Source organism: Zingiber officinale, chromosome 5B (genome assembly GCF_018446385.1).
Source record: "Zingiber officinale cultivar Zhangliang chromosome 5B, Zo_v1.1, whole genome shotgun sequence".
NCBI classification, from domain to species: domain Eukaryota; kingdom Viridiplantae; phylum Streptophyta; class Magnoliopsida; order Zingiberales; family Zingiberaceae; genus Zingiber; species Zingiber officinale.
This window is the reverse complement of record NC_055995.1, coordinates 80,915,900-80,987,988: the sequence shown is the minus strand read 5'-3', so window position 1 is coordinate 80,987,988 and position 72,089 is coordinate 80,915,900. Positions and strand designations below refer to the sequence as shown.

At 38.1% G+C, this 72,089-nt stretch overlaps 1 protein-coding gene and 1 non-coding gene across 2 annotated transcripts; both read right to left on the bottom strand.

Annotated features, from left to right (window-relative positions):
• Positions 1–32,441: 32,441 nt before the first annotated feature.
• Positions 32,442–33,532, bottom strand: LOC121987545 (auxin-responsive protein SAUR36-like). Its single transcript, XM_042541302.1, has one exon. The coding sequence runs from the start codon at positions 33,336–33,338 to the stop codon at positions 32,760–32,762; it is 579 nt and encodes a 192-aa protein (XP_042397236.1). The 5' UTR covers positions 33,339–33,532; the 3' UTR covers positions 32,442–32,759.
• Positions 33,533–45,147: 11,615 nt separating this feature from the next.
• On the bottom strand, positions 45,148–45,253 carry LOC121988210. Its single transcript, XR_006113946.1, has one exon. It is a non-coding gene; the product is annotated as a small nucleolar RNA R71 (small nucleolar RNA).
• Positions 45,254–72,089: the final 26,836 nt, after the last annotated feature.

Below are 72,089 nucleotides of genomic sequence, written 5' to 3'. Positions count from 1 at the left end.
AAGGTGTCATCTCAAGATTTTTCAATAACTAGTAATTTTCTCCGCATCATCTTTTTATTTTGTTTTCTTTCATTTCTAGGAAATTAAATCAAGGTTGTCAGTTATCCATCACCGCCACTTTTATACGGGATTTCTTTCGCAATGCCTCGTCCCTCTGATGCACCAAACCCGTCGACTCTTTCCAATGTCGTCCTTCTCACTAGCTACGTCTTTCGCTCATCTTCCTATGCTCCTAAGTTCCTACATACTTAGACACAATGCATCAAAAGACAACAAGATCTAACTTGACTTGGTTGATCATATCAAAACTATCATGGGGTACTGGTAGCTATCAAATTCGATGTCACAAATAAACTCCCAAATTAATGTTATGATCGAAAACCCACAACTACACAAGGAAATGTTTTAGTATAAGGCCCGAGTTGAAATTTTCAAGGATTATGCTAGAAACATGCTTGTCTTGGATTAAGAACACTCTTTTTGGATTTTCTAGATATAAAAATGGGGGTTTGGTATTAAAATGCAAAAGAGAACAGAATTGAACTTGCTAGCAATATTTAATTTTTCAGCAATGAATTTTAAAACAAGCTAGGAATGAAACACTTAAACCACATTTGCATTAAATGGAATTCAACCAAATTTCACTTGTGAAAACCACATATTCTAACTTATTCCTAGACAAACTTAAGAACTAATCTTTGGTTATTTGAAACTAATCTGAACTGAATGCACTTAACTACTTTAATTGACCAAATGGGAACCAAGTTGCAGAATTCAATGTAATTAACTGCAGAACCAAAACATGCAAGAGCTTAACATCACATCTAACTCATCACACTACAAATTCTCTATTCTATACTCCAACTAAATTATCAATGGATAGAAGGTTAAAACAGAAATGCTGATATCAAACAAAGAAAACAAAATTTGCAGCAATTCTGCTGCACGAACAGAACTAGACAGCACACAAAAATAAAACTAAGCATATCAGATTCATGTAGAAAATGAAACTATAACTAAATCCAAACTATAAAATAACAAATTCAAGAACAAAATTTCAAGAACAGGATAATCTAAGCTAAGAAACAAAGTTCAGGAAAGCTAATCATCTCTACACCCAAATCTCGGACCAAACTTGTCTTCTCCTTGCCGTCACACAAGGGAACAACAGAGAACACTCCAACTGTTATCGATATGATTCCCTTAAGCTTCAAGATGAACTCAGATTCACTGAACGAACCACAGAAATCTTCAACAAGCCTGGAACTCAGGCGTTCTGCTCTGTCGCGTTCTGGGGTTCCTGATTTTGGAGACGCGACGCTGGAAATAAGCTGCGAGAGATGAAGTGATGTCGGAAATGACTCAGAATCACCGGAGGACCACCGCCGATGATTCTGTAGAGGAGGGGAAGCTCGAATCGGAAGAACACCTCCAACCCGAGAGAAAACGTGCGACTCCCAGGAACAGTAATCCACGCCCGAAATCTTCTTTCTAGCGAAGCACTATGGTCGGAATCTGATCACTGGTGGTTGAGGAACTTCACGCCGACGAAGACAAGCTGGATGGAAGATCTGAACGAAGAGAGGGAGCTGTGTTCGCGCAGTCAAGAAACTGGCACGATGAACAGTAGCACGAGCTCACTGTTCACCGTGCCAAAAATTCCCTTTTATACCTAGGGTTTGGTCCAGCTGGGGTTTGACTCGAATCCAAGCTCAATTGGGGGCAGTTAGGGTTTTGGGCTCCATTTGGTTGAGTAAACCATGCCTCCACTTGAATCATGAACCCATTAGTACCCTACAAGACTAAATTCACATAATGAGAAATAAATCATGCATAAGATGGAAAAACATCATAAAGCTCATAAAACCTTGTTTGGGGAAACATGATCAAAATTGGAATTAAACATGTGCAAATATATAAAGAATACCAAATATTAACCCAAAATTAATGTGTCAATTCATAGTTTATCAAATCCCCCACACTTATTCTTGCACGCCTCGTGCAAGTGAACCCACTAAAATAACAACTAAGATGGTACCTCCTTCTCCTAACTAGTCTTGATCATGTCCAAAAGTAAGTAAAAGGAAGTTATATGTAAGTATCAAGTTTCATAGACTCACACATTCATGACCTCTATTTTCACCTTGGTTCAATACTTAGTAAATTTCATCCATCATGAATAAAATGAAAATGATAATATTTCTAATTCTCCCAAGGTAATTTGAGGTGGCTCTCTACTAATCTCAAATCTTGCAAAGGTGGAGGGCACTCAAGCTACTCATAGCAAAACCACTACCATAAGCTTGCTTTTCATCTAATTCAACCTTCATCACAATATCAAGATGCATAATTATGAAAATTCACAACCATTGGAAAGAAGAGCAAATTAAAATGTAAAGGGAAGAATTAATTCTGATAGAGTAAATAAAAAGATAAATTTCAACTCAAGGTGGAAGACATGGAATTAGAATACTATGTGATGTTCAATTTCAGCCAAGCATGAAGTTCTGCATTTCTTCATCCCATTGCTTCTTATTACTGATTTGGTGTTGCAAGCACTCTAATTTGACTCTTCCTTTTACTCCACTTCATTTATAGTGCAGATTATACAACCTTCCATTTTTTTTTTCATTTCTCTTCACATCTTCCTCTTGTTTCCTTTGGCACTAAAATCCTGTTTCTGCAAATCTCTAATTGCAGGTTCTTCAAAATCTTCAATCGAATCTGTAGTTCTTTGATTTGATTCATCACATGATCCGAGTTTCATCCATTCCTTAAAAACACATTGAAATATGATAATTAATAGTTTCTGTGCTATAGAAACATGAATCTGCCTTTCAATTTCTGATTTTGTTTCAAGTCATTCTAGCCCAGTTTCCCTAGCTAGTAGACCTTTGAAGATAGTTCATTTCCTGATGTACAATGATGGTTTAAGTTCCATTCATTTCAGATTTGCATAACCAGAAAGTTGACATTAACCAGCAGATTTCTCCTTGGCACAAGACTGTTCTGTTTCCCCAAAGCAGGATGCTCTGATTTCAGTTTGTCTGCACATCTCTCTGCACTTGACTGCAGTCATACTTAACCTCATCTTTTTCAGTAGCATGAAATTTCAGCTTCACTTTGAGCTTTAACCTGCTACAAACAGCCCCAAACTCAGACTACAATTTAGTTAAGTTTGCGTTCAACCTCTGATTTCAGTTTGTCTTAGTGCTGAACTTTGTATCAATCTAACATGTTTAGCCACAAGAAATTTTCAATACACCTTCATATTGTCGCTACATACCCTTACAATGCATATCCAAAGACCTTCCATTTTCCAGCAGCCCTGGCTCATCACAATTCTCATTCCAAATTGGCACAAAACTGTCATTTCCCTGCAAATCTGCACAATATGTATTCCTGCACTATCATTACTGTCATTCCAGCACCCTTGTAACAACCCACCCTTCTTACTACTATTCTCTAAGGGCGACCGTTACCTAACTACTACTCTACTTACTAGTGTCACTAACGCTAGTATTAGTAATACTTAGATTTATCACAATTCAGAGGAATTCCTATCTAAAATTTCGACAAAATCTCCCCTGTACCGGTGACCAAATCCATAGTACATAAGATATATACGCAGCCACAGGCAGCTGGAACTCATTTTTCACAACCACGCAGTTATAAAAATAACAGTAAAACAACCAACTATTTCACTCCACAAATAATTAAAGTGACTAAATGCATATGCGGAAATAAACTTAACTACAATCTCACAAACTTCAAAATAGTGTTAAAGAAAAGAACTAAAGCATAAACTCTAATCAAATAGGTCATGCAGGTTTGGTAGCACTCTCTGGATCTCTCCATAGTCTAGTCACCACACACCTTCATCACCACCACCACCCTGTCGCCTCCCTTTCATATCTTAGCTTTTCCTTTATCTGCAGTAGGAGGAAAGAAAACAAAACTATAAGCGAAAACGCTTAGTAAGTACTAATCTATCTCACAAAAACTCGAAGTGCATAAAAGTAATGCAATAATACTGAAACTGAAATGCTAAAGCAAAACTGCATGTACTCATGGTATACAGAAATAAAACTGAATACTAAACATGCTCACTAACAGACAAGATAATAAGGAAATTAACACTGTAAGCTTAGAATTAAAGAAACTAAACTTTTATTGATTCTAAGCATAAAACTTACTTCATTTTCTTATATCCTTATACTAGAAACTAATCTTTTAATTTCTATTTTACTTTCTTCTTCTTGTTCTTTTCTTTCTCTTTTTTTTTTTTTTACTTTTCTTTTCTTTTCTTTGGGCCCAGGCTTAGTACCATCTTTGTTTTGCGCGCTCTCTAATAGTGACTGAGGTAACGAGCCTCTAGTCCTATGAGGTAAAGATCTTGGTCTTACCAGGGCCAAGACCTTGGAATTGGTCACCTGGATTTATTTAACGACAACCTTGGAAGTCGAATACTAGCCTCTTACTTTAGTTTACTTGTTATCTCTTTTTAACTAGACCTTGGTCTTTTTCTTTACTCATTCTTCTCATAATCCTTTATTAGAGTTTATTAGAATCCTTTAGATATATCTAACAAGTATACGATTACAATTAACCAAGCATGCTATATAAAAATAACACAAGGGAAACAAATCTAAACTCTCTAAGCATGTTATAAAATAAAGCAAAAGAAAGCAAATCTGAACTTTCTAAACATACTGTAAATAAAGGAAAAGAAGGCACATCTGAACTTACTAATCATGCTATAAAATAGAGCAAAAGAGAGCTAACTTGGACTTTCTAAGCATGCTGTTTTTTTTTTTGAAAATGTTAATTAAATAATCTGAAAATAAAGTTCCCATCCAAGCTAATCATGTCTATTCCAAAAAGGCAAGGTGTACTACTTCAAAAGTCAACTTAAAAGACTATCCGAACTCTGGAAAAATCCATTTTGTTGCATCTTTGTAACATCTAAAATGTGCTATTGCTATGATTCTGTAAGAGTAGTTTTCCAACTTTCCAAAATTCATCTCATGCCTTAATTCTCTACATAGAACTGTAAAGCTAGCCAAATTAATATCAGACGCACTTCCATTAATTAGCTTGGAATCTATAGATGTAACAAGCAACAAACAACAAAGAAGTTTCCAACTACGTGCAGCATTAAAGATCTAGAGAATTATTGTGGTTCAAGTTTGTAATAAGACTTTATGCATGCTTAAAAACAAAGTTCTGTAGTGGTCAACACAGGTGCAATTAGGTAGCATAAAATCTACTCTAAGATCTCAACCAAATCCAAAGTTTCAAATAGAGCACAAATCATAACAGCCATCTCTGTCTCACATTTAAACAAGCAGGTTTCACGCAGAATGCTGAACACCATTCACTACAGAAAACTCGAATCCAATCTCATCCACAGCCCTAAGTTTCAACCGAAACTTCAGGAACAAGAAGAAAATTACAAGAATTAGACTTCGAAGCTATCCTACTACAGGTGAGTAGTACTTACTTAGGGTTTCTTGCACTTACAACCGGAAAGAAGGAAAGGAAGCTTCTAGGGTTCGGGTAGCTACTTTTCCCGGCGATCCCTTCGTGCTCCCAAGTTCTCCTCTGTCGAGACAACCACCCGCGGATGAAAACTAGACGGGAGGAAGCTTCGCCGGCGCCGGAAATTGAAACCCAGCCTTTTCTTCGTCGTCGCCCGCGCAGGAGTAAATCGCCGCACCGTGCGTGGGAGGAGAGGAGATTCGGGAGAAGATGTTGGGTTTTTGGAAAAATCCAAAACCTAATTCCCTTATATATATAAGGGTTTTATTCCAAACTATACTATATCCTTAATTCTTTCTATATAGAGTTAACAAAAATCTCCTAGCTTAGTTGGTCAAGCCGGTTTTGGCTTGGGTCCGTCCGACTCGAGGTCGTGGGTTCGAACCTTGTCTTCAACGATTTTTGTCAAAATCTCTTTCTTTTTGTAAACATACTAAACGACCTCCAAAAATTACGTAAAAATACTCTAAAAATCTCTAGAATATTTTAAAAGTATTTTCAAATATTTTTATGGACATTTGGAACTCGAAATAGGAAAAATCGGGTCGTTACAACCCTTCCTTTTGATTTTCACTTGTTCTTCATTGAATTGAATTTCACTTCCCAACTTGAGAGCTATCATTGTCTTCTTTTACTCCTCTCAGTCACCAAAATTCAGCCTTTCAAGTACTATCAAATGACTTGCCATTTCTAGATTTCAATGATTGAATTGTATTTTTGTAGAAGCTATTTATGCTAACGTCCCATTTGTTACTTCGAATTTCAACACTTCATCTGAGCTTCTCTTCTCCTTGAAACCATTGTTGAATTTTTTTTTTTTTTACTACTCCAACAGCTCTCAACTTCATCTTCACAGAATGTCACAATCTTCTTCACTGTTCTCTGAATTTTCAACTTAATACTTAGTATCCTCACCTGATGTTGCTGCTTCACTTCATGCTGCAACAACTCACTAATCTTTACAATCATTTAAGTCAAAAGATAGCTTGATTTCCATCTTATTTCAGCTAATAACATCACTTAGAAGTTGCTGAAAATTCAGAATTTCAGCAAGTTACTACTACCAGAATTCTTCCAGCCGGTTGAGAGTGCTATCAAGATTTAAACAACAATTGCTGCTGGAATCTTAAGAGTTCCTAAGGTTTTCAAAGTATGATAATTCAGAGTTGCACAGTTTGTTGTTTATTTTTTTTTCTGAATTCTGTTCCTGGCATTTTCCTCACTGTATTAGTTCAATTGCTGCCCCTTTCCTTCAATTTCCTCACTGAATTGTTCCGGCATTCTTTTTGTTCAGAATAAATTCTGAAGCCATCATTCCTTGTGTTTGCATATGCAATAAAAATATTGTATACCATTTGTTTCAACATCTTCTCAAATTCTAACTAAACTTCCTTCACTTAGAATCTTGCATTCTGATTTTGATACTAAAACTGATACACAAGATTTCAGCTCTGCACCTGAATTCCTACAGATTTCCACAGCTACTCAGTTTCCAGAATTCCAAGCTAATCACAATATATCTTCTCACACTCAAATGTATCAATTACCGAAACAATATAACACAACCAACTCCCACTGTGCTTCCTCTTTCCAGCTTAATACATTTCTGATTCCAGCTCAAAAGAACTCCAATTTCAAACTAAACACCTCCCCCACACTTACTCATTTGTCCGTCCCGGCCAAATAAAATCATCACATATTATCCAAATTAACCACATCCAAAGAAATAGAACATGAGAAAAGAATAAAGATATGATGATTCATGACAAGAGAAATAGCAAAAATATGTGAGGGCAATGTGATAATGGAATAAGTTTCATAAAAATGACTCAACAATGATCTAAAGGTATAAATCAGATTTGAAGCAAGTTCTAGAGTGAAATAAGCTACAAGTGCATCACTTAAAATAGGCTCAAACCTCACTAGGTAAATAAAAGTTATCATACCATTCCATCAATAAAGAATCCATCACTAGTATCAACCTCTTGCAATCCTAGAGTTCAATCATGCCATAAAGTCTTTAAACATGATAATCAAATTTAACATTCCTTTTCAAATCCCTAAAAATGATACAAAGAAATGTCAAAAGAAGGAAGTACCATTTATTCCTAAAACAAAGACTATCAAACTCAAAGAAATGGTAACTACCATGAACATAAAACCTAAATTCCAAAACTATAACTATGCAAAAATAAAAACTACTAATGAGACTCAAAATTTATTTATGCAAGAAAATAAAATTCTAAATGAAACCGAAACTTTTCCTAAACAAATAAGAAAATTACTAGCACCAAAAATTTATTCATTTGCAAAGAAACAAAAGATAAAGTGAAACTCTCCTCTAACTCGGGTAGATAGCATCAACATGTTCCATTTCCTCCACCACCAAGCCCTTAACTCCTTCATGAAACTTTTTAAGCCTTTGTCCATTAACTTTAAAAATCTGGCCAATAGACATATCCTGGATCTCAACCACTCCATAAAAGAAAATATTAGTAACACAATAAGGTCCTTCCCATCTAGATCTCAACTTACCTTTAATCAATTTGAGACGAGATCGATATAAAAGTACTTTGTCACCAATTTGGAAGTCTTTCACCTCAATTTGTTTGTCGTGAAATCTCTTGGTCTTTTCTTTATAAATCCGTGAGTTCTCATAAGCTTCCAATCTAATCTCTTCAAGTTCTTGAAGTTGCAATTTCCTTTCTTCTCCAACCGTTTCACTATCAAGATTGCATGCTTTAACCGCCCAATACGCCCTATGCTCAATCTCCACGGGTAAATGGCAAGCTTTTCCATACACAATCCTATATGGAGACATTCCTATAAGGGTCTTGAAAGCAGTCCTATAAGCCCATAGTGCATCTTCAAGTCTCTTACTCCAATCCTTTCTATCCGGTCTCACAGTCTTTTCAAGAATTGATTTCACCTCCCTGTTAGACACTTCTACTTGCCCATTTGTTTGAGGATGATATGATGTAGAAACTTTATGTGTAACCCCATACTTATGTAGCAAAGCCTTCATGTATCTGTTACAAAAATGAGACCCTTGATCACTTATGATCGCCTTGGGTACTCCAAACCTACAAAATATGTGAGACCTGACAAAGCTAACAACAACAGAAGAGTCATCAATCCGAGTGGGAATACCCTCCACCCATTTGGAAACATAATCAACTGCTAATAAAATGTAAGCAAAATCGAAAGAGCCAGGAAATGGACCCATAAAGTCAATACCCCAAACATCAAAAATCTCACAAAATAATATGAATTGTTGAGGCATTTCATTTCTAAGTCCTATGTTCCCAGTTCGTTGACACCTATCACATGATCGATAAAAAAGCATAAGCATCACGAAAAAGGGTAGGCCAATACAAACCACATTCTAAAACTTTCCTAGCAGTTCTTTGTGGTCCAAAATGTCCTCCACACTCAAAAGAATGACAAAAAGTAAGTACAGACTGAAACTCAGAGTCAGGTATGCATCTCCTAATGATCTGATCATTACAAAACTTCCACAAATAAGGATCATCCCAAACATAGAATTTTGAATCACTTTTTAATTTATCTCTTTGAGCTTTCAAAAATTGTTTGGGATAAACATGTGCAACTAAGAAATTCACTAGATCCGCATACCATGGAGACTCACCCTGCAGCTGTAGAAGCTGTTCATCCCTGAAATCATCATCAATAGCCGAATGGTCCAAGTCTCCTTCAATCCTGCTCAAGTGATCGGCAACCAAGTTCTCCTTCCCGCTCCTATCACGTATCTCTACGTCGAATTCTTGAAGCAGAAGCATCCATCTGATTAATCTAGGCTTTGCATCAGGCTTCTTGAGGAGATACTTCAAAGCTGTATGATCTGAAAAAATAATCACATGAGAACAAAGAAGATATGATCTGAATTTATCTAAAGCAAAAACAATAGAAAGAAGCTCTTTTTCTGTTGTTGAGTAGTTTGCTTGAGCTGAGTCCAAAGTCTTGGAAGCGTAGCAAATAGCATGTGGTGCTCCATCCACTCTCTGCGCTAGTACCGCTCCCACTGCATAATCTGAAGCGTCACACATCAACTCGAAAGGTAAGGACCAGTCCGGGGGTCTGATAATAGGTGCTGAAGTAAGAGCCTCCTTCAATCTGTCAAAAGCCTCTTTGCACCTCTGATCGAAATCAAACAAAACATCCTTTTGAAGCAGCTGAGACAATGGTAGAGCAATCTTACTGAAGTCTCTAATAAATCTCCTATAGAAACCTGCATGTCCAAGAAAAGCTCGAACCTCCCGCACGCATGCGGGGTAAGATAAAGAAGATATAGTGCTAACTTTAGCAGGATCTACTTCAATGCCCTTCCTAGAGACTATATGACCTAAAACAATACCATACTCTACCATAAAGTGACACTTTTCAAAATTTAACACCAAATCCGTGTCGATACATCTACTCAAAACTCGAGACAAGTTTTCCAAACATGCATCAAAAGAAGAGCCATAAACAGAAAAATCATCCATGAATACTTCCATGCAATGCTCTAATAAATCACCAAAAATACTCACCATGCATCGCTGAAAAGTACCTGGAGCGTTGCACAATCCAAATGGCATCCTACGATATGCGAATGTACCAAAAGGGGAGGTGAAGGTAGTCTTCTCCTGGTCCTCTGGGTCGATGCAAATATGAAAATAACCAGTATAACCGTCAAGAAAACAATAATGGGATTTACCTGCCAGCCGCTCTAACATCTAATCAATAAAAGGAAGTGGATAATGATCCTTTCAGCTTGCTTGATTCAACTTCCTATAGTCCACACATACTCTCCAGGAATTCTTCACTCCCGTGGGCACCAGTTCATTCTCTTCATTAGCTACCACTGTCACCCCTGACTTCTTCGGAACCACATGGATGAGACTGACCCATTTACTATCAGAAATTGGATAAATAATGCCAGCCTGTAAGAGTCTAGTCACCTCCTTCTTTACCACATCCAAAATCAAAGGGTTCAGTCGTCTCTGTGGCTGTCTCACTGGCCTCACATCCTCCTCTAAGTGAATCTTATGCATACAAATGGAAGGAATGATCCCAGGAATGTCTGCCAGAGTCCATCCAATTGCCTTCCTATGCTGTCTCAGAATCTGTAGCAATCATTCCTCCTGATCCGGTTCCAAATTCTGAGCTATGATGACAGGTAGTTGCTGATTCTCTCCCAAATAGACATACTTCAAATGCTGAGGCAATGACTTTAATTCCTCCTGTGTCTGGTCAATAGTAGGTGATTCTAGGGGTAGTGCTGCTGAGCAATCCCCTACACATACCTCTTCCTCTCTGAGCGATCCTAGGGGTAATGCTTCTCCTAAGCAATCCCCTACGCATTCACTTAAGTTAACATCAGATTCCACATCTAAAATATCTTCCAACAATGCAACGAATTCATTCTCCATACCAAAATCAGAAACCTCTAAGTCTGAATCAATATCTGACAAGAACTCCATGCCATCCAATTCCTCCGAGATATCCATGCTAAGTATAGAATGATCCTCTCTAGGATGCTTCATAGCCTCAAAAATGCTGAAACGAACCACTGTGTCTCCTATCTCCATAGAAAGAGTTCCTGCATGTACATCTATCTTGGTTCTAGCAGTCTTCAAGAATGGGCGTCCAAGAATAAACAGAGCCCTGTTTGCAAGCACATCACCCTCCATATCTAAGATGTAAAAATCTGCAGGAAAAATTAACTCCCTCACTTTTACCAATACATCCTCAATCACTCCTGCTAGGTGTGCTTGACTACGGTTGGCCAACTGAATCACTACACCTGTAGGCTGCAAAGGTCCAATTCTTAATGACTGAAAAACTGATTTAGGCATCACATTAATAGAAGCTCCAAGATCTAACATCGCATCCTCAAAGATACAATATAATCTCCTATCACACAAGGCACGGTGAAAACTCCTGGATCTTCACACTTCTGAGGTACTGGCTGAAGTAATGCTGAAACATTCTTTCCCATACTTATCAATTCATTCCCCTTTAATTTCTTTTTGTGCACACAAAGATCCTTGAGGAATTTGGCATATTTTGGAATTTGCTTGATCATGGTAAGCAAAGGCACATTCACTTCAACCTTACTGAATAATTTCACCAATTCTTGATATTCCCTAGCCTTTTCTTCCTCCATTTCTTTTCTTGGTTGTACACTTCTTTGAGGGAAAGGTAACGGAATGGAAGACTCAGCTCCTTGCTGGGTAATATTGTTGTCCAGATTTTGTGCAGAATTTTCTAGATTCTGTGCTGAATTTGGAGCTGAATTTGAAGTTGATGCTGGAGTAAATTCCAAGCCGAAATCTGCTCCATCTAATTGATCAGATTATGAAGTTGCAGGTTGATTAAAATGTTGCTGATCAGCTCCAATACTCCCATGCTGTGCAGAATCTGGCTGCTATGAATTCGCTGGAAAATTCTGGAAATTCTGTGAACTCGAAGCTGCAAATGGCCTGGAAATATTCTGCTGTGCTCCTGCTAAAAAATTCGGATTTGGGTCTGAAATTATTTTACCACTGCGAAGAGTTAATGCACTCACATTTCCTTTAGGATTTGGAGTCGGTTGTGAAGGCAATTGTCCAGATCCTTGATTTTGCATCTGATTAATATTACTAGCCAGTTGCCCAATCTGCCTTTCAATATTTTACAGTGTTATATCAGTCCTTTGCTGATGTTGCTACTGTTGCATCATTTGCTATTGCTGTTGAAGCACTTGCTGCATCAAATCCTCAATTTTTGAGCTACTAAAGTTCTACTGAGGTTGCATTGATCTTGGGTTTGTAGAAGAAGGTAGTGCAAGTTGAGATTAGTGCTGATTTGCACTACTTGGCTGCTGGAAATTCTGCAAAGGTTGTTGAACATGCTGGAAATGTGTGTGCTGATTCTGTGAATTCTGAAACTGTGGCTGACTTGCAATATTTGAATGCTGGAAATTCTGAAATGGTTGAAATTACTAATTTTGGCTGAAATTTTGCTGAAATTGAGGCTGTTGTTGTTGCTGAAATTGCTGTGAATGACTTGCTAGATGATTCTGGTAATAATGTTGATTCTGTTGATGCTGATAATATGGCTAATGAATATGCCCTTGTGGTTGTTGCTGATAAAATGCATTCCCATACCTCAAATTAGGGTGATCCCTCCATCCCGGATTGTAAGTTGAAGAGTTGGGATCATATTTGTGTTGCTGAAATTGAGGTCTTGAAATGACTGCAACGGATTCATCTTGATGTAGATTAGGACAATGATCCGAAGAGTGATCTTGGCTTGCACAAATTCCACACAACTTCATCATTGGTAAAGGAAAATTTGAAACATGACTCGAATTTTGCAACACCATTTGCTTTACTAGAGAAGTCAATTCTTGCAAATTGTTCCTAATTTCTTGTTGTTCAGTTGAAACCAAATGAGTTTCATTAACAACTCTAGTACCAAGAGCTCTACTCCCAAATTGCTGTGAGTTTTCCACCATATTTGAAATTAGCTCTCTTGCTTGATTTGGAGTCTTATTCACCAAAGCTCCTCCAGCTGCTGCATTTATCATGCTCCTATCCATGGGAAGTAAACCCTCATAAAAATATTGAACAAGGAGCTGGTCACTAATTTTATGTTGTGGACAACTCGAACACAGCTTCTTGAATCTCTTCCAATAATCATACAGAGTCTCTCCCACTACTTGTTGAATACCACAAATGCTCTTCCTGATAGTTGCAGTCCTAGAAGCTGAGAAAAATTTCTCCAAAAAGGCTTTCTTCATATCAATCCAACTTGTAATGTATCCAGCTGGAAGGCAATATAACCAATCTTTAGCTGCTCCCGTTAAAGAGAATGGAAAAGCCCTCAACTTAATGTCTTCTTCTGAAATGTGGCTTCATGGTTGAACAAACCACATGGAATTCGTGTAGATGGCGGTTGGGATCCTCTCCTGATAAGCCTTGAAATTTGGGAAGCAGATGAATAAGTCCTGATCTGAGTTCAAAATCTCCTGCCAAATCTGGATAAGTGATGCATGAGTACTTATAAGCCACATCTGGTGCTGCAAGCTCTTTCATAGTTCGATCCCCTTCTGTTATCTGATTATCCATCTCTGAAATTCTGCTCTCACAAGTTGCTGCTGACCTAGCTTGTCTCCTTAAAGCCCAAAAGGTTCTCTCAATCTCCGGGTCAAGTTCAAGCAATGTTACAAAGGAAGACCTAGTCATGCAAGCAATTCAACAATCAAAATTCAGTAGATATTCAATGAAATCAGAAAAAATCAGCAAACTAAAGCTGAGAAAATTATTCACAATCCAAAACAAACAAACAAATCTAGCAAAGTTTAAAGTTCCCCAGCAACGACGTCAAAATTTGGTAGCTATCAAATTCGATGTCACAAATAAACTCCCAAATTAATGTTATGATCGAAAACCCACAACTACACAAGGAAATGTTTTAGTATAAGGCCCGAGTCGAATTTTTCAAGGATTATGCTAGAAACATGCTTGTCTTGGATTAAGAACACTCTTTTTGGGTTTCCTAGATATAAAAATGGGGGTTTGGTATTAAAATGCAAAAGAGAACAGAATTGAACTTGCTGGCAATAGTTAATTTTTCAGCAATGAATTTTAAAACAAGCTAGGAATGAAACACTTAAACCACATTTGCATTAAATGGAATGCAACCAAATTTCACTTGTGAAAACCACAGATTCTAACTTATTCCTAGACAAATTTAAGAACTAATCTTTGGTTATTTGAAACTAATCTGAACTGAATGCACTTAACTACTTTAATTGACCAAATGGGAACCAAGTTGCAGAATTCAATGTAATTAACTGTAGAACCAAAACATGCAAGAGCTTAACATCACATCTAACTCATCACACTACAAATTCTCTATTCTATACTCCAACTAAATTATCAATGGATAGAAGGTTAAAACAGAAATGCTGATATCAAACAAAGAAAACAAAATTTGCAGCAATTCTGCTGCACGAACAGAACTAGACAGCACACAAAAACAAAACTAAGCATATCAGATTCATGTAGAAAATGAAACTACAACTAAATCCAAACTATAAAATAACAAATTCAAGAACAAAATTTCAAGAACAGGATAATCTAAGCTAAGAAACAAAGTTCAGGAAAGCTAATCATCTCTACACCCAAATCTCGGACCAAACTTGTCTTCTCCTTGCCGTCACACAAGGGAACAACAGAGAACACTCCAACTGTTATCGATATGGTTCCCTCAAGCTTCAAGATGAACTCAGATTCACTGAACGAACCACAGAAATCTTCAACAAGCCTGGAACTCAGGCGTTCTGCTCTGTCGCGTTCTGGGGTTCCTGATTTTGGAGACGCGACGCTGGAAATAAGCTGCGAGAGATGAAGTGATGTCGGAAATGACTCAGAATCACCGGAGGGCCACCGCCGATGATTCTGTAGAGGAGGGGAAGCTCGAATCGGAAGAATACCTTCAACCCGAGAGAAAACGCGCGACTCCCAGGAACAGTAATCCACGCCCGAAATCTTCTTTCTGGCGAAGCACTATGGTCGGAATCTGATCACTGGTGGCTGAGGAACTTCACGCCGACGAAGACAAGCTGGATGGAAGATCTGAACGAAGAGAGGGAGCTGCGTTCGCGCCGTCAAGAAACTGGCACGATGAACAATAGCGCGAGCTCACTGTTCACCGTGCCAAAAATTCCCTTTTATACCTAGGGTTTGGTCCAGCTGGGGTTTGACTCGAATCCAAGCTCAATTGGGGTCAGTTAGGGTTTTGGGCTCCATTTGGTTGAGTGAACCATACCTCCACTTGAATCATGAACCCATTAGTACCCTACAAGACCAAATTCACATAATGAGAAATAAATCATGCATAAGATGGAAAAACATCATAAAGCTCATAAAAACCTTGTTTGGGGAAACATGATCAAAATTGGAATTAAACATGTGCAAATATATAAAGAATACCAAATATTAACCCAAAATTAATGTGCCAATTCATAGCTTATCAGGTACTTACAGACAAAATCATTTAAAATTCAAAAAGTGTATCCATACGGAGTAATTGATATTTGGAACAAAGAATCCGGACTTTGCAAGGTAAACGGGCAGCGTCTTAAGAAGTATTTCCTTGGATCACCAATTAATGAATGTGAAAAGCTATACTTTTCTGAACCACGACCACCTAAGTGAACTAAACAAGGGGTCGAGCTAAAGATCTAAAACAAGCACTGCTTGAGAAGCAACAACCCAAATGTTCTATTTCGTTTAGATTGTAATCTTCTTTCTTTAATTAGTTGTTTTATTGATCTTTTAATTTTGTTTTCAGGTTTTACACATCCTCCACAAGATGTCCATGATCCTCTCATTAGTGTAGAGATGCTGGTGAAGTTGAAGAGGAGAAAAGCTATAGAAGAACTCATCCCTCGCATATGTCAAGGAGTCGGTCGTGTGACCTCACATGACTGTGTGAGGCTAGCCGAGAGAAAGAGGACTAAAGTCGTATGAATCCATGCGATCGTGTGGGGTTGGCCGAGAGCAAATAAGGGATGGTTGTGTCAAATGACATGGCCATGTCAATCTAGCAGAGAGAAAGGAGGGTGTGGCCGTGTTAAATGGCACAGCCATGTGACTCAACTAGAGAGGGAGTAGGGTGTGGCTGTGTCATTCGACATGACCGTGTGATTTCAACCGAGGCAAAGAAGACCAAAACCATGTCATTTGACATGACCGTGTAAAAAAAAACTGTGAACATGGCCGTGTAGCACCACACAACCTAGTCCATATAAACCCTAGCTAGAACATGGGTGTGTGGAAACCACAGGACCATGCCCGCTGACTCCTCCTTCTTCCACACCCCTTTCCAATTCCCTCTCTTTCCAAAAGCCCTCAACTTGCTTCCTTCAACTCCCACCATCCACTTCCTTCCCTCTTCCTAGAGTTTTCACCCCACTTTAGACTCGACTTCTCCATCATCTACAATATCAAATCTCATTAAAGAAAGCACTCCAACAAAAAAAAGGAAAGGAGAAGATAGATTCTTTAAGAGAACAAAATGCACATTTCAAGGGTATGTCTAATAACTTCTGTATTATGTTTTCTAGTTATAAACAAATGCATTGCTATAATTCATTATCTAAATATTCCATTTTGAGCACTACATTCATGGATCATGTAACCTTAGATGTTTTAGGTTTTCAAGATGATATGGATTTGTTGGATCGATAAGCGCTAGAGGGGGGTGAATAGCGCTCGTGGCTTTCACTTTTTGAATTCGTAAATCGTACGAAAAACTAACATAGTAATAAGCATCAGAAAATTAGAACAAGCACACAGACACGAAGGAATTTACTTCGTTCGGAGCCTGTGACGACTCCTACTCGAAGGAATTTACTTTCCGTGGGCAACAACTATATTCACGATAAGTATTACAAATTAAGTACAATTATAAACTGAATTAAACTTTATACCGACAACAATAAAGTCAAAAATGAAGCTCCGGGTCGTCGGGATGTCGTTGCAGCACTTCGGTATTGTTTCGTTGGCAGCACGTTGAAGAAGAGAAGCTTTGAATTCATTGTTCTTAGCTGCTGGTCGAGACCCTCTTATAAAGGGTGTTCAAGGCGCCTTGAAAGCCATCCAAGGTGCCTTCATGCTAGCTGAGTCACACGCTGAGATAAGGGTTGAACTGGTCGAACCTTATCAGGTTCAAGAAGCCTTCTTTGCTCTCCAAGGCGCCTTCATCCACCAGTCCAAGGTGCCTTGAGCTTTCTTCAAGGCGCCTCCAAGCCTTCTTCGCAGCCAGCTCATCTTTTGCGCCTGAGGCACCTCCAAGCTCCATGGAGGCGCCTCAGACACTGTTTATCCGAGGCTTAACCTTGTTCTTTCGTACTTGCAAGACATGTTAGATCCAAAACACAAACATATCTTGCAAAACAAAAGTTAGCACATATAATATCATGAATATGAAGTTTGACAGTCATCGGACTGTCCGGGTCTGACTTCGGATTTCCAACCGAAAACCCTAGGTCGACCCGACGCCTACTGTTCCCTCTACGGGGAACGCGTCCTCACCTACTCCCCTCAAGAGAGATTACCTGATGCCAGTCCGATTCTCCAGACCGACTGGACTTTCTGCCTAGGGTTACCACCCCCTAGGACCTAGGGTTACCACCCCCTAGGGTTTTTCTCCACCTAGGGTTACCACCCCCTATGACCTAAGGTTGCCGCCCCTTAGGGTTTTCCGCCACCTAGGGTTACCACCCCCTAGGACCTAAGGTTGCCCCCCCTTAGGATTTTTCCTTCACCTAGGGTTACCACCCCCTATGACCTAAGGTGGTTACCCCCCTTAGGTTTTCACCTTGCCTAACCGCAGTTAGGACTTTTGCCTAAGCATCACTTAGGACTTTCCTGTAAGCTCCATGAACCTTGTTAGATAACACCACAGCTTAACTTTGAACCCTTTTCCATAATCAAAACTCAGGTTCGATTATCTGGTGCTCACTGCACCAACATGATTGACTCCTTGAGAGGATAGGATGGAACAACTTGATGAGCATGAAATACGCAACTTACCCTAGAATTGTCTTAAAAATCTTAACCTCCATCAATGTTGATAATGTTCAAGGAGGTGGGATAATTAAATTTTGTGTGCTTAATGATGATTATGAGTGGACACTTGATGATTTTAATGCATGCTTTGATTTGCACAGAGATGAAACAAATATAATACTATAATACTCCCTGAATTCAAAAATTCAAATATATGACAATCAATCACTGAGCAATCTCATTATAACCTACACTCATCTAAGGCTACTAGTATCATTAACTCGGTCTTTCAATATCTTCAATTGATTATGAGGAATACTATATTTGAATGTGGAGATAATGAAGGAATAATGAGACTTTCTGATTTATATTGTTTATGGACAATGGTAGAAAATGTTTCAATCAATTCTAGATATAACTTTCTAAAACACCTAGTGAAATTAGGGAAGGTGTCTTCTACTAGTCCCGTTGTTCTAGGAGGGATGCTTACTCGCATGACACTAGTGTTAGGATGTGACCTCGATAATTTAGAGATGATCAAAAATGTCCCAGGAATAGATTTAAATTCATATTTGGTAATATGTATGATACAATGTGATAGATACGATTATAATCTTTTACTTAAAAATAACTTTCCTTTATGGTTGCCTAATCAGAGATTGACTACAATTTAAATTAAAGATAATTGGTGCTTGTCTTTGGCCAACCAACATTTTAGTATCCCCCTCACTTTAGGCCACATGGGCGTCCCTTTAGTCAGTTGAGACCTTGCTAGATTTAACTTCCATGAGTTTCACTCTATTTTAGATAGCCTTCATAACAATCATGAACTACACAAAAAGTTGTTGACAAATGACATTTATATGTCGGATGAACAATTTAAATATTTGCAAGATTATTTTAGGAGTGAGAAAAAATTGTGCAAAAAAAAAAAAAGACTGAATTCATGGAAGCTCATAGAAATCAAATGATATTAAATGAGGATTTTAGGGGATTCATGATATTTCTTCAAAATGATATCAATGAACTATTTTCATATCATAAATTTGTGAGAGATAAGGTGAAATGATTTATTAAATTATTGCCTGAAATTTTAGATTTCCCTGATCTTCCACCTCCATCACCATATTGATTTCATCGGGATGATGAAAAGTCTAAGTTTAGAGGGGGGGGGGGGGGGGGGGGGGTGTTATACATAGTCTTATTTCCTTTCTTTGCATTTTCAACATTTTTGCTTGTTTTATATTTAGTTTTAATTTTTCTTGTTGTTTTGTGGCATATTGAGAACATCAATCCTCATATTACTGCTGACTTATCCAATAACAAAGTGGTTAGCACATTCATTTCTTCATTCATGTTGTTGTGGAGATAGTGCTAGTATGTTTAGTGGATCTCTTTTCTCTATCTTTAGTAGTATGAAGTGAGCTAAGTATTGTAAGGAAATAAATTTAAATTTTGGTCTAACCTTAAGATTCTTACCTTCACTTCACTTAAGCTTAAATAGTAGATAACTTTGGAATAGTCATAATTCATCTTAATTATTTAGTACTTAGGTTCCTATGGTGATTTCTTGGACTACAGTTTGATTACTAGATGACCTCGAATCATGGTAACTCACTTGAAAAAATTAAAATCCCTACATTTGTATTATATTTACATATGTATCAATGCTTCACCTTATTAAGCACTGAAAAAAAATATATAAATAAAGAGATAAAAACAATTATCGTAAGTGGAAACTAATAATTTACCCCTTTGAGACTGAGTTAGGTTACTGGGAAAATAAATGTTATGTTTCTCTTGATTCCGAGTAGTCCTTTGAGACCTTGTACATGTTAGAATGTATACTAAAAGCCTAGCTTTTGGTATAAACATTTATCTAGAAATAAGAATCACATTGGTCAAATGTCTACATTTATGATAAATGTAGTTGTTCAATTAATTTATATTGTAGATAACATGGTGTGTGGTGTCACACACAGAAGATCATGTTATCAGTACCTTATAAATTATAAACAATAGCTCACGACCAAGATGGAAAGGAACAAACCATTGGAAGGTCGTAGTGTAATTAGGTATAAGTTTATCTTAACTATATAATTATACTAGTACACTTAGAGTGTATTGAGTAGGACCATTAGAGGTCGTTTCTTTTATACTGACTTTATAAAGGAACAAAGACGTCAGTTATTATGGAAATGTGTGCTCTTAATCCCAATATAATAACAAGCACATATATTTGATATTTATTTCTTTAATTTATCAATGGGTGAGATTTAGTTCGATAAATCAATAAGCCCGATAAGTTGGAAAATGATATCACTTATAGTGTGTGTTGTTGATTATAGAAGGAAACTGTGTCCTAGTGATCTAGGTTGAGAATGTCCCCAAGAGGAGCTCATAAGGATTGTCATGTTAAACCCTGCAGGTGGACTTAGTCCGACATGACGATGAAGTTGAGTGGTACTACTCTTGGAGCTAGATATTAATTAAGTGAGTTGTCAGTAACTTACTTAATTAATGGACATTTGTTATCTTAAACACAGGGAGACTAACACACTCATAATAAGAAGGAGCCCAAAATGTAATTTGGGATTGGTGCGGTAGTTAAATAATAGTTCTCTAGTGGAATGAATTATTATTGATAAAATTAAGTTGTGTGTTTGGGGCGAACACAGGATGCTTAATTTTATCGGGAGACCAAAACCAATTCCTCCTCTCGGTCCCTATCGTAGCCTCTTAATTATAGAGTACTATATCCACCTATACCCACCTTCTTACCCATCCCATAGGGGTCGGCCAAGCTAGCTTGGAGACCAAGCTAGGGCCGGCCAAAGTTTGGTTCATGGGTGCTTCAAGGTGGCCGGCCCTAGCTTGGGTTCAAGCTTGGTGTGGCCGGCCCAAATTAAAATAAAAGGATTTTTATTTTTTAAAATTTTTCTTATGTGGATAGCATGATTTAAAAGAGAGTTGAAAAATTTAAATCTTTCCTTTTATAAGATTCTACAAAAGATTAAGAGAAGAGCTAAATCTCTTTCCTTATTTGTAGATTAAAAGGTTGATTTTAATTTTGGTAAAAACTTTCCTTTTAATTATGTTCATGATTTAAAAGAAAGTTTAAAAATTAAAAATTCTCTTTTATTAGTTTCTACAAAAGATTAAGAAAATATTTAATATCTTTCCTTATTTGTAGATTGAAAGGAGATTTTAATTTTTAGAGATAACTTTCCTTTTTGGAAATTATCCACATGTTTAAAAGAAAGATTTTAATTTATAAAATTTCTTTTTATTAACCAATCATGAAGGGATTAAAATTATTGGAGAAATTTTTATAAATTTCTAGAAACAAATTAGGAAGTTTTAATTTTTGTTTTAATTAAAACTCTCCTTGTTTTGGGGAAAGATATGGCTGGCCAAATAAATTAGAGAAGAGAAAATTATTTTTAATTAAATAAATTTTCCTTTTCATGGCAAAAGAATTAAGGAAGTTTTTATTTAAATTTTCTTATTTGCCAAGACCAAGGATTATAAAAGAGGGGGTAGAGGAGGCTTCATGGTGAACGACTCTATTTTTTTTCTTCCTCTCTTTTCTTCCTTGGTGTGGCCGACCCCTAGAGGTTCCCCTTCTCCTTCTCTCTTCTCCTTCTTGTGGCCGAGACTTCATCATCTCTTGGAGGCATAGAAGTGGTCGGATCTAGCTTGGAGAAAAGGAGAGAAAGGAGTCTTGTTTCATGCATCCCTTGGAGCTTGGTTGGTGGAAAAAGATCTTCATCTTTTGGAAGCATTGTGCTTGGCCGAAACTTGAAGAAAGGAGAAGAAGGTGCTTTGGAGGTTTCTCATCTCGGAAGATCATTGCCCACACAACGTCCGATGTTAGAAGAGTAATACGGTAGAAGATCAAGAGGTCTTTCTTAAAGGTATAACTAGTATTTTTCCTTTCCGCATCATACTAGTTATTTTTGGAAATAATACCAAATACAAGAGGCATGCGATTCTAGTATTTCGAATTTGTTTTCGATGTTGTGTTCTTTTGTTTTTTTTGTTTTCTTTTCCTTGTGATTTGATTGTTCTTTTCGGTTGACCTAAAGTTATTTAAGGAAATTAAATATTAACTTTCCTTAAAAGGCTTTGTCTAGTCGGTGGTGGTTGTTCCCATATCCAAGAAGGCCATGTGCCTCGTCACGTCAGTACTGGAAGCCAATTTTGGAAATTAATATTTAATGAAATTAATAACCTAGGTGATTTGGATCGAACGTGTTAAGTTCCGCAGGAGATCCGAGTCTAAACCTAAAAGAACAAATAGATTAAACTTTGGATCAAACGTGTTAAGTTCCGCAGGCGATCCAAGTTTAATTTAAAAGAACACATGGTAGCTAGGAAAAGGTTCAGACCTTTGTACAAAATTTTTATACAGTGGAACCATTAGGTTTTCCGAGTAGCAACCAATAGTACAATCTAAGAATATGAATCAAGTGTGTGGCAGGTAAGTATCTATCACCGAGAGAATAAGGAACTCAATTGGATGACGACTTGATAAGGATAGAGATTGAAACTTGAAAAGCTTCAGTCACTTATTGCATTATGCACAAAAATTTATGTTTAGGGCATACTTAGGTTATTCTACAATCATACTCACAAATGAAACTAGTTGTAGTTGGTAGAGTTAAGCAAGTGTACTAGAGATTATGATATATTATAGGAGTACATGAATTTAGATTGCGGTCTTTTGCTTGAGGACAAGCAAAGGTTCAAATTTGAGGGTATAATGTGCGTAGATTATCTACACTTTTATGCATGCTTTAATGCACATTCACGTACTTTATTTGTGTTTGATCTATGTACTTTTATACCTCTTATCATATTTTCAGTATAATTACTCTTCTTTAGCAAAGATATGCTCTTTGTGTATTTTCTTATTGACAGGATGCGCTTTTGGAGTGAAAACGACGTTCGTAGATGACTTGGAGAACAAATGAAGAAAAAGGGTTCGGTTGTGTGAAATCCACATGGTTGTGCCACATGCCCGGAGGAGGAGAAGGCCATGGCTGTGTGAACGCACACGGTCGTGCCACAAAGCAGAGTAAGCAACCACATGGCCATGTGGAATCCACACGGTCGTGTCAATTTCCATAGCTGAATCAGCACATGGTCGTGTGTAATCCACATGGCTGTGCCATTGGACCAGAGCCAATGTAGGCTTCGGCCGTGTGGATTCCACACAGTCATGGCACGACTGTACCCGGCCAATGCCCAACTCTATTTAAGGGAAGTTCTTCCCCTTCTCCAAGGGAGAAATGTTCTCCCCTTTAGGAGATCCAACTTGGGCAAGATATGAACTTCTTCATCACATCCTTGGATGACCTGAAACCAAATTTAGCATCTCCATCACTCCAGAAGCTTAGGATTCGAAGACTACTCTTCATATAAGATAAGCCTTCTTCCCTTCTCTTATTGAGTTTCGGTGTTTTTGGCTTAGATCTTGATGTCTTTGGATTCTCTCTTCCTAGTTATGGAGTAGATCTCTTGTTCTAAGATTAAAGGAATAATTGTGATGTGAATTGATGTAAAACTCATGGATTTGTCAATTTCTTGTTTATATGACATTGCTATGTCTTATATCTATTTGATCTTATATGTGTATAGTATGTTTGAGCTTAATTTTCATGTTTGATTGAATATTTGTATAGAATTGCTAATCTTGTAGGGGGAATGCCCTAAATCGTATGACCAAGGGGCCCTAGTGACAATAGTATCTCGTTTCCGAATATCTAGGGCATTACCTTGAAAGGAAAAGCAATTCTTCATAAGGAAAGAGGGAATTGGACATAATTATTATTTCTATCTCTATATTATTGTGTGTTAGTATGTTCTTATGATATATGACTGAGGGGCCCTGTAAGTGCCCTGTGGTAGTTTTGATGTGATTACCAAGTCAAGTTAGGTCCTGTTATATTTTGATGCACTGTGTCTAAGTGTGCAGAAACTTAGGAGCACAGGAGATCGAGGAAAGGCGTAGCTTGTGAGAAGGATGACACGAGAGAGAGTCAACAGACTTGATGTGTCCAAGGGACGAGGTGCTGCGGAAGAGTACACTGGCGGATGAGAAGGAAGCGCGCGGTATTTCCAAGGGATGAGAAGCTGGAGTGGAAGGTTGCTCGAGAAGGACGAGAAATGAGTTTGGGTGAGCCCTATTCCGGATGGCCAAAATCACCCAACGGAGCGAGAGCCCGGATCAAAAAGTCAACATAAAGGTTGACTTTTGTCCGAGTGCCCGAACCAGAAGCCTTATCAAAATTTGAAGTGGCATGATCCGTTTCTAAGAGGATAAAATTCTATCCATGTCTAGGCACCTAGAACCCTTCCAGGTGCCCCGATCAAGGCTATAAATACAGCCCTGCTTTCAGAAGATAAGGACAACACTTGTAAATAATTTACCTTGAGTTTAGATTTGTAATTTGGCTCTTTAACTTCTATAAGAGGCTTCTCTGCCTGAAGGAAACTTTAGTGAGCTTTCAACGTCTTAGACTAGCAATCCCCTGATTGCAAACTAAGTAAAAAATTTGTGTCTTTCTCTTTTTAACTAGTTTGTTAATTCCTTTTATGCAAGTGTTTTGATAAAGCCTATAAAGATTGAGAAAGGTATTTCTGGTTTTTTATTTCAGGCTATTCACCCCCTCTAGCCGACCGCAAGGGACCAACAAGTGGTATCAGAGCAAGTAAGCTTCAGAAGCACAAGAGATGGTTGGACCAAGCATCTACTCGCCTAAGTTCGAGGGAGAATTTGTGATTTGGAAAATAAAGATGGAGGTATTCTTCAAAACATACTTTAAGTTATTACTAATATTGAAATATGGTTTTGTAGCACCAAAGGACAAAGAATAATGTCAATGGACCAAGAAGGAGCAAGAAGACTTCGTAGTAAATGGATGAGACGAATTCCATCTACTGAGTATGCTTCCTCCACAAGAAGTCAACAGAATCGGCACCTACGAATCAGCAAAGGAACTTTTGGAGAAGTTCCTGGAGCTACACAAAGGTACATCCGAAACTAAACTCACGAGATGGGACCTGCTCCGGAACCAGATCTGCAACCTCTGATTGGAAGAAGGAGAAACCATCACACACCTCCACTCAAGAATCAAGGAGCTCATCACCAGACTCATGAATCTCAGAGAAAAGGTAACCAATCGAGATTCGCTAAGGAACGCGCTTAACACATTTCCTAGGACTCCGGAATGGTCAACCCTAGTAGATGCGTATTTCATCTCTAGGGACTTAGAGGTAAGTGATTTAGAGGAACTATTTTCAACATTTGAGATTCGCGAATCTAGAAATACAGATTTAAGAACTAAGACAATGCAGAACATTTCCCTTAAGGCAAAAACTGACGAACAAGTGTCTGAAACATCCCTTAACGATGACGAAACAACGTTCATGGTAAGGAAATTTAAAAAGTTATTTAAAATTAATAAGTTTAATCAAGTGCAGGGTAAAAAAAGGAAAAGAAGAGTAAGATGCTACTATTACAATTAAGAAGGGCACGTAAAAGACAACTGCCCAAAAGATAAAGAACAAGGACACAAGCAAAGACAAGAGACCAACCTAGAAAAGGCACAAGAACCTAAAGGTGACGTGGGATGAAACTTTATCAGAGTCAGAAATCGAAGCATACGCTGGACTTATATTGACGGCAAGTCACCAAGAAGAAGAAGAAGATGAAGCAAGCTCTTCCGCAATGAGCATCGATGAAGGGAGAGCTCTATAGGGGGAGTCTCAGATGATAATATTGATAAGGTAAGTCAGGTATGATCTCTACCACCTGATAAGTTATTTAAATTTATAAAAGTCCTATCTAAAACTTCTTGTAAATTAGAAATTCAGAATAAAAAATTATTAAAAGAAAATAATGATTTAAAAGGAACCCTAGCAACATCTTATTGATTGGAGGATTTAGACAAGAAAAAAATAGGAAATAAAAAATTTAAAACAGAAATAAAAAATCTTGCATGCTCACATGTTCAACAAGCTCGAAATTATAATAGATTAAATTGACAATTTAGATATTATTAGGGCAAAATTATAAAATTGTCACCAAAGTATATCCCTAAAAAAATTTTAATTAATCCGGTTGTAAGGAACCTATTTTGGGTTTCAAAATCGTGTATAAATTAATTTTTTTGAATGTCATACTTTTTGTTTGCTTAGAATTATCGAATAATTTTTTTTTGCATGATTTCCGTTATAAATTAATTAGAATTTAATTTTTTGAGAAAGAAAATTTCATTACTCATCTATGGAAAAAATTTCAATTTTTTTACCATTGTATTATTTTTCTATGAATTTTGTAACAAAATTTATATTTTTTAAGTTAAACATATCTTGCAGTGCTATTTTTTTGTAAAATTTATTTTTCTATGAAACTTTATCATTTTCTCTATCTTAGAAAATATTTTCAAAATTTTTTTTATCGTTGGTGAATTTTCTATGAATTATTTATCCAGATGTAAATATTTAATATTAAAATTCTTGAAAATTAAATTTTTGAAAGTTCACTTTTTTTTGTAAAATTACTTCCTCTATTCCAATATTAGAAAATTTCTTACTATTTTTTTGAGCTCAGAAATCATTTTAAAGAAAATTTTAGCGAAAATGAATCTTTATTTAGAAAATAATTTATCACTCCTTAAATTCAATTCATGTTTTCTTAAGTTTTTTTTTCCAGCTTTGGATATTTAAGCTTAACCATTAGAAAAATTCTTAGAATTTTTGAATAATTTAAAATTATTTTTAAATAATTTTTATAAATATTTTATCAAAAATCTAGATTTTTGAAATTTAAAACTTCATGATTTTTTGGATAATAATCACCTTATTTTTATTCTTTAGACTCTGATTTAAATTTATTTTCATAGAATACCCTATTTTTAATATGATCAAAAGGAGAAAATTAGATATTAAGTCTAGGGGGAGGGTACATATTTTGCAAATCATGTACTTGTAATTTTTTTTACTGCTACTTGTTTGCGGTTTACCCTAACTTAACTTGGGGTTGCTCACATCCAAAAGGGAGAGATTATAAGTACCCCGTGATAGTTTTGATATAATAAATCAAGTCAAGTTAGGTCATGTTATGTTTTGATGCCCTGTGTCTAAGTGTGCAGGAACTTAGGAGTATGAGAGGTCGAGCGAAAGGCGCAGCTAGTGAGAAGGATGACATAGGAGAGAGTCGACAGACTCAGTGCGCCCAAGGGACGAGGTACTGTGAAAGAGTACACTAGCAGATGAGAAGGAAGCGTGTGGCATTTCCGAGGAATAAGAAGCCAGAGAGAAAGGTTGCTCGAGAAGGCCGGAAAATGAGTTCGGGTGAGTCCTATTCTAGATGGCCGAAATCACCCAACGGAGCGAGAGCCCAAATCGAAAAGTCAACATAGAGGTTGACTTTAGTATGGGCACTCGGTCCAGAAACCTTATCGAAACTTGATGTGGCATGATCCATTGTGAAGATGATAAAATTCTATCCACGTCCAGGTGCTTGGAACCCTTCCAGGAAGCCCCGATCAGGACTATAAATACAGTCCTGATCCCAGAAGTTAAGAACAACACTTGCAAACAATCTTCCTTGAGTTTAGCTTTGTAATTTGGTGCTTTAACTTCTGTAAGAGGCTTCTCCGCCTGAAGGACACTTTAGTGAGCTTTCAGCTTTCAACATCTTGGACTAGCAATCTCCTGATTGCAAACCAAATAAAAAATCTATGCCTCTTTTTCTTTTTAATGAGCTTATTAATTCCTTTTATGTAAGTGTTTTAATAAAGCTTATAAAGATTGAGAAAGGTATTTCTATTGTTTGATTTTGGGCTATTCACCCCCCTCTAGCCGGCCTCAAGGGACCAACAGGCCCTAGTGATAGGGGTATCATATTACCAGACTTCATAGAAATCACTTTCATTTAGTAACATAGAATATGGATTATGATAACATTTCTGGCTTGACCTCCGCGAGGAAGAACCTGTAATGAATCTAACTTTCTACAAGTGCATAGGAATAGAGGATGTGCGATAAGTGATCCATGATACATTGATTAGTATACAATGAAACTTAACCCCTAGAACATCTACACAAACCTAGTTCCTCAACACTCTTTCACTTTCTCCCTCTCTCTTATTTGCTTTCCTTTACATTTGTGATTGTGATCTTCAACCTTTCAATAGTTTAGTTAATTCACTATGCTTAGATTTTAGTGCTTATATCCAGTCCCTATGAGATCAATATTTTTATTACTTGATGACATCTATATACTTGCGGGCACACATAAGAGCACCACTATCAATTTGATGTATTTGTTGCTATAATAAATTTTCAAATTGAAGAACTTAATAGTAGATTCAAGGATGAGGCAGTCAAACTTCTTAAACTTAGTTGTGCTTTGGAACCTAAAGAAAATTTTAAGCTTCTTAATGTTAATCACATTTATAGACTAGTTGAGAAATTCTATCATCTTGATTTTGATACACAAGATTTGCACTACTTGAGAGTGCAATTGGATCGCTATAAGTTTGTTGTTATTGACCATGAAAGATTTCAGAATTTATCAACTATTTCTGAATTATGTCAAAGATTAGTTAAAACAAATAAGTCATGAACCTATAATTTGATTGACAGGTATTTTTTTCCATTTGTTATAGTGTATACATTATAATTATATCATTTACTTATATATTAAATCTAATATATTTATTTAATTGATAGGTTAATTCACCTTGTTTTAACTCTTTCCATTTCTATAGCAACAATGGAATGAGCATTTTTAACTATGAAACTTGTTAAAAATAGTTCTTTATAATAAAATGGAAGAAGAGTTTTTAGCAGATTCTATGGTCATATACATTGAATGAGAGTTGATTGAAAAAATTGATAATAATATAATAATTAATGAGTTTGATTCTAAGAAGAATTAAAGAGCACAACTTTAATAGTATTTTTCGCTCTATGTTTTAATTTTGAATGTATTGAATATTAAATACTTTTGTTTTATAGTTTTGAAAAATTAATAGCATACTTTTAGTTCATATTTTTGAATTATTTGATTTATTATATCTATCTCAATAGTCAGAGTCAACCCTAGGTAAATTTAGATTCTGGCTATACCCTTGTGACCTGGCTTCGTATTAATCCAATTCGGGGCTTGCCACGTGGCTCCTAGCTATCTTGCCGCATCAAAACCCCATCATGCACCATTTGCTTAGTTCAATCCTTGACCAATCTAATTCGAGGTATATCTATGTGTACAATTAATTTTGTCTTGTCTGTATGATATGTTTTGGCTTGATTTGGCTTGTTTAACTCTATGGGATAGCTGAGTTGATATCAGAAAGGTATGATTTAATTTCTAACCGATGCAAATACTAATTCAGATTATCTTAGGGTTAAGAAAGACTGCTCAACTAAGATTGAATAGGCTCCATAATTTAGGTGGTGTTTGGTTTAGGGGTTTGAGAATGAGGGAATGGATTCATTCCCAAATCTTATGCTTGGTTGATGGGAATAAAATTCAAATTTTGGAATAAAATCCAAAAATTTAGATATTGATGAAACTCACTTCCTCTCTTGGGTTTTGATGAAACTCACCTCCTCCCTTGGGTTTTGAGAAGAATGGGAATGAGAGTTAAGCTTTAGACGAAAATACCTTTAATATATTTGTTCAATTTTTATTTCATATCACTTTCTCTCTCCTTGTCCTCTCTCATCATACTCTCTCTCCCCATTCTATCATCACACTTTTTCTCTCATCGTGCCCCCACGGGCTGGATCAGCTGGTTAGGTGCCTGCAGCTTGCCACTGAAGTCGTGGGGTCGAAGGTCGCCAGTTGCACTCGGGGATAAAACCCTGGTCTACTGCTCCAAAAATTCCTTCGACCCCCAGTCACCTATCCTGCCCAGCATTAACCGTGATTTACTCCCTCTGGAATCTTGTGGGGCCGAGGCCAAGGGGCTGCTAGGGTGGCGGTTCCACCTTTTGCCACTTTTTCTCTCATCGTACTTTCTCTCTCCTTAAACTCTCCCATCATACACTCTTTCTCCTTATTTTTTTCTCATCATACTTTCTTTCTCTTCCATCTCTCCCATTCACTTTTTCTCTCATCACACTTTCTTTCTCCTCATCCTCTCTCATCATGCTTTCTCTCCCATCACGTCCCCTCTGATGGGTCTAGTGACTAGCGCATGAGGTGTTGCCACTATGAGGTCTAGGGTTCAAATCTCGGCAAAGGCGAGATAAATGTCTCCCTTATGTGCTAGTCACTATTCCAAAGACTAGTAGCCGCCCGTGATTTACCTCCTCCGTGTTGGCCATGGGACGGGTTGGCGGGGGCGCTGGGAGCGAGCGTAGAAACGTATTCGCCTTTTGCCACCATGCTTTCTCTCCCATCACACTTTCTTTCCTTATTTTTTCTCATTACACTTTCTCTCTCGTCATACTTTCTTTCTCCTCAATCTCACCCATCACACACTCTCTCTTCTCATTTTTTTCTCATCACACTTTCCCTTTCTTCATTTTCTCCCATCATACTATCTTCCTACTCATCTTCTCTCATCATGCTTCCTCTCCCATTATACTCTTTCCTCATTTTTTTTCATCACACTTTCTCTCTCATTATACTTTTTCTTTCCTCAAACTCTCCCATCACACACTCTCTCTTTATTTTCTATCATCACAATTCCTCTCTCTTCATTCTCTCTCATCATACTTTCTCTCTCATCATACTTTTTTTCTCCTCATCCTCTCTCATTATGCCCATACTTAATAAAATATATTATTCTATTCTGAATATGTGCTTTTGTCGGTAAAGATAAATCAAATAATTAAAGTGTATTTTTTTTTGTAACGTATCAATAAGATAGTCCCATGCTGCAAGTTGTTTCATGTCATAAATAGACACAGACACTCAAAAAAATCAGTTGAACAAGCGGATTCATATCTCTTACAACCTATACAATCCTCGGTTCTAGGTGCAGAAGTAATTTACTTAGCTTTACATCCGTCCCATAGTATCATTTCCAACACATCCGTAGGGCAAGCTCGTACACATTAAGTGCACTCTATACATGTAATATAAATTTTTTATTGAATGTGACATTGAATCTATAACAGCCCATGTTTGAACATAAAAAATTTTCAATCTGGTATAGAAATCATCACACTCTCTTTCTTCATTTTCTCTCATTACACTTTACCTCTTTTTATTCTTTCTTATCATATTTTCTCTCTCATTATACTTTTTTTCTCATCATTTTCTTTCACCATACTTTTCTCTTACATTCAACTTTCTCTCGTATCTAATTTTTTTTTCTTATTTTTCTCTAAGAGTAAAAAAAAAATAATTTATTGAACTAGTCAAATATTATTTCTAAGAGTTATATCCATATTTATATCTATTCTCATTTTATAATACTATAATTCTCATTCTCATTTCAATTTCTCAAAAACAATCAAATGCTACTTAAGATTTGACACTAATCAAACATTATTTTCCTTTTTCGGAATATATAGGACGCCCTGAAGAGGTCGGTAAAGCATCTTTTGCCATCAGATTTGACACGTTTGATCAAAATTATTGCTATGAGCCAATGACCCTTATAGCTTTTATTATGGAATAATCCGTCGTCTTTCCTTGAAAGTAATGCTTGCTTAATTATTGTATCATAGAAATGTCTCGATGAGGAACTCACAGAGGGCATCACTGCGTTTACTTCGACGGTACGAATCCAAATGGGAGAAAAAGATAAAGAGGGAACGAATGGGAGGGGGAGGAAATTAAAGACGTGAATAAAGAGGCGATAGAGATTTCTAGCTTATCCTCTGCCCATTGGGTCGAAAATGCGTGTCAAAGTTATCCTCCTCTTCCAGCCAAGCAGCTGGACAATTAATTGAGTTCGGATGGTTAGTCCGTAATTTTTTATTTCTTTCGTAGTTAGTCTTTATTATTAGAACGGTGTGAGAGTTAAGATATAGGATATTATAATATAAGATTTTTAAATTAAAATTTAATGTGTTCAAGTATATATTTTTTTTTTGTATGTTTTAGTACATATATTAGTCTAGGATTGATTAACGGAATTGTTGGAGATAAATGAATCATTTTTTATCATATGATTTCTTTTAAATTCTTTTCATAATTTGTACGTTGAATTATGATCAAAATTTGATCGTCAATCTCAATTTAAATTATAATCTAAATTGGAAGGTGAATTTAGATATTTCATAATTAATTTTAATTGGATTTCAATTATGATTTGACATATAAATAAATGATCTAAGGAATCAGGAGGAGACAATATATTACGGACTAGACGATTTTTCCTGCAATTAATTATTATAACCACAACTTTATTGGCTGTCCTATTCGGCAGCAAAACCTACCACTGCGGTGGTTTCCGCCGCTTTGGGGTTTAGGGTTATTTGTGGTTTGGAAGGTTTCAATTGCGGGTTGAAATACAGGGTTCTGGGGTTCTTTTTGACCTCGTCTTTTATTTTTATTTTATCTGTGAAATTATTTCACGGAAAAAAAAAAGAAAAAGGTGAAGATTGAGCTTTTGGCAGATTGATGGAGAAGTAAGAGACAAATGGTCGATCTAAAGTATTTATTAGAGTGAGAATTTAGAGAGGAGCGGAGATGCTCCTACGGAGGAGCTTCTCATGGTCGTTTTTAGCGGCGGCGGCGGCGATGATCCTTCGGACGCGCTCGAACTCGGCGGCGGGGCAAGGGATGGTGATTCCGCCGGGGTGGTGGAAGCCGAACTCCTCCTGCGCCTCCCGGAGCAGCTCCGCGAACAGAGGATGGTTGAAGTAAATGACGGGCACGGTGTACCGCCGCCGGGGCGGCGCGCCATCCCCTTCGCACCCGACGTACACCGCCAGGTGCCCTCTCGGCGGCGGTCGAAACCCCGGTCCTTTGCCATCCGCTTGGCCCTCTCGAGCAGGCGACTCCGCGAGCGTCCTCCTCCTCCCGCCGGCGGTTCCTGCTCCTCCCGCGTCGCCGAGGCGCAGGCAGCGGGGGAGGAGGAGGCGGCCCCAGCAAAGGAACTTGGCCGCCCACGAGAGCTCGAAAAGGTCGGGCTCTCCGTCCGGCTCGAGGCGGACGTAGCTAGTGGGACGCCGGCGGGGACAGCGGCCGGCGACGCGGCTCCACAACCCGGCGAGCCGCCGCCCCACCCTGAATCCTCTGAACCTCTTCATGAACGAATTGATCTTATCAAAGGTAAAAAAAAAAACACAACGAAGAGCACTAAACCGATCAACTCAATCAACAAAGAGGAAGAGATTGATGTCTGCGCGGAACAAATCAGTAAAAATCTCTCCTTTAATTTCCCGACGAAGATGAAGAAAAAGAGGAGGAAGGGGAAGAAGAAGAAAAGACGCGATGGAAGAGTGTCGAGTGAAGGGGATTTTAATAGAGTGAAAAATAATAGTATTTAATAATTAAGCAAATTATAATTAAAAAAATCACTCAATTACGCATAATATTTTTTTTTTAAAAAAAAGAGGTTAGTTTTTGGTGGTGGAGAGAGAGTTGATTCTCTAAATAAAAATTAAAAGATTGTTTTTTTTTTTTGAAATCGTCGACGTCCCTTTTCTATTTATTATAAAAAAACGTCACGTTGCGTCATTATATATTTTTGCTAACTTCTTGTACGATTATAATAATTATTATAATAAAAAATAATTATGCTCAGATATATAGGTACTTTATATAAAGGGTGATAATAATTATAATTTCATAGGTGATGTACAAATGCAGTAGTTATGATTTTATATATCATATAACTGCATAATTATATTAGCTATAGCGAGTGTTATTAGTATTTGATATGACAAATGATGTGGAGATTCTGAGTTATGTTAAAGTAGTGCCGATTGATATAATGGTCAAAGTTAAGAAAGGGTCCATCTTTGAAGTTAGCGCAATTAATCATCTCGACTTAGAGGTTTTCCAATCGGATTATTGGACTGATCGAATGTCGAGTCCATCGGATTATTCAATCGGACTAGTGAGTTAATCAGATGTCGAGCCCCTAAATATTAATGACTAACTCAAAACGAGTCAATGCTCTCTAGAGATGATATTTGTCATTTTAAGATAGCACAATTAATTAGTTAGGTCAAGTAATTCAGTCGATCGGAACTATAGTCCTATCAGACATAATGAATGCCCGGTCGAATGAAGGACGAGTTTCTGACAACATTCTATAAGTCCAATCGACTGGTCCTTATGAGCAATTGTCGATCAGGTTACAATAGGAACTCTGTTAACAGATCATGTAAGCATATTGTGGGCCCTTAACCCAACGGTCTTATATTTCTTTTTGATATTTTGTGTCATGAAAGATAGAGAATATTCTATCTGCAAGTTGTACATTCGAAGTTCCTCTTTGCTAAATACAAAGATTGCGGGTCCATTTTAAAAAAGATGTTGAGTATCTTTATGGTCTATCATTTTTTGGAATCGCTCTGAGATTCATGGATAAATAAATAGTAACATTATAAAAGGAGGTTTCCATTATATACGTAGGTATGCGATGCTATGTAATTTTACATATTCATAGCTATTGTTCATCCTACTGTTCATCTATTTGACTCGACTCGATCACTGATTTAAATGTTGAAGGACCTATGCCAAGAACCTTTCCTTAACCCGATTACTAATATTCCTTTTGACACGTATAATCACTTAGAGTCACTTTTTACTGAATTAAAATATTCAAACAGTCAATATTAAAGTCATCTTCTTAGTCAACCATTTTCTTTGCTTTTAAATGAGATCCCTATTTATAAGAGTTAAAGTCTCCCAAGCTTAATGGGATGGTAAAAGGGAACATACATTTCTCTCTACAATACTAGTATTTAATAATTAAGCAACTTATAATTAAAATATCACTAAATTACACCTAATTAAAATAAAAAGAGGTGATTTCTAAGAGTGCCAACAGAGTTGATTCCCTGGGTAAATATTGACAGAGGGGTTTTTCTTTATTGGAATTGTAAGAATGTCCGTTTTTTATTTATTATAAAAAAATATCACATCTCGTCTATATTTTACTTTATAAAACTGACTCTATTTTTTATATCGTTTTATTAGCTACGTACTGTTATATTATTATAATAACTATGATTTAATGGCCAGTGATCCCGCCCAAAGACTGAGTCGGACGGAGGCTGATCGCGATAACTTGGTTGTTGACGGAAAGTCATAGGTGATCCGGTTCTCACGGGTGGCTGACGCTGCTGCAGGACCCTGCGCACACTCAGACAATCCCCCTCCTCACGTTAGAGACCAGAACCCAGGGAAAAAGTCCCCGGATCAGGCCCTTCGACGCTCAAGTCAGGTCCCTTTTTCCCCAGAAAAACAGAGAGAATCGAAAATGAAAAGTTGTAAAAGGAAAAAATGACGAGAGTGCGCGTACCCGCGTAAGAGGAATCTCCTCCTTTTTATGCACCCGCCTCGCTTCCAGAACCTGCCCTCCTGTTAGAAAACGTTAGACGCTGGGCTTTGTCATGTAGTCCTGGACACCTGTCGTGCTGCTATTGGTCGTGAAGGCATCTTCCTGTTTAGGAACCTCCGTCTTTACACATGGGCTTTGTCTTGTAGTGAGGGACACCTATCAGGCCGCTATTGGTCATGAGAGCATCTTCTCCTTTAGAAACCTCCGTCTTCACACCTCTCACTGGTATGTGATGATTAACCTTGACGGACAATTGTGATCCTTCCATTCCTACACAGCTTGGCTCATACTATTTATCGCAGTCGGCATCTACCTCGCACCCCTTGACCAGATCTCGCCTCTAAGCGTTACTTGTTAGTCGGGCTGACCCTACGCAGCCCTGTCGCTTCTGACCTGTGACTTGTGGCTTGCGCTTCCGGGCCTTCGAGTTGCAGACCTGTAAATCGGGTTGTCTCTTCCCAGCTCTGCCGCTCCTGACCCATGAGTACTTGTTGGCCCTCGACCGTAAGTCCGTAGATCGGGTTGTCTCTACATAGCTCTGCCGCCCCTGACCCATGAGTACTTGCTGACCCTTGACCGTAAGCCCGTAGATCGGGTTGTCTCTACATAGCTCTGCCGCTCCTGACCCCTGAGTACTTGCTGGTCCTTGACCGTAAGCCCGTAGATCGGGCTGTCTCTACATAGCTCTGCCGCTCCCGACCTATACCCGGTGTTCCGCCTGTCGTCTCCCCTTGTCTTTCGACTACTTTGCCTCCTTGATCAACAAGTCCGTCTGACCTCTGACTGCCCCACATGTTTGCCTTTGACTGCCTAGCCAACCTGACCATTGACTGCTGAATCACCCTGACTATTGACCGCCACGTCCTCTTGACTTTTGACCGTTATATGACCTTGACTTTTCTAACCCTTTCCTCTTGGGCCCCTCCATTACCACCCGTATCAGCCAGTATAAAATTATAACCGTTACAAAATTTTATAACTGTTATAACTATATAATTATAATAGTTAAGAGACCATCACTTCTACAACGTAGATGGAACGTGGATTAGAAATAAAATATCAATTATAATTTGGAATTACTATAATATAATAATGATAATGTTAACTAAGTGTTACTAGAGACAAAATATGATATTAGTTATGTGATCGTTTTAAAATTCTTAAAAGGATTTTTTCCCTTTAAAAATAATGCTCAAAATTTAATGGAAGGAAAGTTGTGAGAATAAAGTGGTAGATCTAAGCAAGGCAAAAGATAATTCGCACGTTTCAATGTCTTTATTAATACGTATCTAAATTAATATGAAGGAGATAAATAACAGATGACTATTAACTATTAATAAATAATCAAAATACGAAAAAGACATATTTGAACAATCAAATTTAGATCTCAAAATTTTATATGACAATATCATCATATCATTTTAAAAAGACGAATAAAGTGGTAGATCTCGTAGCAGTACAGAGAGGACTATGGGAACAAGCGTGGGGATTAAATTATGGTACGTGCTCGAGTTAAGTGAGACAAATCGGTGGAATTAGACCGTTTAATATGAGGCGTTGGTTTAGCGTTGATGGGACATCCTTAACGCACGCACGGCGCACGAGGAAGGTGTTTGCGAAACAGGCGACCGCAACGCGGAGACCCAGCAGCCTCTCGACTTTTGCCTCTAATCAATTGAGATTTGAGAAGGTGTAGATGAGATTTAAATTGCAAATCATCATACTAATGAATAGAAAATAAATAAATTATCTGTAGGAATAATTGTCATACTAAATGAAAATTTTATCTCGGCCCAAATCTTTTTGAGATGGGCCAAAAGGCCTGACTTGGATAAAGACTATTTTTGATTTTATAATCACTTGAAAATCCTCAAGTAACAAGTCGTTTGGTTTAATGCCCCGGGTTATGACGCCCTAGTAGTTCTCAAGCACTCATATTTAGACTCTTAGTTATGATGCACTATAGGGAAATTTCCTTTAGTAGAATGAAAAATTTATGACATTTGCTGTGTTAATCGACAATATGTTTGTTCTTCCAAATTTATTTGATGGTTGTTCGGTAAAATTTGTTTATAGAACTAGATTCAAACATAAATATTTCATATACAATAACAACCTTAAAACTTATGAAAGATAAAAAAAACAATGGGCGCCAGAGAGAAATATATATTAATATTATAAAATATTTGTCTCTTCTATATTACATGGGCTTGGGCCCCACTGGGCCAGGAGAGATGGCATCAACTGTCCCCTAACTGCCCAGCACCGACCTCACACAAGTTTGGAATTAAGGCAGTCTGGTTTGTTGGGATTGTAAGGTTGCAAACATAATTCCACATTGAAAATACATAGAAAAGATCATGGGTTTATAAGAGAAAGATATCTCCATTGGCATGAGGCCTTTTGGGTAGAGCCCAAGAGCAAAACCATGAGGGCTTAGACCCAAAGTGGACAATATCATGCTATTGTGGAGATATCTAAATTCTTTTCGATCCTACAATTGGTATCAGAGCCCGGACTGCCAAAAGTTTTAACCACTGACTGTGCACAAGAGCTATGGTCTGATTGAACCATGTGAGTACAATATTGACCTCGAACAAAGAAAGTGGGACCTCCTATCTTCAGATCAAGAGGATCAGACACCAGGCAGGAAGTCCTAATAGGTCGAGTGGACCGAGGGGCAGGAAGTCCTAGTTGCGGCTAGGCAAGGAAGTCCTAGTAGGTCGAGTGGACCGAGGGGCAGGAAGTCCTAGTTGCGGCTAGGCAAGGAAGTCCTAGTAGGTCTAGTGGACCGAGGGGCAGGAAGTCCTAGTAGGTCGAGTGGACCGAGGGACAAGAAGTCCTAGTAGGTCGGGTAGACCGAGGGACAGGAAGACCTGGTGGGTCGAGGATCGGATATGGAAAGCCCGTGGTCCTTTGTTTGAGGGGGGGATTGTTGGGGTTGCAAGGTTGCAAAAGTGGACAATATCATGCTATTATGGAGATATCTAAATTTTTTTCGATCCTACATGATTCACTCAATTAGGGTTGTAAATAAATCGAGCCGAGTTGAGTTGAGATTTAAGGTATTCAAGTTTATTTGATAAGGTAATTGAGATGAGTTAAACTGAGCTTAAAATAAACTAAGCTTTTGAAATGATTGTTTAAGTTTGACTTGATTTATTTTTTATGAGTTTGAGCTTGTTTGAAGCTTGGCTTGAGGTTGCTTCGTTTAGATATTATCGAGCTCTCAATTCAAGCTTGACTTGAGCTTGGTTCGAGCTCGACTCGTTTAGATGTTATCAAGCTCTCAATTCAAGCTTGTTTAATTGTTTGAAACTTTTAGTTATTTGATTAATTATTGAGCTTAATAATCCAAACTTATTTATTTATTTAGTATATTGATAAGAGTTTTATTAATGAATATGGTTCGTAAATATTATTTACGAATGTTATTCATGAACCTTGTTCATGAATGTTCTTCATGAATATTAACGAACTGAACACATACGTGCTCAAGATTATTTGTTTAGTTTAACGAATTGTTCAAACTTATTTATTTAATTGATCTTATGTATATTGAACGAATATAAAAAATCTTTTACTAAGTCGAACATCAATAAATACTTAATTCATTTATAGTCGTACGGTCAATAAAAAAAATGAATGTCTGAATTATTAAACTAGTTTAATAATTTAATAAATTTCACAATCTTTACTTGTAAAAATTACAATAACAATTATTTTATTAATCCATCTCAATTATTTTTAAAAATATTAATTAAAAATGACAAGCGTGCCAAATGCTTGAAATTGACTTGCATATAATATACATGAGTTGGCCAATGTATTCGAAACTACACTGAGTCAAACATCGTGTGGCAATGCCTTGAGTCATCAATGACTAGGTTTTTTTTTTTTTTCCTGTCGACAGCTATTCTTATATCATTTATTAGCTTTCTCAACCTTAAAGTCACTAGGCGATTAATAATTAATCGCTCTATAATTTTGTTTAAATTGACATAAATGATTTTTTAAATAATAGGGTGTTCCACTTAATTTGATTTTTTTATTATTTATTTATCAAAACTCATGTACAATTACCAAACTGTCTTCTAGTTAGATTGGATCTTGATTTAGAATTGACAGTTTAACAATTTAAAATCATAGGTTTGATAATTATTGACAGGTCATCATTAACTTTAATCGTCCAAAATAATTATGATTCATAATTCGAAACCATCAGTTTACAATTTCTTTAATATTATTATATTAAAATAATTTGAAATTGTAAATTCATAAAAAATAAAATAAAAAAGGGTTGGTACTTATTTAAGTTATCTATATATCTCTTTAGGGTACAAGGGAATTAAAATCCATGTAATTCTCTTATATTTGTACTCTTTTACCATAATAAATGACATTGTTACTCACTTCCATTTCCTATTTTTATAGTATTTTTTCCTTCGATAATAAAATTTTCAACTTTGTCATCTGAAAGTTGCATTCTTTAGATTCCTTTTTTCAGCTCTGGTCCAATTGTATAGTAATGCTTGAGCTTCCAATGAGTTGGGAGACAAAGTCAATCATTATTCATCTAATATGTTACCTCCAGCACTGAACGCCTATTATACAGTAACTATTGATATTGAACAAGTTAAAATTTCTTTATCAATCACTGAGAGGACAGGAAACCTTTGAGCCTTTTGTGATTACTACTTTAGGATATTAAAATCCGCTTCGCTATATGCTTCACTAAAATCAAAATAAATTCATTAAAACTAAATAAGAAATAGAATAATAAAAATCAAAAAGTTATTCAGTTACATCATTAAATACTTTTAAAATTTCATAAATATTATGCCAAATATTCCATTGGTGGGGAAATAAATAAATATTACTATTATTAATAGTTTGTGCAAAAATTGAATATAATAATTCTCTATATTTAAATGAATCTTGTAACAATTAATATGTCAAATTTCAACATGTAGCTACTGTTGGTGTAGTTAGCATTAATAGTCAAACTTAGGTTTTGATGAATGACAAATGAATTAAAGTTAGATGTTATGTTTGTGTAACCTTTTACCAAGTGTGCAGGAGTTTACAAGTCTAGAGGACCTGATACTAGGTTTAAGTCCAGATGTTGAATTATGGCAGGAATTCTAGTTGGGGGAGTGAGGACCAGATAGTTGGCTGAAGTCCAATCAGGATGTTTGATTCTAGACGATTGAGTGAAGTCTGGATGTCCGATTCTGATAGGAAGACCTGGTGAGTCAAAAGGCAAGTCAAGTGACTGCAACTTATAAGTGAGGTAAATCACTCGAGTAGAATGATCCAGTGAGGACGAGTGCCAATGGGACTATAGGCACTGATCCAACTTAGAGACATTTTGGAAGTCTAAGATGAGATCATGACTAGACCCTGGTCTTAGTAAAACAGGATCTAATTAATAACCATTTTATTTTATATTGTACTAACTTTGTTTTACAGGTTATACTTAGTTGTACTAACCTTGTGATGTAGGAAATCGGATGGCTCGGGCACTCGGAGTTGGTCCAAACACTCTAAAAGGGGTCGAATAGGCAACTAGCTAAAGTGAGGTGGCAGACTCTGATAAACTAACATACGTTAGGGTCCAGGTGCCAGACCGATCTGGATGCCCGAAGATGGATGAAGTTTCAAAGATAGAGCTTCGATACGGCATAAACATGTCAGCTGTCCGGGGATCGATAGGCCTCATTAGAGACACCCGGAGGTGGTCCGGGTGCCTGGAAAAGGCCTATAAAAAGGACTTTGACCAAAAGCTTCAAAATATCATTCGCTCTGACTTTTGTACTCACATGTTGCTCCGAGAAGGCTCCTACAACCATTTTGCTGATACGACTTTGCGTTACCGTCATACTACTACTTGACGACTTCCAAACCATTGTCGGCAGACCGACACTAACACACAAGCTCGATCAAGTTCATGTCCTCTAAGCGTTGGCAACGACTTATTTTATTATACTTTTAATTATACTCACAAAAGAAAAGTGTAGGGGTTGTTACACTTTTTTTTGTCCTCATTCTTGTATTCGATTACTCTACTGGGAGTTTACCGGTAGACAATTTAGTGGATTACCATCAATAGGTCCGAGGAGCCTGGTTCTGGAGTAGGAGTCACAAAAGCTCTGAACCAAGTAAATCAATTTTGTCTTGGTCCTTCCTGGTGTTTTATTTTCTTCCGCTACACACTTTGTTTTAAAAATTGAAAAAGATATGATTTTCAAATACACGTGATTCACTCACCTCTCACGTGACCAACAGTCCTACAGATGCACCACATGGGAATTTTTTATGTGTTATTCCATTAATTTTATAAAATATACCCCATTGTCTCGTTATAAATGGATATGATGATATATATGAAATAGCAATTCTAATTGGTTTAATATAATTTTATAAAATTCTTAATTTATCTTGAACACATGAATTTAAAATATGACATATGCAATGAATATAAAAAAATAAATCTCCAATAATAGTTTGACATATAAATTTTAGTTCATCAATACTAGTGATTTTATAACTATCATTATCAAATGATATTAAAAATATTTTATAAGTTAATCCCTATTCTTTTAAAATTAAACATAATAATTGTGAGATGTGAGCATTATGTGATTTATCAAAAATTCTATAAGCTAACAATCTTTTTTAGAAATTCCAGGAGTTATCAATCCAATGGTAAGTCACACACATATATGAATATGTTTACCAATGATCATTCCAAATATCAAAATATAAATAAACTTTAATATTTAATTTACTAAATTCTTTAATTAAATTTTCCCCTTATTTTTTTAGTTTTTAATTGGTTTTGTAAGTGTTGTTCTAGAAACACGTTTAGTAGATGAATTAAGAGTTTCTTTATAAAAATATTTAAAAGTGCATTTAAATCCAAAACTAAATGAAAAATATTCTAGGGAAACAAATTTAGATAATGATTATTTTAATTTATTATCAGAATATAAAAATAAACTAAAATCAGTACGTCTACTAATAGAAAATCTAGATAAATATACTTGAGAATGACCGATTCCATATTCCGTCGGGTGCTTCGTTTCAACGACCCATAGATGTCGTCGGCTTAGAATTAGTAGAAAGTATTGTAGTGTTTATATTTTGCATGTAATTCTCTCGATGAAAGAGTAACATTCTCAAAATATTTAATAAAACTAAAAGATTTTAAAGGAGGAGCTTTCTAAACCTAAGAAGTAATTGCATTGTACTTCCTTGTGTTTCAGGTGCCATAAGTTGATCAATCTCATCATCGGTGGATTGAATCATATTGAACTCATTCAGATTCACTATATCATTGTCCCTCCAAGATCGAGATGATGAACTCCTTAGCCTCCTATTATGGTCAAAACTCAGAAATGAGAGTCAAAAGCGTGTAGAATTGGAGTTGAAAGTATGTAGAGATTGCAGAATTGAGAATGAGAGTAGAGAAAATGAGTGTGGAAATAATGAAATGAGCTCTCTATTTATAGAGTTTGGATAATAATGGACACTAAATCGAAGCTATTGATAAAAAATAATCAAATGATTTCAACTGTTGAAAAAAATATAAACCCTTCCTTTTATCATAATGGTTAGAATCGCCATTTCACAAAGGAAAAAAAAAAGATGAACTGACGGTTAACTGCCGGTTCGATAATTTTTATTGGGATGGAACCATAACAAGCTTGACAACCGAGTCATCAAGTAACTAACTCATTGACCGATTACTGGCTCAAGTTGGATCCCCTAAAGGAGAAAACCTTTCTCTCTGGAGTCAATGAGTCAGTCAATGAGAAAACCTTTCTCTCTGGAGTCAATGAGTCAGTCAATGAGAAAACCTTTAGGAGATCCAACTTGAGTGAGATATGGACTTCTTCAACACTTTCTTAGATGATCCAAAGCCAAATTCAATGTCTCCATCACTCCGGAAGCTTGAATTGAATTTGAAGACTACTCTTCGTATAGGATAACCCTTCTTCCCTTCTCTTATCAAGTTTTGGTATTTTTAGCTTAGATCTTGATGCCTTTGGATTCTCTCCTCCTAGTTATGGAGTAGATCTCTTGTTCTAGGATTAAGACAATAATTGTGATGTGAATTGATGTAAAACTCATGGATTTACCAATTTTCTATCTATATGACATTGCTATGCCTTATATCTATTTGATCTTATGTGTGTGTAGTGTGTTTGAGCTTAATTTTCATGTTTGATTAAATATTTGTGTAGAATTACTAATTCCATAGGGAGAATATACTAGATCGTATGATTGAGGAGTCCTAGTGACAAGGGTATCTCGTTTCTAGTCATCTATAGCATTACCTTGAAAGGAGAAGCAATTCTTCATAAGTAAGGAATTGGACATAATTATTATTTCTTTCTCTATGTTATTATGTGTTAGTGTATTCTTGTCATGTATGACTGAGGGACCCTAGTGACAAGCGTATCCCATTACCAGACTTTATAGGAATCATTTCTATTTAGTAGCATAGGATATGGATTAGGATAGCATTTCCGGCTTGACCTCCACGGGGAAGAGCCTGTAATGAATCTAACTTCCTACAAGTGTATAGGAATAGAGGATGGACGATAGGTGATCCACTATATATTGATTAACATCATAATGAAACCGAACCCCTAAAACATTCCCACAAAGCAAGTTCCTCAACACTCTTTCCTTTCTCTTTCTCTCTCTTTCTCTTATGTGCTTTCCTTTACATTTGTGATTGCAATATTCAACCTTTCAATAGTTTAGCTAATTCGCTATGCTTAGATTCTAGTACTTATATCCAGTTTCTGTGGGATTGATATTTTTATTACTTGACGACACTTGTATACTTGCAGGCACGCATCAAGTTTTTGGTACTGTTACAGGAGATTGCGCATATAACAATAGTGGATAACCACTTGAGTTATTCTAAACTTGTTTTCTTTCATATTTTGTAAATATTTCTACAATTCTATTTTTGTAGATATATCTTGCATTTGCTTACTTTTATTTTTGCAATTTCTTTCCGGTTATTCAAATTCTGCATTTGAAGTCTTGCTCCTGGATTCTTATTTCCACATATGAGAACACTTTTAAATTGTGCTTTGGGAATTCTTGTTGCTACGATTTGTACTCCTAGTAAGCAAATCAATTGATCAAATAGAGATGGTTCAGAGACCTTTAAAAGATTATTCTGCTCCTAAATCAACAAGGGATTTGAGTTCGATTGTGTTACTCGAAATTATGCTTCCAACTTTGCTATTGATCTAGCCTTTATTTCTAAAGTTCAAGAAAATTAGTTTGGAGAGTTAGACTCAGAAAATCCTTATGCACACTTGAAGGAGTTCTACAGATATTGTGACACATTGAAGTATGAAGAGATTTCTAATGATTGGATTATGTTAGTGGTTTTTCCTTTTTAGCCTCAAGGATGCTATAAAGTATGGCTAAATACTCTGCAATCCAGAAGTATAAGAACTTGGGACGAACTCAAAAGAAAATTTTTGAACAAATGTTTTTCCAAAGGAAGACAACTCAACTCAAGAATCAAATCTTGAATTTCGCACAGAAAGAAGGAGAAACATTATGCCAAACATAAGATGAATTCTTAACTCTCTTATACCAATGCCCATATCATGGGATTGAGGACTGACTAGTAATCCATATATTTTATATAGAGATATCTTTTCAGAATAAAAATCTACTAGATTGGGCATCCAGGGGTTCTCTACTCAACAAAAGTTTGAATGAAGCATGTGAAATCATCGACCGAGTAGCAACGAATCCTAATGAATGGTCGGGAGAAAATCATATGACTCTCTCATTTAGAAGTCTAGAGAGCGGAGAAACCCAAAACCTTTCAGAGGAAGACATTCATCTCCATCATGAAGATCTTACAGAGCTACTACCCTGGTGTAGTGGAACACTGACAAAGATGTTAGAATGCATGAATTCTCCAACTAAAATAATTACGGATTTGGATTGTAGAGATTCCTTAGATGGAAATGGGTATAGTGGTGATTGTTTACTCCTTCCCACTTTAGAAGACCCCCTAGAGAAAAATTTGAGATACAAAGAAATAGTGGGAGACGTGAATAAAATCTCTAGACCAATACAAGAGTATGAACAAGTAATGATAATTGAGTAGAACTCTACTGCACCTAAAATCTCACCGCCTCAAGTGGAACTGAAGCCTTTGCCATCCAATCTCAGATATGAATTCCTTGGGTCAAACTCCACATTTCTTGTAATAGTTAATGCAAATTTGAGTGAGTTGGAAACTAAGAAACTAATTAGAGAGTTGAGCTTGTATAAAAAAGTAATTGGGTATACTAGTGATGACATAAAAGGAATCATTCCTTCTTTATGCATGCATAGGATTTTGTTAGAAGAAATCCATAGAAATTCTATTGAACGTCAAAGAAGACTCATCCCCAACATGAAAGAGGTGGTACAAAAGGAGGTACTAAAGCTACTAGATGCAGAAGTTATATATCCTATTTCTAATATTGAATGGGTAAGCCCAGTACATGTAGTCCTAAAGAAGGAAGGAATGACAGTAATCAAGAATGACAATAACGAATTGATTCCAACAAGAACAATTATCAGATGACAGATATGTATTGATTATTAAAAATTGTACAAAGATACAAGAAAAGATCATTTCCCCCTTCCCTTTATTGATCAAATGTTCGAAAGGCTGGCAAAACATTCCTACTTCTGCTACTTGGATGGGTACTCCAGATTTTATCAGATTCTAATGCATCCCCATAATCTGGAAAAGACTACTTTTACATGCCTCTATGGAACTTTTGCTTATCGACGTATGCATTTTGGATTATGTAATGCTCCCGTAACTTTCCAACATTGTATAATGACCATTTTCATAGATTTGATAGAAGATATAATGGAAGTGTTTATGGATGATTTTTCAGTGTATGAGATTAATTTTGATTTATGTTTATTTAATCTCTCCAGAGTTTTACGAAGATGTGAAAAAGTAAATTTAGTCCTCAATTGGGAGAAATATCATTTCATGGATAAAGAAGGAATAGTATTGGGACATAAAATCTTAGAACATGGAATAGAGGTCAATCAAGAAAAGATAGAAGCTATTGAGAAACTTCCCCCACCAATTAATGTGAAGGGGGTATGGAGTTTTTTGGGGCATGCAGGATTTTATCGAAGATTTATAAAGGATTTTTCCAAAATCTCCAAGCCATTGACTAATCTTTTGATTAAGGATGCAGAATTCTATTTTGATGAGAGTTTCTAAGAGGCCTTCAAGAAAATCAAAAGTTCTCTTATCACCACCCTAGTAATCCAAGCGCCAAATTGGGAACTCAATAATGTGTGATGCTAATGATTTCACAATTGGAGTAGTGTTGGGTCAAAGAAAGGATAAGAAGCTATATGCCATCTACTATGCTAGCAAGACCCTAGACAAAGCTCAAATAAACTATGCTACTACAAAATAAGAATTATTGGTAGTGACTTTCATATTTGATAAATTTAGATCATATTTGGTAGGTTTAAAAGTCATAGTCTATACAACGACGCAACTATATGATATCTACTTAGTAAAAAATATGGCAAACCACGGCTGATCAGATGGATATTGTTTCTCCAAGAGTTTAACTTGGAAATCAAAGATAAGAAAGGAACAAAGAATGTGGTAGCGGATCATCTATCTAGGATATGACAAGACAAACAAAGGAATCCAAAAAATAATTTGCCTATCAATGGTTCTTTTCCTGGTGAACACCTTCTATCCATATCTAGTGTGAAGGTGCCATGGTATGCAGGCTTTGCAAATTACCTTGCCAGCAAGGTCATTCCCCCAAGCTTTTTAAGTCAACAAAAGAAGAAATTCTTCTTTGATATTAAATATTATATATGAGATGAACCTTTTCTTTACAAGAAATGCAGCAATGCAATTTATCGAAGATACATTCTCGAAGAGGAAGTTATAGAAATTATGTTTCATTGTCATTCATCATCCTATGGTGGACATTTAGGGATTGTCAAAATGGTCACAAAAATCTTACAAGTTAGATTTTTTTGGCCGCATTTATTCAAAGATATGGAGTATGTTCAATCTTATGATCAGTGTCAAAAGACTGGAAGCATCACTAAGTGAAACGAAATACCCCAAAATGGGATTCTTGAAGTTGAATTATTTGATGTTTGGGGAATATATTTTATGGGTCCATTTTCTTTGTCATGTGGAAATAACTACATCTTTATTGCTGTGGACTATGTGCCTAAGTGGGTGGAAGTTATTGCCTCCCCTACCTGTGACGCCAAAATAATTATCAAATTGTTTAGAAAGATAATTTTTTCCTAATTTGGAGTCCCAAGAGTTGTCATAAGTGATAGGGGGCCCATTATATTGAGATGTAGTTTGAAAATGTACTCAAGAAATATGGAGTGGGTCATAAAATTACAACATCTTACTATCCACAAACTAGTAGGTAAGTCGCAATATCTAATACAGAAATCAAAATAATTTTAGAGAAGGCAATATCTACATTACAAAAGGATTGGTCTCTAAAATTAGATAATGCTTTGTGGGCATATCGAACTGCTTACAAGACCTCAATTAAAATTACCCCATTCCAGCTAGTCTATGGTAAGTCGTGTCATCTACCAGTAGAATTGGAGTACAAAGCCTATTAGGCAATTCAACGCCCCATTTTTGACTTGAAAGTAGTTGGTGAGAAAAGAAAATGCCAACTTAATGAACTCGATGAATTGTAGATGGATGCATATGAACATGTAAGGTCCTATAAAGAGAGAACAAAGAAATGACACAATTAACACATTTTACGGTGGGAATTCAAAAAAAAAAAAGAGATTTAGTGTTGTTGTTCAAGTCTAGGTTAAAAATATTCCCTAGAAAACTAAAATTAAGGTGGACAAAACCATTTAAAATTCAAAAGGTGTATCCATATTATGCAATTGATATTTGGAATGAAGAATTCAGACTTTACAAGGTAACCGGGTAGCATTTGATCAAGAAGGATTTCCTTGGATCGCCAATTAATGGATGCGAAAAATTGTACTTTTCTGAATCACGACCACCTAAGTGAACTAAACAAGGGGTCGACCTAAAGACCTAAAATAAGCGCTGCTTGGGAGACAACTCAAGGGTTTTATTTTATTTAGGCAATGAAAACCTAGTTGGGAGCTAGGCAATTAAAAACATTAGTGAGTGAAGTCTGTTGGTGCAATCATCCTCGGGTCAAGGCTGACCACTTTCACTAGGCTCGAGTTGGCTCGAGCTTGAATTTCAATGTTTGACAATATATGAGAAGAGAAGTCAAATAAGTCAAGGAGTGACTGAATATTTATCTGGAAAGTCCTAACTGGAGGTTAGGCAACGAGAAGTCTTAATTGGAGATTAGGCAATGGGAAGTCCTAACTGGAGGTTGGGTGGCGAAAAAGACCTAGTTGGTGTTAATTTTTGAGAGATGTCTTAAGATAATCTCCTTATGGTTTTACTATCTATTTGATAAATATAGATTCACTATTTGGGTGCACATTCTTTATGTGTATGATTGGATCTTAAACTCACGTATTCAATATCCACGATATGATTCATAGCATGAGAGAGCTTGTGATTGAATCACAACTTGTGAATATCTCTACATGTGCAATTATGAATGTATTGAAATATTCCCTAGTCGATGAATTGATGAGTTCGGACATCATCGATTCTGATAGACTAGCACGGGTTATACTACTTGGTCTAACCAAGCAACTGTTTCTCACTAGCTAGAGATATTGGGATGTCGAGAGTTAAACATGGATACTAGTTATGGTAACTAGTTCATTGGAGTGATTTGCTGTAAGACTTCATATGGTTCTCTACATATTAGATATGTCAATGAAGCTCTTACTGTAGCTCAAGTACAAGTTTCCTTCGACTTGAGGTATACAAGTCACCTTGGTCATGGAGTCTTATACTTTGACATCTTAAGCAAGCATCTCCTTAGAGATGTAGACCTGAGATAATTGAGTATAAGTCGAAGTGCCCAAAGGTGTTTGGATAGTCCACAAAGGATTCACTGCTCCTTGCGAGGAGACGTATACCCTATGGCCACTCGTTATGATTATTACTCAAAATCTTTGGTCAAAGCATCACATGTTAAGAGTATGAGACTCTTAGACACATCTCAGAGTAATTTGAATCTATAGAACGAGGAAGTATTACTTGGGCTAGGTGAGACGTAGTCAACCTAAGGGGACTGACACATGTGTTGGTCCCCTGGCGGTCGGCTAGAGGGGGTGAATAGCCCTGCACAACAATAAAAGAAACAAAAATCCTTCTCGAACTTTGCAACTTTATTAAACTAGCACTTGCATAAAAAGTAATTAACAAATAAATTATAAAGAAAGAAGAGGCATAGAGAGGTTACTTGCTTTGCAATCAGATGATTGCTAATTCAAGGCAGTTAAAGCTCACTATTAAAGTCTCCTTTAGGCGGAGAAGTCTCTTACAGCGTTGACAGTTCACACACTAGTAGAACAGATAAAGGAATTGATTACAAGTGATTATGCTAAGCTACTAGGATCATGATTGTATTTATAGTCCTGATTGGGACACTTGGAAGGGTTCTAGGCGCTTGGAGAGGAATAAAATTTTATCCCTATTGTAACGGATCACACCACATCGCATTTCAATAAAGTTTCTGGTATAGGTGCCTAGAAGGGTTTCGGGTGCACGGATTGGGTCGACACAACCATTCGCGACTTCACGGAGCCGAGGCACCCTTGGGATGTCCCGGGGTCCGGGCACTCAGACCAAAAAGTCAACATTTTGTTGACTTTCGATCCTAATCTTCTGCTCCAGTTCCACTCGCATTGGTCCAGGTCTTCCACTCCGGTTCCACTTACTTGGGTGATTTCAACCATCCGGAATAGGGCACACCCGAACCCATTTTTCAGCCATCTTGAGCAACCATTCGCTCCGGCTTCTCGTCCCTCGGAAATGTCGCACGCCTCTTTCTCGTTCTCTCGCATATTCTTCCGCAACACCTCATTCCTCGGACGCACCGAGGCTCTCTCCCGTGATGTCCTTCTCGCTAGCTGCGTCTTTCGCTCGACTTTTTGTGCTCTTAAATTCCTGCACACTAGACATAGGGGTTAAACCACAACAGAACCTAACTTAACTTGGTTGATCATATCAAAATTACCTCAGTGTACTTAAAATCTTCTCCTTTTTGATGTGAGCAACTCAAGTTAAATTAGGGGAAAAAAAAAATAATAGAGCTATTTTGCATTTAATAAAAATATGCAAAAAAAAATCTACCTCCCCCTAGACTCACCTCTAATTCTCCCCCTTTGATCACATTAAAAATGGGGTATTTTAAAATGACTTGGAAATAAAACTAAAACAAAGTCTAAGGGAAAAAAAGTCTAAAATGACTATTATCCAGAAACTTAGGAAAATATAAATTTTGAAAAATTTGGATTCTTACCGTGGATTTTGAAAAATATTTTTAAATTAAACTCTTTTTTCCCTGAAAAATTAAGATCAAATTAATTTCAATCAGAAATTTTATAAAACAATTTTTTTAAAGCATTAGATAATTTTATATCAGTTAAATATTTAACAGTTAGTCAATTAAATATTCATTTTAGTAATTGGCTTCCAGGCTATGGCGAGGCATTATGTCTTGTTGGTTATTGGAACAACAACCACTTCTAGATAAAGCCTTTTAAAGAAATTAAATATTTAATTTTCTTTCCGAAAGTCCTAGGTCTACCTTTCAAAAAACAAGACATGCACAAAAAGATAATTTAATTTAAACATGACTTTGGAATCCAAAATAGATTTCTTCCTACCGGATTAATTAAAAACTTTTTAGGAACATACTTCTGTGATATTCTTCTAATTTAGCCCTTATGGTATCTAAACTACCAATTCAGTCCATTATATTTTCTAACTTGTTGAAATAGGAGCATGGACGATTTTTCAAATATTCTATTTCTACTTTCAATTTTTCATTTTCCGTTTTTATCTTGTCGAAATCTTCTAATCGACAAGATGTTGCTAGAATTCCTTTTAACTCATCATTTTCTTTTTCTAATTTACAAAAAATTTTAATAATATTTTTATAAATTAAAATAATTTATTAGGAGGTAGAGACCGTACCTAACTTACCTTGTCGATCCTATAATCTGAAGCTTCCCCTGAAGTGCTGCTTCCTTTTGATGTCGCTCCCCCTTCATCGATGTCGTCAATACTCATTTCGGATGAGCTTGCTTTGTCTTCATCTTCTTGGTGACTTGCCACTAGCGCAAGTCCGGTGAGGGCTTCAATTTCTGATTCGGACGACGTTTTATCTCATGTCGCCTTTAGATTTCTATATTTGGTTTGGGCTAGCTTCTTGTTCTTTTCCTTGTCCTTGCTCTTCAATTTTGGACAGTTATCTTTCACGTGCCCTTCTTCATTGTAGGGTAGCATCTTATCTTTCTTTTCCTTCTTTTACCCTGTACTTGATTAAATTTATTAGCTTTAAATAACTTTTTAAATTTTCTTACTATGAACGTCGTTTCGTCATCATCGAGAGAAGATTCAGAATCTGGTTCGTCTATTTTTGCCTTTAAGGCAATATTGTGCTTTGGCTCCTTCTTCAAATCTGCACATCTCGTTTCATGAACTTCAAATGTTAAAAGTAATTCTTCTAAAGTACTTACTTCTAGATCCTTAAAGATATAATAAGCATTTACTAATGATGCCCATTCAGTAGTCTTAGGAAATGCGTTAAGAGGTTACCTTAGTGAATCTGGGTTGGTTACCTTTTCTCTGAGATTCATGAGTCCGGTGATGAGTTCATTGATCCTTAAATGGAGGTGTGCGATGGTTTCTTCTTCTTCTAACCGGAGGTTGCAGATCTAGTTTCGAAGCAGGTCTCGTTTCACGAGTTTAGCTTCGGGTTACCTTCGTGTAGCTCCAAGAACTTCTCCCAAAGTTCTTTTACTGATTTGTAGGCGCCGATTCTATTGACTTCTTGCGAAGGTAGCATACTCAGTAGATGGAATTCAGCTTGTCCATTTGCTACGAAGTTTGCTTGCTCCTTCTTGGTCCATTGATACTCTTCTTTGTTCTTTGATGCTTCAAAATCATATTTCAATATTAGTAATAAATCAAAGTCCGTTTTGAAGAATACCTTCATCTTTCTTTTTCAAATCACGAACTCCCCCTCGAACATAGGTGGGTAGATGCTCGTTCCAGCCATCTCTTGTGCTTCGATCGGGGGTTAGTCCTCCTGAAGCATCCTTGCTTTGATACCAATTGTTAGTCCTTTGGCGGCCGGCTAGAGGGGGTGAATAGTCCTGTATAACAATAAAAGAAACAAAAACTCTTCTCGAACTTTACAACTTTATTAAACTAACACTCGCATAAAAAATAATTAATAAACTTATTAGAAAGAAAGAAGAGGCACAGAGAGGTTACTTGATTTGCAATCAGATGATTGCTTGTAACGACCCGCCTTCTATTGACTAGGCTGTAAGGCCGATCGCTACATTATGCTGTGCTAAATTACTATTGCGGAAATCTGGATTGATTAAAATTTTACTAAACTGATTACCGTAAAATCTGAACTTAATATTCTAGGTGTACCTAGGAGTTGTACACAAGCTAGGGAAGATAATCTATGCCTCTCGGATGTCCTGCTAGCTGTAATCAGACATTTCAATCGATCCATGAATCGATTGGGCTGTCGGATCGATCCAGCGATCGATCCAGCTTGATACTGGCACGGAGAGAAGCTCTGGATCGGTCGGCTGACCGATCCATAAATACATTTGCTTCTGTATGCGGCTGGATCGGTCTACCGACCGATCCAGAAGTACACTGATCGGTCGGCTGACCGATCAGTGAGCTTCTGTACTCACTGTTCGCATCTGGATCGGTCGGCTGACCGATCCATAACAGACGCTAACTCTCTGTTCGCGCCTGGATCGGTCAGCTGACCGATCCAGTGGCACTACCCCATTTTTGATCGATCCGTAGATCGATCTGGGTTTCTGATTTCACACCGAAACTCTGATTTCAGCACTAGTTCGTGCCAAAACCTCACACAACAACTATACAATGCATGGAAAACATTCTAATATCCACTAACTAGCATTCTATCATGACATAGTGCAAGGTTTATTAATTCATAGCATTTAAACCACTAGAAATGCATACAAGTGTCTTAAGAAAAGAAACTAAGTTCTTAATTTGCTAAACTTCCTAAGGATCTTCATTCCAGGTTCCTGCCACACACACCATCTCTGCATTGACCTCCAGCTTCCTCTGCTAGTCCATCTTCCCTTTACCTTTATCTGCAGTATAAGGGAAAATAGTATCTGTAAGCTTTAAGCTTAGTAAGAAACCAACTACCTCACTAAAACATGCAACGATGCAAACATGTTTTTAAAGAATGCTATTTAAAAACATGCACTGAATTTGTTAAAGCATGGCATACTGAAGTTACATGGCATAAATACTGAAACATGGCATGCATAATAAAATCTAAGCATGGAGCTATCTCATGGTATCAACTAGGAGAACTAAACTGAAACTGAAACTAAAACTGAGCTAAAACTATATTCACATAACTAGATTACAAGTTTGAAAGCTATTATCATAATAAGTGAAAATAGTAATCATGCTGCTGTTTGCTGTGCGCGCATCCCTAGCTAGACCCGGGTTTGCAAGTCCCGCATTTAGTAGGGTTTACTAGGTTATCTAAACCTAGGGACCGACTATGGGAGCCCAGCCCAATGGATATCTAATCCTGTACAGTGCCACTAAAAATAAAATACTGAATATAGCTACTAATTGTTTATTTTGCTGTTTCTAGGTTTTCTGAACCTAGAGCTAGGTTATCTAAACCTAGAGGCGACTGTGGGAGCCCACCCATTGGACCGTAGTCCCATGTTAGCTGAAACTAGACTGATATACTGATTTAAATGCTACTAATGCATTTAACTGAGCTGTTAAAAATATCTGAGGTAGTATTTAGCTACACTAATCATTTTGTGGAACACTTGGTGTGCTCCAACTCTCCCCTCTAATAGGGAGACCACCTCTAGGCACCCGACAACGTCTAGAGCCTCCAACTGAAGGAGAACAACGTGTCTGGCCCATCTAGAGGTGCTCAACTAGATCCCTAATATGTGAGGAGGGTTTAAACACACCCTGAGTGCCGAAAAATCTGCATATAGCTAAACTAAAGGCATGCAATCAAACGAAGCTACTTATACTGCAGGTGAGGGGTTTCTTACCTCCTGTTTGGATTTTCTTACAGATCTAAGTGCTAGGTTTCCCGGAGAAGAGATCTCTTCGATGATCTTCTCGCGTCTACGCGTTCTTCTCGCGGAGAGGAGCGTCCTCGTATCCTTGATGTTGCTGAAAGATGCTCCTATGACCCTAGGGATGGAACCCTAGGCTTGCTTGGCTTGGGCGCCGAGAGGTGAGGAAGGGAGAGGGTCGGAGGGTGAGGGTTTGAGGAGGAAAAGTCACGATCAAAATAATCTCCTCACTTAATAGTTTTCCTATTTATATTTAGGAATTAGTTCACCCAACTTCAATATAAATTTAATTGATTCCCTTTCCTTTCAGCATGGCCCTGCTGGGTTCATCTGGTTACTAAGGCTAACTAAAAGTTATCGGATCCGAGAGGTCCCGGGTTCGATTCTCGCCTAAGCTATTTTGCGGTTCTAATTATTTTTACTACTTCCGCTATTCTAAAAATTCCGGAAAAATATCTAAAAATTCCAGAAAAATCATAGAATATTTCTAATGCAGTTTTGAGAATTTTCGGGCGTTACAATCCCCCATACCTTATAAAAAGTTCATCCTCGAACTTAGAATAATTCTGGGTACTTCTGTCTCATGCTGGCTTCTGTCTCCCATGTTGCCTCTTCTGCTGTGTGACTGAACCAAATAATTTTGACTAATGGTACTTCCTTGTTCCGCAATTTCTTAACTGCTCGGTCTATTATCTGAATAGACCGACTGTCATAGCTGAGGTCTTCGCGGATCTGTACCGACTGGGGCTCAATCACCTGGGTGGCATCTGGGATATGCTTCTTCAGCATAGAGACATGAAATACATTGTGGACAGCTGACATTTCCTGGGGTAGCTCTAGCTCATATGCTACCTTGCCCACTCTTCTGCTGATAAGGTATGGTCCCACATATCTGGGACTTAGCTTTGTAACACCCCAAATTTCACGATTTGGAGTCCTAAAAGACCTTATTAAAATCTAGAAATGCTATAGAAAAATTCTAGAGATTTTTAGGAATTTATAGAGTATTTTTATGTAATTTTTGGAGTTCGTTTGATATTTTTATCAAGAAGGAGAAGTTTAAAAAAAAAAAGAAGAAAGAAAAATGTTGAAGTTGGGTTTTGAACCCAAGACCTCGGGCTTGACCCGAGTCTTAACCGAAGTCAGCCAACCAACTGAGCTAAGCAAGTTTTGTTTAATATATGGAACAAATGGTATTTAAAGAATTAAAGAATAGTTGGTAACAGAAAATAATTAAAAGAGGGAAAAAGTGTGCAGCGGAGGATTCGAAACCGCAACCCTTGACTTGGCCAAAACTACAGCCAACCAACTCTTCCGCGTGTATTTCGTGAGAAGGTAAGGAGCGAAATAATCTTAAGCCATAACAGAATACCCTAGGTTATAAAGGGAATTAGGTTTTGATTTTCTAAAACCCAAAAACAATTTCTCCCGAAGTTGTTTCTCCCCTTCTCCCTCGCGACAGCGCCGTCTACCTCGGCGGAAAACCTAGAGGCAGCTAGGTCTTGAGATCCCGGCGCCGGCGAAGCTTCCCTCCGGCTAGTCTTCATCCACGGTGGTTGTCTCGAAGAAGAGAAGCTCGGGAACACAAAGGAGTTGCCGAGAGGATCCGCCCGAACCCTAAAAAGTTTTCCCTTTCCTTCTTCTCGGTAGTAAGTGCAAGAAGCTTTAAGTAAGTTGCTACTCACCTGCAGTAAGATAGCTCCGATGCATATTTTGTATTCCTCTCCTGGTTTCCGAAGCTTTGCTTGAATTTTCTTGCGTTTCAGTTTTTGGATATGTTTGTTGCCGTGTGCTTCAAAGAAAAGGGAAAAGGGTTTGTTTTCTTTGCTTCCATTGTAGTTCAGATTCGGTTTTGAGGGTATTAAGTAGTAGCTGGTTTAGTTTCTGATGCAGAAATTGGATTCCTCAGTAAGATGTAGCAGTATGATCCATAATTTATCTTCAAGGTTGTGTTAAATCTGCAGTTAGCTCTTGTTAAATCTATAGTTAGCTCTTGTAAGCCTAGTATTGTGATTTCCTTTAGCTTTAAGGTTTAACAGCATGATCAGTTAGTTTAGGGATTGTTATGTTTAACATGGATGCAGATTTGATATTAGGTTCCTTACCTATCTGATGTAGAATTAATGCAGATTTGGTTTTCGAAACATGTGAGTTATGAGCACAACTTAGTATTACTAGAATTTTCTTTAGGAACATGTTTATGCTCGTTGGAATCTAGTGACAGATTTGTAAATGCTGAAATCTAGTGTTCAGATTTATGTATGCTAGAATTTTTGTGAACAACTTTAGGTAATGCTGGAATTTCATCATGATCACTTGTGCAGGTTGAGGACATATTGTTGAACAAGTTTTACATGGGTTTTCCTTTAAATTCCAGCAGATTATAGCTTGCTTTGTGTTCGGATTGTAGTTTGAGCCATTGTTTGAGTAGTGTAGTTGCAATTCCAGAATTTGCTTATGTAAAATCTGAGTTTGAGGTTTAGATAATTTTCTTATGTTAAATCTGAGCTAGAGGTTTAGATATGCAAGTAATAAGTTCAGAATATAAGCTTAGTTTAGAAAACGAGAAAAGAGATTTATATGTTGATCAATATAAATTTTATAAAGTATTAGTATGCAGATTTTGTTAAGCTTAGTATGCAGATTTTAGATAAGCTTAATATGCAGATTTTTGTTAAGCTTTGCATGTAGATTTATGTAAAGCTTTGTATACAGATTTTTGTTTAAGCATTTCGGTATTAGAATTTGTTTAAACATTATAGTTTTGTAAGAAGCATTCTTTTATAAGAAAAGTATAAGAAAGATAAAGAAAAGAAAGAAAAAGGCCAAGGCCTTAAGTAGATCCCAAAGTCAAGACTTTAGGGATTTTGACACACAAGGTGCTTAAGAAAATGCCGAGGCATTATATAGAAGTATTAAAAGATAACAAGTATTTTACTTTTATCAGTGACACTGTACTGGACTCTCTGTCCTTGGGCTGGGCTCCCATAGTCGTCCCTAGGTTTAGATAACCTAGTAGTAATGGCTCGGCCGACGGTCGACGGTCGACGACCATAGGGTCGCCAAATGGGCCGCCGAATGGGTCGAGTCGTTACAAAAGTAAAAGCACAGTTGCCGGGCCTAAGAAGAAGTTGATTATTATTTTGAAGTATTATAAGTATAAGTTTTTGAAAGTTTTACATAAGTATAAAGTATTAAAGAATAAGTCTTTAAACAAGTGAAATAAGATTCAGAAAGTGTTTAGAATTCAGTAAGTTTAGTTCTTTATTCTACCATGTTTATCTAGTGGATGAGTAGTTTTCATGTTTACCTATTAGATGAGTAGCATGATTAGCGATTAGAATTACATGAGTAGACTTCTTAGCTTTTCTTTGCTATTAGTTTGACATGAGCAGTTATGTTTATGCTTTATTTCTTTTTAGAGCATATAGTTTTTAGTTCTTTTCGTATACATGCACATTCGTGATTTTGTGAGTTAGATAGCGCTTACTAAGCAAATTTTGCTTATAGACTACACTTCCTCTTACTGCAGATACAGGAAAGGAAAGGATATAGAAAGGAAGGCGACAAGGTGGCGCGGATGATGTGTGATGCCAGGACTATGGAAGCCTTGGGACTAGGAAAGAAGTTTTAATTTTAGTTTCCGCATTTTAGTTATTGTAAACATTTGAGTTGTATTTTAAGTTCATGTCATTTGAGATTTATCCTGTTTAGATTGCATGTAGGATGAGTTCAGTTTAGTAAGTAGATAATTGTGTGTTTGATACTTATTTAACTGCGTGGTTGATTGATATGTGTCCCAGCCGCTTGTGGCTGTGTATATTATGTCATGTATTAATGATTATGGTCACCGGTACAGGAGAGACTCTGCCGGAATTTTTCGGTAGGGTTTCTATGTGATTTTTAATCATACCGGTTAAGTAGAGTTAGTAGTTAAGTAACGGTCATCCTTAGAGAGTAGTAGTAGTAAAAAGGGTGGTCGTTACAAGCTTGCCCTTCTTTCCAAAACGCATTACTCCCTTCATGGGAGCTACTCTAAGGAACACTGAATCCCCAACTGAAAACTCTAAAGGTCTGCGCCGTGTATCAGCATAGCTTTTCTGGCGGCTCTGAGCTATCTCTATCCTCTGGCGGATTTGCTGTATAGCTGCTGTGGTATCTGCTACTAGATCTATCTGAAGTTCTAGTTCTTTCTGTTCACCACTCTCATACCAGCAGATTGGAGATCTACACCTCCGCCCATAGAGAGCCTCGTAAGGTGCCATACCGATAGTGGCCTGATAGCTGTTGTTGTATGCAAATTCTGCTAAACTCAGATATTTGCACCAACTTCCCTTGAAATCTAGGGCACATGCTCGGGGCATATCCTCGAGTACCTGATTTACTCGCTCCGTCTGTCCATCTGTCTGTGGATGGAAGACTGTGCTAAACTTTAACTTCATGCCCAAAGCTGTCTGTACACACTCCCAGAAGTGTGACGTGAACCTGCTGTCTCTGTCTGAAATAATGGTTCGTGGGACTCCATGTAATCTAACGATCTCCTTGAGATACAACTGAGCTAGTTGTTCCATGGAGTAGGATATCCTGATAGCTAAGAAGTGGGCTGATTTAGTCAATCTGTCGACTATTACCCAGATGGTATCAAAACCATTCGTGGTTCTGGGTAATCCCACTATAAAATCCATAGAAATGTCTTCCCACTTCCATTCTGGTATCTGTATGGGCTGCAAAACTCCCCCTGGTCTCTGATGTTCTGCCTTAACCCTCTGGCAGGTTAGGCAGGTGCTGACATATCGAGCGATGTCTCTCTTCATCCCAGGCCACCAAAAATGTTTCTTCATGTCCTGGTACATTTTGGTGGAGCCAGGATGCATCGCATAGGGAGTCTTGTGAGCCTCGTCTAGGATTTTCCTCTGTAGTTCCTCCTGATCCGAAACACATAGCCTGTCACCAAAATACAACACCCCGCTATCTAATATTCTGAACTCTCCACCTTCTGATTCCGCTAAACCTTGCTTGATTCTCTGAATTTCAGGGTCCTGCTCCTGAGCTGTCAGGATGTCACCGAGCAAGGTAGACTCTAATGTCATAGTAGAGAGCTGTCCGACTATGAGCTCGAGATCGAAATCTGAGATCTCCTTTTGTAGGGGCGGTGACATGGCTGCTAGAGATAATAGGGTCGCGCTGGACTTCCTGCTGAGGGTGTCTGCTACCCTATTCGCTTTTCCTGGGTGGTAGAGGATATCTATGTCGTAGTCTTTTACCAATTCTAGCCATCTGCGCTGTCGCATATTCAGATCCTTCTGAGTGAAGAAGTACTTCAAACTCTGATGATCTGTATACACTCTGCACTGAGCTCCATACAAGTAATGTCTCCAAATCTTGAGAGCGAACACCACTGCTGCAAGCTCAAGGTCATGAGTAGGATAGTTCTTCTCATAATCCTTAAGTTGTCTGGAGGCATAGGTGATCACCTTGCCATCTTGCATCAGCACTGCTCCTAGTCCCAACTTCGAGGCATCACTATATATGTCAAAGCTATCTGCGTTCTCTGGTAAAGTCAGAATAGGTGCACTGGTCAATCTCCTTTTCACCATGCTCTCACCTCCGTCCACCGAAATTTTCTGCTCTTTACGGTAAGAGCTCGCTGGGGAGGCTATCCTGGAGAAGTCCTCTACGAATTTCTGTAGTAACTGCTAATCCCAGAAAGCTTCCGATCTCACCGGCGTTCTTGGGTCTTTTCCGGTTGCTCACAGCTTTCTTACTGGGGTCTACCATGATACCATCCTTTGAGATGATATGACCCAGGAAGGACACCTGATCTAATCAAAATTCACATTTTGTGAACTTGGCATATAACTGGTTCTGCTGAAAGGTCTGCAATACTGTTTTCAGGTGCTCTGCGTGTTCTTCCTGAGTTCCTGAATAGATAAGAATATCATCGATGAACACGATGACAAACTTATCTAAATATTCCCTGAATACTCTGATCATGAGGTCCATGAAAGTAGCTGGAGCATTGGTCACACCAAAGGGCATGACTACGAACTCGTAATGTCCGTATCTAGTCCTGAATGCTGTCTTAGGTATATCCCCTTCTTTGACCTTCACCTGATGATAACCCGATCTGAGGTCTATCTTAGAGAACACTGCTGCTCCCTTTAACTGATCAAACAGGTCATCTATTCTGGGAAGAGGATACCTGTTCTTGATTGTGACTTGGTTCAGTGCCCGGTAGTCTATACACAGGCGCATGCTCCCATCCTTCTTCTTCACGAACAATACAGGCGCTCCCCATGGTGAGTGACTAGGGCGTATGAAGCCTTTATCAAGCAGCTCCTGTAATTGCTCATGAAGTTCCTTTAGTTCTGCTGGAGCCATGCGGTAAGGCACCTTGGAGATAGGATTTGTACCGGGAACGAGTTCTATCTCGAATTCAATCTCCCTGTCTAGTGCTAAGCCTGGTAACTCTTCAGGGAAGACTGCTGGGTAGTCACATACGACTCGGACCTCTGCTAGCTGTTGGTCCCTGTCCTGACTGGTATTGACTACATGTGCTAAAAATCCCGTACATCCTGAATCCATTAATCTCTGTGTCTTCATAGCTGAGAGAAATTTCTTGGGCTTTCTCTTTGGTTCTCCGATGAACTCAAACTGTGCTTCTGCTTCAGGTTGGAATACAACTTTCTGCTTACGGCACTCGATGGAGGCACCGTATCTGATCAAGAAGTCCATTCCAAGGATGACATCGTAGTCAGTCATATTTAGCACTATCAGATCACAAAAGAGCTCTCTGTTTGCTATAATGACTGGCACTGCTCTGAGCCAGTGCGTGGATGCCATAATTTCTCCTGAAGGCAAGGTCATCAAAAACTGACTACTGAGTACCTCTGGAGGTCTCGCTAATTTCTTTGCAAATGCCCTGGATATATAAGAATGGGTTGCCCCAGTATCGAATAAGACAGTTGTACTTTGCTGTAAAATACTAATCTGACCTGTAACAACTGTCGAGGCATTTGCTACGTCCTCTCTGGTCAGTGAATAGATCCTCGCATTGGTCGTAGCTGGAGGGGCTTCTAATATGCCCTGGCTGATGTGTGGACCATCTAAAGCGGCCTGCATCTGATGTAACTGAGCTGGCTGGCCTCCATACTGAATCGGCTGTGGCTGAGGAAGACTGGTCTTGTTTGGACACTGCTTGGCCATATGCCCTTCCTGTCCGCATTCAAAGCATCCTCGTGTGCCCTTACGACAAACTCCAGGATGGAATTTCCCACAAGTAGCACACTTTGGATAACTGGGCTGCTTGCTGGCTGGTCCTCCTTTTGGGTAACTCCCTGGTTTGCGCTTGTTGCTGGAGTTCCCTTTCCAGTTAGAGCCATGGGAGCTGTGGCCCTGCTGCTTCTGAGTGCCTGAGCCTCCTTGACCTTTAGCTTCTGAGAGGACTTGCTTCTGCTGCTTGATGCTATTCTGGTAATGCTCAGTGATTAGAGCACTGCTCACTAATTCTTCTGTGGTTTGTGGCCTATGAACGCCACCAGCCACATTCATTGCTATTTCCGGCCTCAGCATCTTGAGCATCAACCGGATTCGTTCCCTTTCTGTGCTGACTAATTCAGGGCATAGACGAGCCAACCTGTTGAATTTCTTCACGGCTTCCTCAACTGATAGGTTGCCCTGACGAAACTCAGTGAACTCGTCATAGTGATGGTTGGTGACCCGCACGTGAAAGAACTCCTCAAAGAATTCCTTCTCGAAGTCAGCCCATGTCATCTGGTTCACTGGGCGCTTCACTCTGATTCTCTCCCACCACATACGTGCATCTCCTGTCAGACAGAAGGAGGTGCACTTCACCTTCTCATGTTCTGGCCAGTCCAGAAGCTCCATCGTACTTTCCAGTGTTTTGAACCATGCCTGAGCATCCCATGGTTCATTGCTGCCTGAGAAATTCTCTGGCTTGACTCTCTGCCACTGGATCAGATAGGCTTCTCTCTGCGTTCCTGCTGCTGGGGCTACTGGTGCCGTAGGCTGGACTGGTGGAACCTCTAAGACCACTGGTGTCGCTAAGTTAGGCTCCGGGGTGACAGTGGGAGTGTTCTGCTGACTAGCCTTTAAGGTGGCTATTTCCTGTTGCTGTTCAGCTAGCTGCTGCTGTAACTGAGCCACTAGTGCTGTAAGGTCTGGGGGAGGCACTGAACTGCCTGCCTCATGCTGGGGCTCAGTGGCTGGTGCCCTTCTAGCTGGGCGTCCTCGTGTCATTTCTAAAGACATGCAGGACATACATGACTAACACAAGCATAATAGAGAAACTATTGTTATCATGTTAACTACTATCATAAACAAGCATGCTTTAGTTATCTATAACAGAAAAGCAATAAACATACAAAGTGAGAGGTATTCTTACTTGGAAGCTGCAGGTACAATGCTGATGTGTGTGTAGGAAGTATGGAAACTGCTCTGATACCACTCTGTAACGACCCGCCTTCTACTGACTAGGCTGTGAGGCCGATCGCTACATTATGCTGTGCTAAATTACTATTGCGGAAATCTGGATTGATTAAAATTTTACTAAACTGATTACTGTAAAATCTGAACTTAATATTCTAGGTGTACCTAGGAGTTGTACACAAGCTAGGGAAGATAATCTATGCCTCTCGGATGTCCTGCTAGTTGTATCAGCATTTCAATCGATCCATGAATCGATTGGGGCTGTCGGATCGATCCAATGATCGATCGATCGATTGGGAAGATTTGGATCGATCGGTGACCGATCCATAAATACATTTGCTGTATACGCTGGATCGGTCTCACCGACCGATCCAGACATACCGATCGAGCCAGATCTGCAGTCACCGATCGGTCGGCGACCGATCGGTGACTTCAGATTTCGTCCGCATCTGGATCGGTCGGCTGACCGATCCATAACAGACGCTAACTCTCTGTTCGCACCTGGATCGGTCAGCTGACCGATCCAGTGGCACTACCCCATTTTTGATCGATCCGTAGATCGATCTGGGTTTCTGATTTCACACCGAAACTCTGATTTCAGCACTAGTTCATGCCAAAACCTCACACAACAACTATACAATGCATGGAAAACATTCTAATATCCACTAACTAGCATTCTATCATGACATAGTGCAAGGTTTATTAATTCATAGCATTTAAACCACTAGAAATGCATACAAGTGTCTTAAGAAAAGAAACTAAGTTCTTAATTTGCTAAACTTCCTAAGGATCTTCATTCCAGGATCCTGCCACACACACCATCTTTGCATTGACCTCCAGCTTCCTCTGCTAGTCCATCTTCCCTTTACCTTTATCTGCAGTATAAGGGAAAATAGTATCTGTAAGCTTTAAGCTTAGTAAGAAACCAATTACCTCACTAAAACATGCAACGATGCAAACATGTTTTTAAAGAATGCTATTTAAAAACATGCACTGAATTTGTTAAAGCATGGCATACTGAAGTTACATGGCATAAATACTGAAACATGGCATGCATAATAAAATCTAAGCATGGAGCTATCTCATGGTATCAACTAAGAGAACTAAACTGAAACTGAAACTAAAACTGAGCTAAAACTATATTCACATAACTAGATTACAAGTTTGAAAGCTATTATCATAATAAGTGAAAATAGTAATCATGCTGCTGTTTGGGCCCGGCAACTATACTTGCTGTGCGCGCATCCCTAGCTAGACCCGGGTTTGCAAGTCCCGCATTTAGTAGGGTTTACTAGGTTATCTAAACCTAGGGACCGACTATGGGAGCCCAACCCAATGGATATCTAATCCTGTACAGTGCCACTAAAAATAAAATACTGAATATAGCTACTAATTGTTTATTTTGCTGTTTTTAGGTTTTCTGAACCTAGAGCTAGGTTATCTAAACCTAGAGGCGACTGTGGGAGCCCACCCATTGGACCGTAGTCCCATGTTAGCTGAAACTAGACTGATATACTGATTTAAATGCTACTAATGCATTTAACTGAGCTGTTAAAAATATCTGAGGTAGTATTTAGCTACACTAATCATTTTGTCGAACACTTGGTGTGCTCCAACTCTCCCCTCTAATAGGGAGACCACCTCTAGGCACCCGACAACGTCTAGAGCCTCCAACTGAAGGAGAACAACGTGTCTGGCCCATCTAGAGGTGCTCAACTAGATCCCTAATCTGCGAGGAGGGTTTAAACACACCTTGAGTGCCGAAAAATCTGCATATAGCTAAACTAAAGGCATGCAATCAAACGAAAGCTACTTATACTGCAGGTGAGGGGTTTCTTACCTCCTGTTTAGATTTTCTTACAGATCTAAGCGCTAGGTTTCCCGGAGAAGAGATCTCTTTGATGATCTTCTCGCGTCTACACGTTCTTCTCGCGGAGAGGAGCATCCTCGTATCCTTGATGTTGTTGGAAGATGCTCCTATGGCCCTAGGGATGGAGCCCTAGGCTTGCTTGGCTTGGGCGCCGAGAGGTGAGGAAGGGAGAGGGTCGGCGGGTGAGAGTTTGAGGAGGAAAAGTCACGATCAAAATAATCTCCTCACTTAATAGTTTTCCTATTTATATTTAGGAATTAGTTCGCCCAACTTCAATATAAATTTAATTGATTCCCTTTCCTTTCAGCACGGCCCTGCTGGGTTCATCTGGTTACTAAGGCTAACTAAAAGTTATCGGATCCGAGAGGTCCCGGGTTCGATTCCCGCCTAAGCTATTTTGCGGTTCTAATTATTTTTATTACTTCCACTATTCTAAAAATTCCGGAAAAATATCTAAAAATTTCAGAAAAATCATAGAATATTTCTAATGCAGTTTTGAGAATTTTCAGGCGTTACATTGCTAATCCAAGGTAGTTAAAACTCACTATCAAATTCTCCTTTAGACGAAAAAGCCTCTTACAGCGTTGACAACTCATAGAGTAGTAGAACAGACAAAGGAATTGATTACAAGTTATTATTCTAAGCTACTAGGATCATGGTTGTATTTATAGCCCTGATCGGGGTGCTTGGAAGGGTTCCAGGTGCATGGAGAGGGATAAAATTTTATCCTCATCACAACGGATCATGCAACATCGCTTTTTGATAAAGTTTCTAGTCCGGGCATCCGGAAGGGTTTTGAGTACCCGAACCGAGTCGACACAGCCATTCGCAACTCCGTGGAGCCGAGGCGCCCTTAGGCTATCCCAGGGGTCCGGGCGCTCGGACTAAAAAGTCAACATTTTGTTGACTTTGGTCTCGGTCTTCTTCTCCAATCCCGCTTGCATTGGTCTGAGTCTTTTGCTCTAGTTTCACTTGATTGGGTGATTTCGGCCATCTGGATTAGTGCTCACCCGAACCCATTTTCTAGCTCGAGTAACCTTCCTCTTCGGCTTCTCATCCCTCATAAATGTTGCACCCCTCATTCTCCTTCATAGCATCTCGTTCCTTGGATGCATCAAACCTGTCGGCTTTCTCCCGTACCGTCTTTCTCACTAGCTGCGTCTTTCACTCGACTTCCTATGCTCCTAAGTTCATGCACACTTAGACAAAGGAGTTAAACTAGAGCGTGACCTAACTTAACTTGGTTGATCACATCAAAATTACCTCAGAGTACTTACACATAGACCATGTCCTAAACCAATTGGATATAAGATAAGTGAAAGGAATATGACACGACTTACTGTAGCTGTTGAAAGGTTTGGAAGTAGTTCCGAGATCAATCTATAAATTTTTAATTAATTTAGGATCATGATGTACTACTAGGTGTCACTCATGATCGTTTCATAATTGATGGTTAATTATGGACGACAAATATAACCGAGAACCTATAAGGTCACACGTACTACGAGTTTATCTAAGAGACATAAAATGAGTTTGAGAATTGGATTCTCATATCAAGAGAAATTAAGTCTGGTTGGACCAGATGAGGGCAAATATGAAATCAGAATGGCGCAACAGAAGCGCAGATGAGTCACGTCTTTTGAAGACGAGTTGGACTCTTTTTGGTTTAATTAATGAACTAAATTGGTTTGATTTTTGAATTAAAAGAGGTTTGGTTATTGAACCATGAGGTTTAATTATTGAACCAATATAGTTTGGTCTTGAACCAAATCTAAGGTTATTGGTATGGATTGCGGGTTAAAGGATACGGTTTTGGATTTGATCTAAACCCAAAAGGATGCGGTAGAGCCAACCCTCTCCCGATGCCTTTTCCCATCACTGGAGCAGCCAACCAGCTTGGGTGGAAGCCATCTCTAGAGGGCGTCGTGGACTGGCCAGAGTTGGATGCCAACAATCAGAGCATCCTATGCATCGTCGCAACTCAGTCGCGCATCACCTTGAGACAGTCCTTCGGAAGGGTTGTCCGACCGACCATCGACCTCTTCTAGTCGTCTGACAACCTCCTCAAGCAGCAGCTATCGCTAGCCAGAGTTGGACGTCGGCAGCCAAAGAAGAGCAGCAAACAGCAGTCGTCGGTTGTTGTTCATCTTCGCAACAGCCTTTGGAAGGGTTGTCCGACCAAACATAGGTCACCATCGATCGTTTGACGATTGACGGAGGTCATACAACTCCTGCAGTGTTGGACAACAAGGAGAACCTCCTTCTTTGCTTGCTACCATGTTTTTCCATCTGTCGAAAAGTGTTTCCAGCTGTTGCAAGTTTGTCGGAGCACTAATAGTTGGTCATCAGAACCGCACTGCCACCGGACAACAACTTTGTGATAGTTGCTTGCCGGTATTTTCATGTCGTTTGGTTGTCTTGAACGTTGGGTATGAATATCATGATCCCTCTTTCGGATCTAACCATCTCCCACCTTTGGCTAGTACCGAAGCAGAGATGCGACTTGGACTTATCAAAGTCATCTCAAAGATAGCTCGGCATGGATACAAGTAGAGGCGAGACTCATGCGTCAATTGGTTGATCTCCTTCCCACTTCAGATCATTCGATGGAATCTTCTACGCATCATTCGTCAGGTATACCTAGCATAAATTTACTTTTCGTAAAATTTTAATTATGTGATTACGTCAAGCATGTTGTATCCTTGTATACGTGTGATGTGTATGATGTAATAATTAGGAATTATTATTTTTCTTTCCCGCTGCGTATGTTTACGAAATGTGTTTTAGCATGCACCCGCATCAGGTTATCCAACAGTTGGCAAATAGGTAGTGGAAGTCCTAGAGGGGCTAGGTAGTGAAGACCTAGTTGAGAACTAGGTAGTGGAAATCCTAGCAGGGTTAAACAGTGAAGACCTAGTTGAGAGTTAGGCAACGGAAGTCCTGGCGGGGTTAAACAGTGAAGACTTAATTGAGAACTAGGTTGTGGAAGTTCTAGTGGGATTAGACAATAGAAAACTTAGTTGGAAACTAAGCAACTGAAGTCTTAGTGGGGCTAGGCAAGGAAAAGTCCCAAGTGGATTAGATGTTGACTAGACACTTGGTGATTGAAAGTCAAATAGGAAGTTGGCATGAGATGAGAAGTCCGAGTGGGTTAAGAGTTGATCGGATACTTGGTGAACAAGCTCTAGCAGATTAAGGGTGATCACCGAACTCGAGGCAATAGGAAGTAGGCAAAGGAACCCTATATTGGTCCCATGTAGGTTGACAAAAGGGGTGAAAATAAATTACACACTTCTTGGACTTTGGGATTTAGTTAACAGACACTTGTAAATTAGGATAAAATGAATGCATAAAAAAGAAATCCAAGACTACCACTTTACTTAGTTTACAATCGGGAAGGTTGCTAATCCAAGGCAGAAGTAAGCATAAGTAAGAATCTCCTTATTTGATAAGGTTAGAGGAGGAGAATCTCCTTATTTGATAAGGTCAGAGGTGGAGAAGCCTTATATAAAGATTTATAGCTTAGAAAGTATAAAAATAGATTTGAAAATTGTATATAAGTGTTGTGTTTGAGTTAGAGGATATCCTCTCTTTTTATAGTGCTCAAAATACTTTTTTCAGTTGGCTGACGTGGCACTGGAGGCACCTCCATTGAGCATGAGGCACCTCCAGCTCAGCAAAATATATCCAATCAATGTTGATCAGTTTAATGGCTCTGGACGCATGAAAGCGCTTCCGTTCCACTGAGATGTCTCTTGTGAGTAGCCATTGTTGTAGCTGAGTTTTGCATGAAGGTGCATCCATTCCTTCTAAGGCGCTTTTCTGCCTTTTCAATTGAGGCACCTCCATTCCTCTGAGGTGCATAAGGTCTTTAAGGAAGAACTGTTCATTCCAATGTCAACCTTTGAGTTGGCCTTTTCCGAACTTTGCTCCTATGGGTGATGCTTCCGATCATTCAGAGTTGAGCTCATCCGAACTCTACTCTAATCTTCTCCTCTAACAGTCTTCTTCCTTGTCTTCTCGTCCCTCGGACTGCTGCATGTATCCTTCTTGCTCTACCAGTGTACTCTTCCATAACTTTGCACCCCTCGAATGCCCCGAGTCTATTAACTTGATTCTCATGTCATCCTTCACATCCATTGCATCTTCCACTCGACTTCTTGTGTTCCTAAGCTTCTGCACACTTAGACACAAGACATCAAAAATAAACAGGACCCAACTTAACTTGGTTGATCACATCAAAATCAACCCAGGATACTTATACCCTAAACTCAAGTTCAGAGTTTAAGGTTGGGCAATCAATTAGCCCAAGGCCAATTGATTAAGTCGATTGCCTAATCAATTGGGTGCTTTTTGTGAAGCACAATAAGACATGGAATTGATTGGCTAATTGATTCAGCCTTATGTGAATCGATTGGGCAATTGATTCAAGGTATTTTTATGAGAGAGAAGAAGAGACAAAATTAATTGGGACATCGTCCTTCCCCAATCAATTAGGTTAATCAATTGGGGTATTTTTCATGACAGAATAGAGAGTTTGAGAATTGATTGGACAATCGATTAGACTGTTTTCTCCTGTGAACAAAAAGCTTCTGAATCGATTGAGACAATTGATTATAAGCTTCCGAATTGATTGGTATGACTCACCATTCGATTAGATGTTCAAACAAGAACCATTCTGTAGGTTTAAATTGGCAGATCCTACATGGAAATCGATTAAGGGTAAGCTTAATCGATTGAGAGATGTCGAAGAACCCTAAAAAAATGGTTTTGTGGATATTTCAAACAACAATGGCTCACGCCAGTTCTTGAGTTTTGGGCGATAAGTGTTGCTACACTTTTCAACCATCAAGAGGCTAACCAAAGAAAGAAAAGAGCAAGTAAAGCAAGGTTCATATTGTAAAGTCATTTTTGATTTCCTTTGTAATTTAGTTTACATTTCTTATTTGTATTTATCGTGCTTGAGCTTATACGAGGTTTCTCTGTCTTCTGAAAAGAGGTTTTTATAGTGCATCTGTGAGAGTGAGTAGCGGACCCCTTGGATTAGCTACTTCAATGAGGTGGATATTAAGCAAAATGAAGGTACTAGCATTGTGGAGTGTTCGTTTTAAGTTTCTGTTGCAAGTTAAGTCATCATCAAAGAAGCGAACGAAGCTATTCACCCCCTCTAGATCTTTACATGTCCTAACAAAGCTAGGCAGTGGAAGTCCTAGTGGGGCTAGGTAGTGAAGACCCAGCTGGGAACTAGGTAGCAGAAAAGCCCTAATGAGTGAAGCTAGACAGTGGAAGTCTTAGTGGGGAAAGATAGTGAAGACCTAGTTGGGAACTAGGCAATGAAAAAGTCCTAGTTAGTAGAGATAGGCAATGGAAGTCCTAGCGAAGTTATGCAATGAAGACTGTAAGTATCCCAGGTTAGTTTTGATGTGGTCAACTAAGTTAAGTTAGGTCCTGTTATGTTTTTATCTTTGTTTCTAAGTGTGTATGAACTTTGGAACATAAGAAGTCGAGTAGAAGACATAGCTAGCGAGAAGGGTAGCACGGGAAGTGGGTCGATGGGCTCGGTGCATTCGAGGGACTAGGTGCTGGGAAAGATTACACCGACAGACAAGAAGGATACGCGCAACACTTCTGAGGGATGAGAAGTCGCAGTGGAAAACTACTCGAGGAGAAGGTCAGAGTTGAGTTCGGGTGAGCTCAACTCTAGATGACCGAAAAATCACCCAAGTGATAGAAGTTGAAGCCCGATAAAGTCAACTCTAAGTTGACCTTGTCTAAGTGCTTGAACCAAGTCTAGGTGCTCTGAGAGGGTCCGAGCACCTGGACTACCTTGGTATTGAACATGCACCTCGTCGCTATGGATCACTTTCGGATCCATGTCAATAGCGATCTGGTCGCCCAAACCGATCCAGGCACCAGAGAGTGGATAAACGACTTATCACTTAGCCGTTGCAAAGTGGATTGAGGAGACCAGCCGGGGTGCCTAGACATAGTTCGGGCACCCAAATGCACCACGTCAGCAAATAGTCATTTCGACTAATGAAGCTATAAAAGGAGGCTTGGGGTATGAGATTCAAAAGAACACTTGAATATGAACATTGTATTGTCATTTTCTTATTCTGTAGTTTCTTTTCTGAACTTTCAACATCTATAAGAGGCTACTCCGCCTTTAACGAAGGAGTCATTTAGTGAGCTTACTTTACCTTAGATTAGCGATATCCTCGGTTGTAAACCAAATAAATCTTCAGCCTCTTATTCTTTAATTTATGTTTATTTTTCTAACTACTTAACATGTGTTTGTCTTTGCTAAACAAGAAAGCAAAAGAAAGTGTTGAATTTCTTTACAGGGCAATTCACCTCCTCTTGTTGGCCACATCGGGATTTATAAATGCCTAGTTGGGAACTAGGCAATGGAAATCCTAGTAGGGCTAGGCAAAAGAGAAGTCTAAGTGGATCAAAGGTTGATCGGACACTTGGTGATTGAAAGTCCAACAAGAGTTGACACAAGATGAAAATTCCAACTGGGTCAAAGGTTGACTGAACACTTGGTGAAGAAGCCCTGACAGGTCAAGAGTAATCGGATGCTAAGCAATGGGAAGTCCCAACAAGTCATGAATGACTTTAGAGTTGGGCAAAGGAACTTTAAACTTGAGTTCAGAGGTTAGGATTGAGAAATCAATTATCCCATGGCCAATTGATTAAACAGATTTGATTAATCGGAGGTTTTCACGAAAAATAGTATGACACTGAATCGATTGGCTAATCGATTAGGCCTATATTAATCGATTGGTGCAATAGATTAAGGGTGTTTTTGCCTGAGAACAAAAGGGTTTGGAATCAATTTTGGCA

What these genes read in the sequence shown, in the direction of transcription:
- LOC121987545 (XM_042541302.1), bottom strand. Translation starts at nt 33,338, where the DNA reads ATGAAGAGGTTCAGAGGATTCAGGGTGGGGCGGCGGCTCGCCGGGTTG.